Source organism: Amphiura filiformis, chromosome 7 (genome assembly GCF_039555335.1).
Source record: "Amphiura filiformis chromosome 7, Afil_fr2py, whole genome shotgun sequence".
Classification (NCBI taxonomy): Eukaryota; Metazoa; Echinodermata; class Ophiuroidea; order Amphilepidida; family Amphiuridae; genus Amphiura; species Amphiura filiformis.
The window spans coordinates 16,089,630-16,161,718 of NC_092634.1; the positions used below are offsets into that span (position 1 = coordinate 16,089,630).

General features: G+C 36.2%; 1 protein-coding gene across 1 annotated transcript; it reads right to left on the minus strand.

Annotated features, from left to right (window-relative positions):
* Positions 1-20,189: 20,189 nt before the first annotated feature.
* On the minus strand, positions 20,190-56,434 carry LOC140157674 (uncharacterized). The gene is made up of 11 exons (XM_072180914.1): positions 56,400-56,434; positions 54,922-55,009; positions 52,561-52,632; positions 51,861-51,975; positions 50,400-50,495; positions 45,719-45,799; positions 42,007-42,081; positions 34,951-35,004; positions 31,953-32,150; positions 21,834-21,933; positions 20,190-21,396 (listed from the first exon to the last, which is right to left on the minus strand). Exons 1-11 carry the CDS (start codon positions 56,432-56,434, stop codon positions 20,715-20,717), a joined length of 1,596 nt encoding a protein of 531 aa, XP_072037015.1. The 3' UTR covers positions 20,190-20,714.
* Positions 56,435-72,089: the final 15,655 nt, after the last annotated feature.

Consider the following 72,089-nt stretch of genomic DNA (forward strand, 5'->3'; position numbering starts at 1 on the left):
GCTGATTTGTACATCTTGCGCGGCGTGGCCTGCGGAATTCGACCTTCAGCAAACCAGTTCGGATTTACTTTATATACTAGTAGTAGGCCATACATACTGTAGTTACGGTACTGCCCGTTTTCCTATACACAATACTCAGTGCGCTCACCATTGACGCGTGACCTAGTGTATGTTAGAAGTATTATGCCATTGCCTATATGACGTCACTGTGTAAAAAATAACCAGTCAATATTTAAAGTATTCTCTGAAATTCTAGAAAATATAGTTTTGTAACATTTCCTAAATTTTTAGCTAATTTAGGTGTTTGGAAATATTGGTACTTTTGTGTTTTAGGAAGGATATGTAAACGACAGATAACACCAAAAAATATGAACAAATTATTTCTAAACCGTGTTAAGTCTGCAAACCATTATGCTTCTCATTTTCAAGAACGCTGGTTAACAATAAGCAGACTATTGTCTCATTTCGTAAACAAAAGCCCAGACAGTATTGTTACCTTGCTTCGCTTTATAATCATTCACCCAACTGAAACTATAATACCAGCTCATTGTTCATTGCACAGGTAAAACAGACACAAGTGCAGTGTGTATTTAACCAGAGAAGATCTGATGTAACATAGTTGAGCTGTTTTCATTGAGTGTTATCTTGGTTTAATAGCTTTTAATGGGGTTTAAGTCCTTCAAAGGTCGTGGTGAATTCTACTGTAGACATGACTGCATCATGATTATTTTAAAGTCAACAACATTCAACAATATGATCACCGTGATAGTATGACAGTATCAGTACCGTGGGTGTCAGTGATCCTGGCCTGACACAGACAAACAAACAAACACGCCACACACATGGCACATGCATGCAAGGTAACATTGACTATACACTAATCAAACAATGGTATTGATCCTGTACAACTGTTTGTGGTTTATTTACATTCGATTCATTTAAAATCCACATATAGTAAACATTAATTTTGGCAAGAGTTTTCTCTCTCTGGAACGATGATGCATCAACTGGCTCCGCGTAATGAAAAGATCTAACATGATTGGTCAATTTAGCTCCGCGAAGCGAAAAGTAAGCTACGCGTAGCAGCTCCACGTTGTGGCGGTTACGGCCAGCCATATACTGATCATGCGAAAATCGTAAAATATAGAATAGAAACAGTGTGGCCGGCTCTCAAAATCTCAAATTGTATGCATAGCCTGAGTCGCACGGCCTATCTCGAACAAAATAGCTCAAAATCACCATGCGTAGTTGTTGAAAAACGTGAGGATTTATTGTACTACCACGGCAATTTTTAACACGAAGATATAGGGATGATGACGGTGTGCGGGGAGGTGGTATTAAGGCATCAGTGCAAGCGCTTATAATACATAATCAAGACAGTCATCAAGGACGATGGATTGAATGAGCAGGGAATGTAAATAGAATGAAAGGCACCACTACATCCAAGGCACCACTATTTCTCTCATTGGAATATTTAATTGCTGAGAGATTTTAGAGAACAAGTTTATACGTCTTTTATACGTTTCTTTCCGAGCCCCTTAATTGTGCGTCCATCCCTTGCACACATTTTATAGCGGAATAAATTTGACTTGTATACCACCATGCGGCTATTTCCTTGAGTGTTTGGGGGAAGAGAGTGGTGCAACACACCGTCATCATCCCTATATCTTCGTGTTAAAAATTGCCGTGGTAGTACAATAAATCCTCACGTTTTTCAACAACTACGCATGGTGATTTTGAGCTATTTTGTTCGAGATAGGCCGTGCGACTCAGGCTATGCATACAATTTGAGATTTTGAGAGCCGGCCACACTGTTTCTATTCTATATTTTACGATTTTCGCATGATCAGTATATGGCTGGCCGTAACCGCCACAACGTGGAGCTGCTACGCGTAGCTTACTTTTCGCTTCGCGGAGCTAAATTGACCAATCATGTTAGATCTTTTCATTACGCGGAGCCAGTTGATGCATCATCGTTCCAGAGAGAAAACTCTTGCCAAAATTAATGTTTACTATATGTGGATTATAAATGAATCGAATGTAAATAAACCACAAACAGTTGTACAGGATCAATACCATTGTTTGATTAGTGTATAGTCAATGTTACCTTGCATGCATGTGCCATGTGTGTGGCGTGTTTGTTTGTTTGTCTGTGTCAGGCCAGGATCACTGACACCCACGGTACTGATACTGTCATACTATCACGGTGATCATATTGTTGAATGTTGTTGACTTTAAAATAATCATGATGCAGTCATGTCTACAGTAGAATTCACCACGACCTTTGAAGGACTTAAACCCCATTAAAAGCTATTAAACCAAGATAACACTCAATGAAAACAGCTCAACTATGTTACATCAGATCTTCTCTGGTTAAATACACACTGCACTTGTGTCTGTTTTACCTGTGCAATGAACAATGAGCTGGTATTATAGTTTCAGTTGGGTGAATGATTATAAAGCGAACGCAAGGTAACAATACTGTCTGGGCTTTTGTTTACGAAATGAGACAATAGTCTGCTTATTGTTAACCAGCGTTCTTGAAAATGAGAAGCATAATGGTTTGCAGACTTAACACGGTTTAGAAATAATTTGTTCATATTTTTTGGTGTTATCTGTCGTTTACATATCCTTCCTAAAACACAAAAGTACCAATATTTCCAAACACCTAAATTAGCTAAAATTTAGGAAATGTTACAAAACTATATTTTCTAGAATTTCAGAGAATACTTTAAATATTGACTGGTTATTTTTTACACAGTGACGTCATATAGGCAATGGCATAATACTTCTAACATACACTAGGTCACGCGTCAATGGTGAGCGCACTGAGTATTGTGTATAGGAAAACGGGCAGTACCGTAACTACAGTATGTATGGCCTACTACTAGTATATAAAGTAAATCCGAACTGGTTTGCTGAAGGTCGAATTCCGCAGGCCACGCCGCGCAAGATGTACAAATCAGCTCCCGGCGATACACTGCAGATCGCAGAATTGTGTGCATGGTTTACCACCACTCTGCCTAGCTATATAGTTGTGTACAATACTGTATGAGTTTCTTGTGAGTGCATGTCCATCTTAATAATAAGTCGGTTCGTACTTTTCATAAATTACTTTTTGAATCATAACTATCGTGACCGAGGATATCTTGCAACTACGTGAAGCTCGTCTGGCAAATTCTTAATGACTAAATTCGCTTCACGTAATGAGTAAGTCGTACTTGATTGGTCAGTTTTACCTCCGAGTAATGAAAAACTCTAACATGATTGGTCAATTTGGCTCCACGGAACAAAAAGTCAGCTACGCGTAGCAGCTCCACGTTGTGGCAGTTGCGGCCTACCATATCAGTATCCCATATGATATTTCTATTGTAAGAAAATTTTATTTGTTGTCACGTAAATCACAGGTTTCGTTTAAATGTACTAACTGGAAATTAAATGTACTAATTAGTGAGGACCGGTATTTTGCTGTGGATATGTTTAACTGCAATTTTGATGTAAAACATTTGAAATCCGCTGTAAAAATTTTGATAATATTCAACTCTTTGAGAAAATTATTTTATAAAGGAATGCTGGTAAAACCAGGTGCAATACAATGTACATTATTGACACACTATCACGCTCTTTATCTTCGTCAATAATAGAATAATCGATTTCAATCGAATTGAATGCATGAGTTTGTAGTTGACTACTGAGCGACCTAAGCGATCGATTGCTAGCCAATCAGATAGAACTCCTTTTCTTGCGTTCAGTGAAATACCACTCGCCTGTCGCTCACTACCACTCGCCCGTCGCTCACCAACGGATATATATATATATATATATATACTATTTATATATATATGGTCAATTCCAGCGAAAGTGGGACAAAATTCTCTCTATGTTAACTTTCCACTTTAAAATGCCATTAATAAAGGAAATCACGTTATTGATGGAGCATATCATGTCACGTCCAATGTGCTCTCTTTGTGCATATAGGCCTTTACTAGCAAGTCATACCAGGGGACAAGTAATGATGGCTTAAATGAATTGGCGTTACCCACGAATTCAAAGATAAATCACCATATATGTCATTGAATGTCCTTCAATCAAAATGAAATTATTACCGTTAGAAAGACGTTTGCATGATCTCTCATCATATGTAAAACGATTGAATTCCACCAAAGTTTGTGGACTCTAGAGGCCATTAAGTCAATTTGGCTAATAACTTTGTTACCCGCGTATCAAAAATAAAATGATCGTTCTGAAAAATGTTAAGTGAATATGCCATAAATGACTATATCATGAAACGAAGTTTCGTTCTATAATTCTGAGGTCCAAGTGATTATTTTATGCAAATACGTTTTACCCATAAAATCAAATTTGACGTTACCCACGTATCAACTGTTACCCACGAGTCCAGCAAATATAATTGCCATAACTTAACATTTGAAGAGCTGAGTTGCAAAAGGGCTTACATCCACTTTTTGAGAAAAACAGCTTTTTTTAATTGTGCAATTATTACTTGTTCGATTTGGTTCATTTTGGTTTTGGATAAAGTGTTGGTGGATAGAAACTAAAAGAATAGGTTTGGTACAATTTTCAAGCATTTCTATTTATTTTATTATTTCTTTTATATTTCGACTTTTGTGGATGTAAGCCCTTTTGCAGCACAATTAATTTAGCTGTTTTCTAGAAACCACCTTTGCAATCACATTTGAGCCCATTTTGTTGCACTATGTTATGCAACTTGACTAATGCTTTCAAAATCAAAAAGAAAAATTGAAATACCTCATTTACTTTTTTAATTATGAATTTTTAATTAAATTCGCCAAAATGCCATTTTCGGCCGTTTTTTGAGTATTTTCGAAGAAACACATTTTGTTAATTAAAATTAATTTTCTCAAACATAGTGACCCAAAAACAGTTTCTTTTGGTTTTAAAAGTTAAAGAACATTCAGGGCTGCTATAAAACATCAAAACATTAAGATAAAACTATTTTCCTCAAATGTTATATTCATTTTAAGTTCAGATTTCCGGAAATTCCCGAAGATTTTCCGAAGGGAAAATATACCATATCTCCGGAAGGGAAGATGGTACGAAGGTCAAACAACCACCAAAATGTGTATTTTTACCCACACTATAACGTTATACCAATAACTCAATTTCGGCCAGGGGTGGACGTAAGCCCTTTTGCATCTGAGCTCTTCATTTAATGACTTTGGACACTGAATTTAGTTTGACAAGCGCTTAAAATTGTAAATCGTAAAAATAAGTTCACCGCTTTAAAAAAGAATCTACGACGGTTTAAACTTTTGTTACCCACGAATCCCGAATAGATGCTAACCTTGAAAAACAAGGAGATTGTTTATTTTAAGCTTAAACCAGCACATATTCAAGCCATGGGTATGCTATAATTTTTACAGTACTTACAGTTTATGCACCTAAGAAACGCAAACCCCAAACGGTACTACAGTACTTATAGCTTTACCCACGAATTCGGCGTTACCCACGAATCCAAGGATTTACTCATAAATTATATGTTTCTTATGCATCTTAACATTTTGAAAACATGCGAAATAGGTTCCAAAACAGTCCTGTTTAATAGCGTCCTCTTGAAGATATACTGAAGCTGTATCATGAAGTTTTGATTGATTATCCTAAATTACCATTTTTTGGGTAAATGTAATTGGTTAGAGAAACGGGAATCATTGAAACACAATGGAGGAATAACCGCATGATGGTTTCCAACCTTCTGTAATATTTTCTATTTTGCCGCTTACCAATACATACCTTCAAATATGTGTTACCCACGAACATTTTGGTTACCCACGAATCTCTACTTAAATTATAGTTAACAATGTATTGATAGTGCTTTCGTTCATAGGAACTGTCAAACACGAGTTAATAGAATATTGCTGCATGAAAATATGGAATTATTTTACTAAAATAATAATATAAAACTGTTTGTTCTGTCTATTTGAATTTGGCAAATTCATTATTCTCAAAATTTTTATACCCAAAATGCCTTAATGATCCATTCTAAATATTCCATGTAGTTTGTATTTTGATTAAAATTCATTTTAGTGCCATTGCAGCCTGAATTATTGACATACGGAAAAGTATTTTTTATTTTTATTTAAAAAAAATAATAGGAATTGCTATTTTCCAGACGCTGTTACCCAAGAATCCATCCGAGATCCTCATCCTGCGACGAGATTCACAATCTAACGTTATATTTATATGAATCATTTATTCTAATCTTTCGAAATAATACAGTAATGTTAAATGACAGCCACTTTGGAAAGAGTTCGAAGAATTGACGCAATCTTAACTGTACACCTGGTTCTTTCTTGAAATTTGTAATAACCAAAATATTTCTTTGTAGATATATGTAATAAAATTCTATTTTACGTTCAAAGTCTTCACCGATTTTTAGTGTATATGAGCCACGCATAAAACATTGAAAGATATTAAAGAAAGTGAAATTTTATGGCGTACAACAGGTGAAAAAGGCTTGAATTCGTGGGTAACATGCATATGCGCATTTAACACTTTATTTGGTCTGGCAAGAAAAGTTATTTTTCAATCCGATGGCACTTCCACCTGATGATTCACTAGATATGATCGTCTCATTTGCTAAGTCTAGAATTGAAAAGGAAAATATTTTCAAAATGGCCCCCAGAGAGAATTTTGTCCCGGTTTGGCTGGAATTGACCATATATATTTGTATGTTATATGTTAAGAGATCTAAAATAAGTGTTTATTGCGTTTCGACAGTATTTTTTTGTGGGACATGAGAGCACCTCAGACCTATCGAATTGCATTCTGAATACGAAGCAAATTATAAAAATATGATATTTTTCAAATTTTTGATATATAACAGTCCTCGAAGTAAATTATATAAATCTAATGATATATTCTTAAAGTGTATGTAGCAGGGAGGAAAAGCCGACGGTCAATTGAAAATTTTGACCTTTCATATTGAAGATATGGATTTTTTCCCAAAAGACCTAATTTTTTTGGTGTTTTGGGAAAAAAAATCCATATCTTCAATACGAGAGGTCAAAATTTTCAATTGATCGTCGGCTTTTCATCCCACCTACATACACTTTAAGTATAAATCATCAGATTTATAAAGTTTACTTCAAGTACTGTTAAATATCAAAAATATCAATTTTAATGATTTGCCATAAAATGTGTATTAAATTGCGAATTTCAAAAATCAAAATTATTTGATATCAGAATGACATTCTTCGTATTCAGAATGCAATTCGATATGTCTGATGTGCTCTGATGTCCCAATAAATACTGTCCAAACGTTCATACCCCAGCCCTTAAATGTCCGACTATATGTCTTCTTCTTCTGATCTAATCTCCAATCTAATCTTCCAACCCTTTGCCTTTGACAGCTCCCTACACCCATTTGATAAGATTCTTGATAACACCGATGTCACAAACGCCAAAGATATCCCATGCCTGTACTACACCAATGAACATATAAACGCTCATGATCCCCCCATCAACACATGCAATCTGTCTTTGTTTCACCATGGTGTCTCTCTTTTTATTAATGATGATATAAATTATTGCCTTAGACCCGACCTTTCCCTTGACTGTGCAGACTGCGATTCTCTCTTTATAGAGGTGTCCCAAAATTCCACAAAAACCATCATCGGTATAATTTATAAACCTGAAAACGTTGTACACAGTGACTTCTTAGATCAACTGAGCAATACCCTGAACATCATTTCCAATGAAAAAAAAACCCTGTTATGTAATGGGTGACTTCAACTTAGATCTGCTTGTACATGAAACCGATCCCAAAGTAAGTGACTTTATTAACATACTTTATTCCCATGATTTTATCCCATCAATTGATCGACCAACCCGCATTAAAACCAACATCCATGGACATACCAGGGCGACCTTGATTGACAACATTTTCACCAATGGGTCATTCCATATGAAATCAAGGAGTCGCCCCACCTGACCCCCTCAGATTTGCTTTATATTTTAGTCATATGTTGTACCTGTAAAAATATTAAAACCTGCAAATTTGAGGTCTGTAGCTCTTACGGATTTTCTGTGGCAGCCATTTAAAGTTGGAGTAGAGGGGTCTAAATTTGGACCCAAAAGTTGCCCTTTAAATAAATTTCATATTTGGGAGTCTGTGCCTTCTTTATAAAAAGAAAGAGAGGTCTGAAACTTTGTATACACACTAACTGCATGCCCAATTTGTCAAAAAATAAAAAATAAAAAATTTCTGTAATTGCGGGTTGTGTCACGGGGTCATTAAATATGCAAGAAAAATGTAATGTTTTGTAAACTGGCAAGTTTAGCCCCCTAAATTCACATTTTTGGTCAGATTTATTATTTTTGTTGTCACTGATGCTATATATAGGATAAATACAATGCATATCCAAAAATTGAGGTCACAACTCATTTACATTTCGAACAGCGCCCTCACGAAGATGAAATTTATTGCAAATTCAACATTTTCAGGGGCCCAAACTTTCACTTTTATATAACTACTAGTCTTAAATTACAACTTTGATAAGTCCCAGTTATTGTATAGGTTGACTTCATATAAAATGACAAGCCCAAAGTTGACCATTTTCTTATGATTGCATGTAGTGCAAATGTGCCGAATTCGGAAGGCTTAAAAGTCAAATTGGCCACAATAAATTGCAATAAATTTCATCTGTAAATGTAAATGAGTTGTGACCTCAATTTTTTGGATATGCATTGTATTTATCCTATATATAGCATCAGTGACAACAAAAAATAATAAATCTGACCAAAAATTTGAATTTAGGGGGCTAAACTTGCCAGTTTACAAAACATTACATTTTTTCTTGCATATTTAATTTTTTATTTTTTGACAAATTGGGCATGCAGTTAGTGTATATACAAAGTTTCAGACCTCTATCTCTTTTTATAAAGAAGGCACAGCCTCCCAAAGATTAAATTTATTTAAAGGTCAACTTTTGGGTCCAAATTTAGACCCCTCTACTCCAACTTTAAATGGCTGCCACAGAAAATCCGTAAGAGATACAGACCTCAAATTTGCAGGTTTTAAATATTTTTACAGGTACAACATATGACTAAAATATAAAGCAAATCTGAGGGGGTCAGGTGGGGCGACTCCTTGATTTCATATGGAGTGACCCCAATGACATTTTATCCCAAATCAACTCCGGTATTATTGTCACCAACCTTTCAGACCATTTCCCTATTTTCCTCACCCAACAAAGAACATGTAGGCCTAACGCAGTACCACGCACACCTGTAACAAAGAAAACACGGCACATGAAACCTAACAATATCAAATGTCTAAACAACGCATTGTCCCTTGTTGATTGGTATCAGTTAACCAACACACTAGATCCAGACGAGGCCTACAACAGATTTAACTCTAAATTCTCTACACTTCTGAACATACATTGTCCAATTAAAACTAATATAATATCTAAAGGTAACTCACCCAAAAAACCTTGGGTAACTAAAGGACTAATTATAAATCGCTCCAAACAAAAGATAAGTTATATAAAGCTTACATTTTAAACCCATCAAATGATAATAAACTAAAATATAAAAACTATCGTAACCATCTAAACCTTCTACTTCGTCTTAGTAAAAAATTACACATCACCTCAAAAATTGAAAACAATAAACATAATACTAAAGAAATAATTTACTTGGTCGTAATAAAAAAATTAAATTCCCTGATTTCTTTAACAATAATGAAGGTCAACGAATAACTGATAATCAAACTATTGCTGAACACTTTAATAATTTTTTTGCCAATATTGGCATCAACCTTGCTAGTAAGATATCTGATCCACCTACTGACTTTAAACCTCCCCTGTCGTCTTATTCAAACCCCAATTCACTTTTTATGCATCCTACATCTCCAGAAGAACTTGTTAAATTAACATCTGATTTAAAAAATAGCAACAGTAGTGGAACTGATGACATAAGTAATAATCTTCTCAAACAAATAATTCCATCCATTTGTGGTGTCCTCTCCCATATCTTCAATTTATCTATTGCTTCAGGAACTGTCCCTACTGTACTAAAACATGCTAATGTAACACCCATTTTTAAAGCAGATAATAAACATGATGTCACCAACTATAGGCCTATATCAATCCTTCCATCTATCTCCAAACTCCTTGAAAAAATTGTCTATGCACGGATCTTTAACTTCATTGAGCATCATAACATTCTAACTCCCCATCAGTTTGGCTTTAGGCCTAAGAGATCCACATACATGGCAATTAACGAACTTTATTTTAAAATAACGGACAACCTGGACAACAAACTTCACACAATTGGCATATTCCTAGATCTTAGCAAGGCCTTTGACACCATAAACCACGACATTCTTCTTGACAAACTCAATAAATATGGTATCAGAGGTCTTGATAATGATTGGGTTAAGAGCTACCTATCTGGAAGACAACAACAGGTTTCCTTTAATAATGCCCTTTCTACTCCTGCAGATATCAATTGCGGAGTTCCTCAAGGATCGATTCTAGGACCGTTATTATTTCTTTTATATATTAATGATCTCCCACTTTGTTCTAAAGAACCCCATTTTATTTTGTTTGCCGATGACACGAATATCCTTTTCTCACATCAAAACCCTAAGACACTAGAAATAATAGTTAATAATGAACTTAATCATATTTCAAATTGGTTTAAACTAAATAAATTATCATTAAACATTAAAAAACTAATTATATTATTTTCAAAAATAAACATAATAACAAACCTGATATTGAAATTGATATTAAAATTAATAATACACCCATCCAAAAAATTCAGACCCCCAAATTCCTTGGAATACTCATTGATCATAATTTGGCATGGACCTCTCACACTAAACATGTTTCTAAAATTATTTCTAAATACAATGGAGTTATTAGAAAGGTCAGGCCCTTCTTGCCTCAAGAGTCTCTTCTAACTCTGTACAATTCCCTTGTAAGTTGTATTGCCATATTTGTCATACGGTGCAATGATTTGGGCTGATCCCAATAATTCCAATATTGAACCACTCTTTCGATTGCAGAAAAGGGTAATTCGTACATGTACTAATTCTATTTGGCTAGCCCACACAGACCCACTCTTCGCATCCTTAAAAACCCTTAAAATTCATGATATTTACAAAATCCAACTTTCTTCATTTATGTTTCAATTTCACCATGACCTTTTACCTACTGACCTCATTGAAAACAATTTTTTTAAAGTTCAAACACTGTCCCACCATTATGACACTAGACACGCTCACGACCCATTTATTGAACCGTCCAATACTGTTCTGGCAAGCAATACATCCCGTTCACAAGGTCCGTTGGTTTGGAATAGTCTTACTTCAAACATAAAAGATTCCCGTTCTTTAGCCTCATTTAAATATTGTTTAAAAAAAACCCTCATCGGTTGTTATAGCCTTGCTACTACCCCGTAACGTGTGCTCCTAATCATTCAGCTGTCCCTATTCTGATCCTATTATAGTTACGCTCAATTATCCCCATTCCTTCTTCTTTCTTCTTTCTTCCCTTCTTTGCTTTCTATAATCTAGTCGGATAACTTGTATTGTATTGTTTTGTCCCCTATACCGACACCAGTTTATATACATGATAAATTATATTTGATTAATTATTGAGGTCCCTGCAGCTCCACGCTATGCGTTTAGCAGGGTCCTCGTCAGTCAATATTATTTTCGTCATATTAATTATTATATAAGATAAATTATCTGATTTGTAAATTGTAAATTGCCTATATCCACATATAAACATATTATTATATATTGTATATTAACGTCATGAACAGTAATATTATATATTACATAGATTATGTATTCAAGTTGTATTAACCATTACAAATTATTATCAATATATCTTTTTGTTAATGTTATTGCAATTTACTCTTATTATTAATTGTTATTATATTTATTAAACTATGTCCATTGTATTCAATGTTATTATTATATATGCTATGCTATGTATGATATTGATTGATAAAATACATTTGAACTTTGAACTTTGCTTTACATTATATAATGTATGTTTATACAAATTTTCAGAATCCGTTTGAAAATCCTTCGCTTTCATCCTTTTTACGCACCCTGTTTACAAGATCAAAAACGTGTTACATGTTTTTTTTTCATATGTATGACCCGTATAAAACCACGCCGAGTGATTGCTTTCTCCTTTTTTGTATTGTGCTACAAACTGATAAAAAAATAATGTCACCATTTATCAGAACCAAATGCAGTACTGATTTAATGTAAGAAGTTAATTTTTTTTTTGGGGGGGGGGGGGACATTTTGGAGAGTCTTGCATGACCAAAACCGTTTTGTTATATTATCAATATCTTGATTACGTAACGTTAATTTAGACATCTAAATACCTACATTATTTCTCAGCTTTTTGGCATTAACGTTTGCCCCTCCGGAATCAAGGCATGAAAAACCCATATGGCAAACTTACGTTATAATGCTGAGCGTTTTAGTGTACTGTGATAAATCTGCTATATATAGTCCATTGGCTTTCTCGAGACAGTAGCGTCCACGTGCATACACGCCCCATCTAAGGCGGTGTGAAGTTCGCAATGTGGCGATACGTGGCCCGTGCCCAAAGATACACCGTGTGTATCACGCGCGAACACTACTGTCTCAAGGAAGAAGTTAGCAAGGGTATTTTTTCTGGTATTAACAATCTTTATTCTGATATAAAAGATAATTATAAAAAGCGAATGATAATATATTTTCATAGCCTTACAATACTATGAATAAAGGACGTACATACATTCATCGATCGTCAGTGTGTTCATTTTTATTGATCGTAATCTGTATGACACAAAGAGCTCTCCGTACATCACAGCACGTTACAGATTCCATTAACAATAGAGAGATTGCGAAGAGGCGTTCACTGCAAACGCCATACGGGTTACGGATTTCTGCATTTTGCGGTAGAACGTCATAGTCCCGTTCACATCCAAACTAGCCTCCTACACAGCCAGTTTGTGTTGGTCCTAACGCTCGTCGTTCCTAGTATGTTCGTGATAGCCGCATAGAGTCTGAACCAAGACTACGTGTAAACGCAATTGCAATCATGATGGCGCTATGCGGAGACAAATAATCTAAAGGTAATAGGAAGCACCCATTGATTCACCTTGGGTGCATCGAATCAGAGAAGATTATCTTCTTTCATCGAATTACTTTCCTCGGTATTGGTATGCAAATACGACTGGCTGTATCTATAATGCTCTAAGTATTCAGTCCAGATTAGCGATATTTGAGTTTTGCGGGCTATTGGAAAATGAGTATAGGCCTATGTTCACACGTGTATGCTATTTGTATAAATAATCTAAACAGAGTTTGGTGTTGGATGCCTAGGAAGTCGCCTTGCCTTGGTGTATATTATTCGAATAACAAGAAACAAACTCCATTATCATATAAATAATACCCTGTTTACTTTCTAAAGCAAAATGCCTAGTTCGATTACTACCCAGCAAACACAAATATATTATAGAAAACGTTAAATGTCGGGTTAAAGGTTATGCGAGGGTCAAGGGCATTAAAAGTTTTAATAACATTCAAAAAACCTTTTATTTAAAACTGGCTGATAAACATTCTAACACAATGGACACTTAAATATGTTTGCCAAATGATATTTTACTATAGTATTTCGAATTTTGGCTTAAAATGTTGTTGTATTATTTTTTCAGTATATAACACGAGTTTTCATGACTTTTATATAAACATACATCGATATGTTATCAAAATGTTTTAACTAAAACACATGCATAATCATGTTTTAAAAAACATTTTGGTGTTTGCTGAATAGTATCCATAAGCAAAACACTTTGACAGCTGTTTAATGCACAACGAAAACACAAGGCGAAAAATAGCGTTGCACGAACTTCTGTTCCCCGTCCCAAACAGACAATTATACCGCATTTATGCCGTAACACGACATGATCTTTCCTAAAACGCCTCTTCGCAAGCTGATTTTTGGACGGCATTTTCCACACACAAATGAATAGGCAATCTGCCCGTTCGAATTCTTGTCTATACGAGATCAAATTTTAACCCCCAAAATAGATTTTATTACATGTCGGACTCTACTTGTTTTATTAGGATACTTTGATTTGCTTTATAACATGATAAACATAACATTTTTCTGCATTTTTAATGCGGTTTTTTTTCATTTTGGAACGTCATTTTTGCTACCAACCGCACCGTAATCGCCTTACGGTAATTCCACGATCGACCAATTCACAATAGATTTCACCCTCTAGAGGGCATACTAACCGATTTTCGACTAATGTAGCTTGCCGTTGGCGTTCCCGTGTCACGTTTCACGTTAAGTTCGCAATCTCTCTAATATGTTATATTTTACTGACAAACTACTAGTAGTAAAATTGACAGTAAGATTTGCGTTACTTATACATTCCACTCTTAACATTGGGTCATATAAAATTGATTTACGTTACTTATAATATCCGTTCTTATACGGAGTATTATGAATTGCGTTATTTTACAATCCATTATTGAGTAATATGATTTGCGTTACCTATACATGCCACTCTTAAAGGCGGAGGGGGAGTGTAAATTAGTTTAGGTTATACAATGTCAAATATCATCTATGTGAGAAAACAAGAACACTTTTAGCATAAACGTGAATAATTAGCATCAGGCATCCCGGAACAACACTGCGCTGTATGCCCGCACGGTCGAATGCATGTCCCGATGGAATCAGGACGTTTCATCGTGGCACTGACAACCAGATCGCCCCAGTACTCCCTCGCCATGAGTAATCATAATTATTAATCTTAATTAAAACATTGCATACCATTATCATTTTTGACAAGATAGCTCATGTTTTTCATTTATTTCGCTGAAGTATTTTTTTTTTTTTTTGTATATCATGCACATTTTCATATTTGTATGATTTTTTTTGGTTTTATTTTAAACTAAATCTTTAGTGTGTGTGTGTGGGGGGGTGCTCGTTTTCCATGTTCCTCGTATCATGCTTTACAATATATAGTTCATGTGCCTTTATTTATGTTTTCCCTGATGTATTTTTTTATTTTTTATGTTTATATCATTATAGCGCCATCTATAGTTTGATATATTTTTGCGAGCGAATTAGTACTGGGGTGAAATGTCTCTAATTCATTCCGATTTCATTCTTTGACTACCCAGAACTCCCCGTGCCCGTAAAATTTCAAAAAAGTGGTATACCACCAACAGGTTGTTTTTTCTGGAGACATATGCCTACATCTATTTTAAGCGTCAAATTGCAGGATGGTAATGAGAAAAATATGATCCATGATATGATATCAAAAACTCATCAACAATGAGAAAGATCGGGAAAATGATGCTGTTGATCGGGTTACGGACCTTTAACATCGAGTCATATGACTTAAGTTACTATACATTATATTGTTAAGTAATATGATTTGCGTTACTGTATAAATCTTAAACTGAGTAATAGATTTGCGTTACTTATACATTCCATTCTTAACACCGAGTCATATGATTTGCCTTACTTATATATACATTACATTTTTAACACGGGGTCATATTTATGCATTACATTCTTAACACTGAGTTATATGATGTGCGTTACTTACGCATTGCATTCTTAACACTCAGTTATATGATTTGCCTTATTTATGATCTCACACCACCAAATAAATACCCATAGATATATGTACTAAATTTGCCTTAAGAAAACGTCATTTTTTCTTCGCAGGAGCGACTCAGTTCTTAGCGACAGATATGATGGTTGAAATTAGCCCTATCATGATCCCTCTAACTGGGAAAAAATATAGGTTGTCAGTATTTTTTACAACTGGCCCTCGAAGTCTATGATGTCTGGAAATTACCTAATTTACATCCAAAATCATGCCAGTGTTTCTGTATAGAAAAAGCTGCTTAAAATCAGTAAAAAATACTTGGTCTCTCCCATCTGTGGTACAATCCAAATTTAGTCAAAGATATGCACATTTCAGCTCATTTTAATGCTTACTTTAAGCCATCTATCATTTTTTCCTGAGAAATGCATGCAGGGCGCACAACCATATAATACTATTTGGTGGTGTGAAATCTTAAAAATTACATTCTTAACACCGAGTCATATGATTTACCTTACTTAGGCACCACATCTAATTTGGTCCAATAGAACTATCGGTGCCCGGTTATGTACCGATGACTCTTAACATCGTTCCCTGGAGATATAATAAATTGTATCAAGCATACTAATGAACAGTTGCATAGTGTTATTGCTTTTCATTTAAATAAAAAACAAATGCACTGTAAAAATATTCAGGGTACGATAAAAAGTGCCTGCGGTACCTCTTCGGGCACCGATAGCGCTATGAGACAAAAAAAAAAGATGCTGTGCCTTATAATGTACATTACATTCTTAACACGGAGTCATACTTTAATATGCATTACAATCTTAACATTGGGAGTTACTTACGCATTACTGAGTCATATGATTTGCGTTAATATGCATAACATTCTTAACACATGAGTCATATAATTTGCGTTACTTATACATGCCATTCTTCAGTGCTGTAGTCGAGTATTCAATGTCCAAGTCCGAGACATTGGCCTAAAGACCTAAAGAAACCCAATTTTGCCGGACTCGGCTTGACTAACTGGGCCATAAAAAAAGGACTCGAGTCCGGACTCGAGTCCGAGTCCAGGATTCGAGTCCGCCAGAAGTGCCATTCTTAACACCGAGCTATATAAGCATGGTTTATTATTATAAGATTTGCGTTATTTATTTGATACATTTCATTCTTAAAACTGTGCTATATGATTTCCATTACTTACACATTCCATTCTTAACACTAATTATATGATTTGCATTACTTATACATTTCATTCTTAACACCGAGTCATATAATTTTCGTTACTTATCCATTCCATTCTTAACACTGAGATATATATGGTTACTTACACATTGCATTCTTAACACTAATTCATCTGATTTGCGTTACTTACACATTCCATTCTTAAAACTAATTCATCTGATTTGCATTACTTACACATTCTATTCTTAACACTAATTCATATATGATTTGCGTTACTTAAACATTCCATTTCTTAACACTGAGATATATATGGTCAGCATTACTTACACATTCCATTCTTAACACTAATTCATATATCATTTGCGTTACTTATACATTCCATTTCTTAACACTGAGATATATATGGTCAGCATTACTTACACATTCCATTCTTAACACTAATTCATATATGATTTGCGTTACTTAAACATTCCATTTCTTAACACTGAGATATATATGGTCAGCATTACTTACACATTCCATTCTTAACACTAATTCATATATGATTTGCGTTACTTAAACATTCCATTTCTTATACTGAGATATATATGGTCAGCATTACTTACACATTCCATTCTTAACACTAATTCATATATGATTTGCGTTACTTAAACATTCCATTTCTTAACACTGAGATATATATGGTCAGCATTACTTACACATTCCATTCTTAACACTAATTCATATATGATTTGCGTTACTTAAACATTCCATTTCTTATACTGAGATATATATGGTCAGCATTACTTACACATTCCATTCTTAACACTAATTCATATATGATTTGCATTATTTACACATTCCAATCTTAACACTATTAAATTCATATATTATTTGCGTTACTTATTTCATTCTTAACACTGAGTCATATAATATTCGTTACTTACACATTCCATTCTTAAAACTAATTCATCTGATTTGCATTACTTACACATTCCATTCTTAACACTAATTCATATATGATTTGCATTACTTATACATTCCATTTCTTAACATTGAGATATATATGGTCAGCATTACTTACACATTCCATTCTTAACACTAATTCATATATGATTTGCGTTACTTAAACATTCCATTTCTTAACACTGAGATATATATGGTCAGCATTACTTACACATTCCATTCTTAACACTAATTCATATATGATTTGCGTTACTTAAACATTCCATTTCTTATACTGAGATATATATGGTCAGCATTACTTACACATTCCATTCTTAACACTAATTCATATATGATTTGCGTTACTTAAACATTCCATTTCTTAACACTGAGATATATATGGTCAGCATTACTTACACATTCCATTCTTAACACTAATTCATATATGATCTACGTTACTTAAACATTCCATTTCTTATACTGAGATATATATGGTCAGCATTGTGCTGAAAAATATTTAAAAAAAAGAAGACAGGCGTAACATAGCAACGCTGACAAACGCAAGCGCGGTGACCTACTCGACTCGCCATGTATAGTATGGGAAATTAATGAGGATCATTTTCATCACTTTGCTAAATTTTTAATTTCTTATGTATTCTATTATATTACACATTTCTTATGTTTTTTATTGAATTAACTATTTCTTATTAATTCTATTCAAAATTAGGAAATTTATGAGGATCGTCATCACTTTGCTAAATTATCAATTTCTTATGTAGTTTATTGAATTATCTATGTCTTATGTATTCTATTGAATGACATACTTCTTATGTATTGCATTAAATATTAGGAAATTAATGAGGATCGTTTTCATCACTTTGCTAAATTTTGAATTTCTGACCTATTCTATTGAATTACCTATATTCTATTGAATGGCCTATTTCTTATGTATTTTATTAAAACACCTTTTTATTGCTTATGTATTCTATTGAATGACCTATTTCTTATGTATTCTTTTGAATGACCTATTCCTTATGTTTTCTATTGGATTCCCAATTTCTTATGTATTCTGTACAAAAATTAGGATATTTATGAGGATCGTTTTAAATTCTTATTTATTCTATTGAATTGTCCATTTCTTATGTATTTGATCAAAAAATAGGAAGTTCAGAGGATCGTTTTCATTACTTTGCTAAAATTTCTTATGCATTCTATTGAAAAATATATATCTTAATAATTCTATTAAAAATTAGGAAATTTATGAGGATAGTTTTCATCACTTTGCTAAATTTCTTATGTTACTTATGTATTCTATTGAATTACCCATTTCTTATATATTCTATTAAATTATCTTTCAAGTTCGTATGTATTCTATTGATTGATCTATTTCTTATGTATTCTATTGAATGACCTAGTTGTACCTATTTCTTAAGTTTTCTATGAAATGACCTTTTTCCTATGTATTCTATTAAGGGATCTAAAATGAGCGTTTATTGCGTTTCGACAGTATTTTTTGTAGGACATGAGAGCACCTCAGACCTATCGAATTGCATTCTGAATACGAAGCATGTCTTTCTGATATCAAATAATTTTCATTTTTTGAAAATCACAATATAATACAAATGTTATGACAAATTATAAAAATTTGATATTTTTCAAATTTTTGATATATAACAGTCCTCGAAGTAAATTATATAAATCTAATGATATATTCTTAAAGTGTATGTAGCAGGGAGGAAAAGCCGACGGTCAATTGAAAATTTTGACCTTTCATATTGAAGATATGGATTTTTTTCCCCAAAAGACCTATTTTTTTTTGGTGTTTTGGGAAAAAATCCATATCTTCAATACGAAAGGTCAAAATTTTCAATTGATCGTCGGCTTTTCATCCCACCTACATACACTTTAAGTATAAATCATCAGATTTATAAAGTTTAAAAATATCAAAAATATCAATTTTTAATGATTTGCCATAAAATGTGTATTAAATTGCGAATTTCAAAAAATCAAAATTATTTGATATCAGAATGACATTCTTCGTATTCAGAATGCAATTCGATATGTCAGATGTGCTCTGATGTCCCAAAATAAATACTGTCCAAACGTTCATACCCCAGCCCTTAAAAAATTAGGAAATTTATGAGGATCGTTTTCATCACTCTCCTAAATGTTCAATTTCTTATGTATTCTGTTAAATTACCTATTTATGTATTCTATTGAATGGTCTATTTCTTATATTTTATTAAATTACCTTTTTATTGTGTATTCAATTGAATGACCTATTGCTTATGTATTCTATTGAATGACCTATTTCTTATGTATTCTATGAAAAAATAGGAAGTTAATAAGGATCGTTTTCATCACTTTGCTAAATTTTCACTACTTTAATTTTCAATTTCTTATGTATGATATCAATTTTTCATTTTTTATGCGAAAATAATGGTATAGTTTGGCACATTTCTATTAGTACCCTTGGTTTTGTACGCCATATTACGGACCATCTTGTCAATTAATGTATAATTGCATTTTTGTTCCGTTAAAGCCATATTATAATATTTACTGAGGAGGACGCCCTCAATATTTTTCAAAATTCTGTGTTTTACATGATTATATTGTACTGTATTAAACTAACATACCCTGCAAAGATCAAAACTATAGGTGCTGTAGTTTTGTCAAAATCCCAGATTTTGAATAAAACGCAGGAACCGTCATTTTATTATTACGATAGAAATATTAGTCGAACGCACAAACGACACAGTACGTGCAAGGCGTGCGGGACGGATATGCACATCAAAGGATAGTACCGTAACACAACCGATGGAGTGATACACATTGGCGACATCTTTGCTTTTACTCAGTTGTTCGGATCAAAATTAAAGGGAACATATCTGATAATAAAAACTATCATTTTATGGCAAAGAAGTACTAATCTATTTTGTATGGAAATGTTATAATATGGCTTTAAGTTCACCTTAGTTAGAAATATCTGCGTACAGCCCCTGGTAGTTTGGAATATCTCTGTCAGCTCCTATGGTGGCATAACCCATTGTGTCAAGAGGTATTTCGACCGGTATTTCGATTCCCGTATCATCGTATTGGTCTTCAACTGGATTTGTTGGATCTTGTTCGTTGGGTGTTACGTTGGCTGAGTAGGCAGATTGGCCCTGTGTTTCAACCCCCGTATCATCGTATTGGTCTTCAACTGGATTTGTTGGATCTTGTTCGTTGGGTGTTACGTTGGCTGAGTAGGCAGATTGGCCCTGTGTTTCAACCCCCGTATCATCGTATTGGTCGTCCACTGGATTTGTTGGATCTTGTTCGTTGGGTGTTACGTAGGTTGAGTAGGCAGAGAGGCCCTCTGCAGGTTTTCTTTCCTTGTCAAGAGGTATTTCAATTCCCGTATCATCGTATTGGTCTTCCACTGGATTTGTTGGATCTTGTACGCTGGGTTGTATGTAGGTTGAGTAGGCATATGGGCCCTGTTCAGGTTTCCTTTCCTCGTCAAGAGGCATATAGCCGTCATCTCCTATGGTGTCATAAATCATATCGTCAAGAGGTATTTCAATCTCCGTATCATCGTACTGTTCTTCCACAAGATTTGTTGGATCTTGTCCGTTTGGTGGTATGTAGTTTGAGTAGGCAGGTCTCCTCTTCCTAAGGTCAAAATCAGTCAATCAATCAACGAATTAATCAATCAATAATCAATCAATCAACCAATCAATCAATCAATCAATCAATCAATCAATCAATCAATCAATCAAATAATCAATAATAAACTATATATATCATGGAACGGGAAGTGATTGTTTCAAACTTCATCCGGGCCTGTGAATTTAATTTTTCTCTCCTATAGTTTATGAGTATATTGGCAATTTTGTGTCCAGTATTAGTTTGATAAAAAAAGTTGACAGTATTGCTTAAAGAGAATGAGAGTCTGCATTGGGAAAAGATCTGATGAAATATTCGATATTACAATTACTTATTAGTGAGAAAGATAAAGCACATTACTGTTTATTTATAAAATAAAATAAATTTATCTCTGTTATGCAGCAGATGTACTGTCGAGTACAAGAACATTGTGTTTTACATACCGTTTACAGTATACCACAATGGCTACTAGTATTATGACAATGGTCACAACTCCAACTGCTACTCCAACTCCAACTGCTATAATAATCATTGAAGAATCATCTAAGAAAAGTATTATAAGATAGGTTAAGGTTTAAAATAAGTCTTCAAGTCTTTATTCAGTATATTTTGGAGAAACCCTTGAAAAATGCTGGTGGTTTAACATTAAACAACAACAACAAATATTTAATGATGGTTAAAGGAGCAATTTAAAGTTTGATACTCCTCCCTATGACCTTGATAAGCATCTAAAATGAGACAATTATACTGTAACGCCACGCAATGGACGTGTTCTGTCGATCAAAACATACAACATACAGCCTGATGTGCTATAGGCGAGGCGCTGACCTTTTACAAAGATACCAATTTTGGGCGCAAAATGCGAGTTTCAACCGTCAGCCTGATGTGCTATACACACTAGTAGAAAATTTAAAATGAGAATTCTTCAAAGCGATGAGAATTGGACAAAAGTATGAGAATTGAAAATTTTCACATCCAAATGAATGAGAAATGTTAATTAACGTGTCCCCGAACGTGTCAACCACCTGTCACATTGTTTTAAATGAGGAATTTAAGTTTCAACCGTCATCCTTGCGTTCTGTAAATAACTACAATCAAGTGATAATTTGCTGGGATGCTTCCATAGTTTAATGACTCTCCCCGCTCCCCTTATTCAATGTTGTATAACAAACGCCGCATTTTTTAAAATGTGCTCTATGTTTGCTCCAACATTGATCGGTGGGGGAGGGAGGGATTCAAAAATTAAATAGGTTGGAAATTATAAAAATAAAATATCCTATGGTGAACTTCATATGAACGGCTTTATTGAACCAAGGGTGCGAAATATGCATATGCAGTTATTAGGCCTATGAATGTCTATAATATGAGATGAAAACAAAATCAAACATGTTGAAGGAAACACAAACATTGATACATGGAACAGGCAGGAAATCAAGCAATCAAAATTTATTAATTTAATTTAGAAATTTTAACATTATACAATAGGGTGTGTGTTTGCACGGAAGGTCATTAGTTCAAATCATCCTCCGGACACGCTCCAGAAGACATACAAAATGCATGGAGTTCAATCATATCAATCGCCTGCTTAACTGGTATTGATCAAAGTAATTCTTTTGTACTCTTTCTTTTGAAAGAGAGGAAGAAAAAAGAAAGAAAGAAAGAAATAATTAAAGAAATAATTAAAGAAAAAAAAAAAAAAAAAGAAAAAAGAAAAAAAAAAAAGAATTTTACATGGATTCGAACTTATAATCTTTGGGGCAAGAAGCGAAGTATCTAACGACATGCCACTGGGAGAAGTTATCAATCACTCTTGATTTTAGCGTATTCATTGCTACTACATTGTGCTATTGATCTTCGATCGGAATGAATTTATTCAATAAAACTCATGTTTTGATCGTATACGGCATTTTATCTAAAATATATTTTGAATATACACGGTCACTTTACACACCTTTTTGTGTGCTATATATTTATAGGTCATTATTCCTCCAAATTACCACGGTCTACCATTTATGTAAAATAAATATATATTACCTTTTAAGTTATATTATGTTGGTAGACCGTTATTGCGTCATTCTTGTTATATTATAAATATTATAAATAAATTAGAACGAGTGACAACGGTTCTCCTGCAGCGTAGTGGATTCGTTACTTTAGTTAGGGGAAAAAGTTCACTTTGGTGACCACTCTCTGGCTAGTAAGGTTTGACGATTGATTCGTCTTCTATGGACCATTTAGAAAAAAATTAGCCACCATGTCCCTCGCGAAAATCCCGGCATTTTTCGCTAGAGGCCAAAATCCAAAATGGCCGCCGCCACCATTTTGAAAATTTAAGTTTTGAACCAGAGCACCTATAATCATGCACAAAGACACTTTTTCGGATATGTCGAGTACAAGGATTCCGATTCTGACATTAGTTTGACATTACGGCATCATTTTCACCCAGAAATCCAAGATGGTGGCCGGCACCATCTTGAAAAATTTAGTTTTGAACAAGAGGACCTAAAATCGTGTACAAAGACACTTTTTGGATAAGTCGACCACAAGGATTTCAAATTTGACATTAATTTGACATTACGAACTCATATTTACCCAGAAATCCAAGATGGTGGCCGCCGGCGCCATCTTGGAAAAAATAAGTTTTGAACCAGATTACCTAAAATCGTGTACAAAGACACTTTTTCCGGTAAGTCGACCCCAAGAAATCCGAATCTGACATTAATTTGACGTTACAACATAATTTTTGCCCAGAAATCCAAGATGGCCCCATTTGGTAGAGCGTAAATGTGATTTTTGAATGAGAGCAGAAGCACAAGTGTGTCATTTCCGCCTTATCTGGGGTTCATGTCTCTTATATGGGGTTTAAACTGCCTTATCTTGGGTTTACATCCCTTATCTAGGGATAAGGCGCCTTATCTGTGGTTTAGACGGCCTTATCCTGGGTTTACGTTCCTTACCTGTGGCTAAGATGCCTTAACCTTAGCATATCGCAGTCTAAACCCAGATAATGCATATAAACCCCAGATAATGCGCCGTAACCCCAGATAAGCGACGTAGACCCCAGATAAAGCAGTCTAAACCCCAAATAAGGTGCCTTAACCCTTAATAAGGAACATAAACCACAGGAAAGGCATCCAAACCCCACATAAGGTGCCTTAACTCTAGATAAGGGTTGTTAACACCAGATAAGGGTCGTAAACCTCAGATAAGGCATCTAAACCTAAGATAAGGCGCCTTAACCCCAGATAAGAGACGTAAACTCAGATATGGCAGTCTAAACCCCAGATAAGATGCATAAGATGTACGTCCCTTATCTGGGGTTACCTTATCGGGGGTTTAGACTGCCATATCTGAGTTTACGTCTCTTATCTGGGGTTAAGGAGCCTTATCTTGGGTTTAGATGTCTTATCTGAGGTTTACGACCCTTATCTGGGGTTAACGACCCTTATCTAGAGTTAATGCACCTTATGTGGGGTTTAGATGCCTTATCTTAGGTTTATGTTCCTCATTTAGGGTTAAAGCGCCTTATTTGGGGTTTAGACTGCTTTATCGGCGGTCTACGTCCCTTATCTGGGGTTACGGCGCATTATCTGGGGTTTATATGCATTATCTGGGTTTAGACTGCGATATGCTAAGGTTAAGGCATCTTAGCCACAGGTAAGGAACGTAAACCCAGGATAAGGCCGTCTAAACCACAGATAAGGCGCCTCATCCCTAGATAAGGGATGTAAACCCAAGATAAGGCAGTTTAAAACCCATATAAGAGACATGAACCCCAGATAAGGCGGAAATGACACACTTGTGCTTCTGCTCTCATTCAAAAATCACATTTACGCTCTACCAAATGGGGCCATCTTGGATTTCTGGGCAAAAATTAAGTAATTACGTCAAATTAATGTCAGATTCGGATTTCTTGGGGTCGACTTACCGGAAAAAGTGTCTTTGTACACGATTTTAGGTAATCTGGTTCAAAACTTATTTTTTTCAAGATGGCGCCGGCGCACAGTGGGCCAGAATCGCCTCAAAGTGTGCCAAAATTATAAACGGACAATCAAACGCATTCAAACACGGTAAAATGACTATCTTAGCGGTTTTCGAACCTGCAGAATTCAATGGAAGCATTTTTAGAAATGTATGACGTCATCAAAATGCTGAACTGTGATTGGTCGATTATTTTTACGACAGTATTTCAAATGATACATGTTAAAATTTTAATTGAAAAAGCAAAATAGGGGTTCCAAGGGGAGCGAAATTCAATGATGACATTTTGGAAAGCGTATGACGTCATTAATATGCTGATATATGATTGGTCAGTTATACCTCCCGCAGTAATTCAAATGCCTGCGTAAAATTATTATAAAACTTTCAAAATCGGGGTTTTAAGGAATGCGGAATCCAATAGAGCCATTTTCCAAGGCATATGACGTCATTAAAATAACGAGTCGTGATTGGTTAATTACTCTTACAACAGTGATTCAAATGTCCGATTGGAAAAGTATTATCAAATAGCATATTCAAGGTTATACGGATTGCAAAATTCACTGACGGCATTTTTCTAATACGTATGACATCAATTGTAATTGTTATAAGCAAACAAACAACCAGCCAGACTAAATGTTGGGGTGGGCCCGGGGGGCGAACTATTTTACCGTAGTTAACATTTGAATAGGGAGCCCGTTTAAGCAACTGTATACGTGGTGTCCCGCCTATTAGGGTTAGGGTTAGGGTTAGGGTTAGGTTTAGGGTTAGGGTTAGGGTTAGGTTTAGGGTTAGGTTTAGGGTTAGGGTTAGGTTTAGGTTTAGGGTTAGGGTTAGGGTCTTAGGGTTAGGGTTAGGGTTCAATATTGACTAGTAATTAACTAGTAATATAGTATATCGTGTATATACTCTTTATTCCGTAATCAACAAGTATGATAGAAAGACGGCTTTCTGGCAGAACTACTCGTAGCATAGTGGTATAGCGTCTGACTATGGATCGATAGGTTGTTGGTTCGAACCCCGGTCAATCCTTGGTAGAATTTTAAATATAATATAGTTCGTTTCTTTTTGTTAAGTAAGAAGAAATACTTAGTAATAATGGCATGTGGAATCTAGCCTCATAATACATGTAATACTATACATTATGTATTATAAGTTTCTCCTATTCAAATGTTAACTACGGAAAAAAAAATTCGCGCCCGGGGGTGGGGGCAAAATTTGTGATTCTTCCTGCCGGACTCCAAAACGTTGCCATTGTCTTAAACGTAATCTTGGCCCTAATTTGCAGTCCATCAATATACCAATTTCTTTGAAAAAGCAACCAATTTTCCTCAAATTGGGTGCTTTTACCAATATGGTTATCAAAATACACAATAATAGGCCCCTACTGTGCATTTTCGTCTATGGTGAAAACCCACCCATCGCTTTACCAAAATTGGCAAAAAAGCACCTCAAAAGGTAAGCACATGTGCATACCATGTCAATGGAAGATCCAATATGTCTGCGCCCATGGGTGTCACGTGTCCAGAAAATTTCCCGTGAAAATTTTCCTATTAATCTTGACTGCCGGATGTTACAACTTCAACGTCATCACAAAACGACACTAAATTATTTGATTCAAATTGCAATTCTCCATTACAGACACGTGATTTGGTCGTTAGTTATATAAGCGAATGTGAATTGGATTTTTAAGTAGGCCTAGACGTAATACCAAATCTAGATGCCACGTTTAAAATTGGCAAACCATGGGGTTCTTGTGTCTTGAGTTTCTTTCATTCATAAATTCTATAATTTATATAGATGTTCAAAGCATGATTAAAAAAGTCACAAAACTAATCCAAAAACTAATCCAAACTGTGTGTGCTTTAACTATATAGTACATTTTATGAAAGCAAGGAGTTTTTATATTAAATGTATAGTTAGCATATGCCTTGTGATGCTGCGTATATCGGGCTCTTTTCTTCTGAAAGATCATGTGCTTTCATTTTCTTTGAACGATCGACAGTGCCTCCCACATATTCGATGGACGTCTCGGCCCTCCTACATCCATCTCGGCTGGTGCTGGTGCTGATGAAGTTCCTTAAGAATCAGAAGTGCTACGAACCTCTGCAGCTGAAAGTTCAGCTGCTGCATTCGAGTTCTTCATCAAATGTCAGTTTCCACAAAAATGTAAAATGATCCACATAGTGTCTATACAGTTATTCCATCGTTCACGTAAATGATAAAGCATGCTTTTTAATGTCTTTTAATACCTTTCAAAATGTTAAGCTATGTTATCTGGAAGTTCAATTCTATGATGAATGTGCAAAGCATCCATATACACATGGCATGATAAATGTATATCTGAAAGTGAGCCTGCTGCATAAGTAGCATAAAAAAGTTTTTGATAATGATTCCATGATTTTGTTTTATCTCGATCAATGATGTTTTAAAATATTGAGACCTTATGCTATTTCTTAGAGCAGAGTTGCAGTGAAAAGTATTTAAGCAATATGAGGGCGCTATGCACATATGACATGATAAGCCCGTACGCCGTACTGATCCATCAAAATCAGCTGAAATGTGAGCAAATAGGGTACATTGGATGGACCCTGGGATGCAGGCTGGCAAATATTTGCAAAAACAATTGCCATCAACATAGTTCTAAGACTTGTCTACAAATGATAACATTATTTTTTGTACAGGAATCGACAGGAATCCAAACTAAATTTCTATTTTTTCCCAAAAATGCATATTTTTACCGTATTTCACCAAATTAGCCCCCTCATTACTCCTGATTAATACAATTATTTATATTTTGGCTTTAATGATCTGGTTTGAATACTATTAGGTATGATATATGCACAATTGCAAGACAACAGTTTCTCATTTACCAATGTTACATTAGTTGTTTTCAAAATTCACACTTTTACCATTTTAAGAGAAAATATGACAATTTTGGGTTAAATTCATGACTAAACGACACTTATGAAATCCATCGAAACATAAATTATGGGCCAAATAATATACTTCAGAATGTTTTCTTTCTCAAACAACTGAAAAAGTTTTGAAATTCCACAATCACCAAATTTGAATTTTGGCACACTTTGATTCCGCCCTGGCCCACTGTGCGGCGGCCACCATCTTGGATTTCTGGGTAAATATGAGTTCGTAATGTCAAATTAATGTCAAATTTGAAATCCTTGTGGTCGACTTATCCAAAAAATTGTCTTTGTACACGATTTTAGGTCCTCTTGTTCAAAACTAAATTTTTCAAGATGGTGCCGGCCACCATCTTGGATTTCTGGGTGAAAATGATGCCGTAATGTCAAAGTAATGTCAGAATCGGAATCCTTGTACTCGACATATCCGAAAAAGTGTCTTTGTGCATGATTATAGGTGCTCTGGTTCAAAACTTAAATTTTCAAAATGGTGGCGGCGGCCATTTTGGATTTTGGCCTCTAGCGAAAAATGCCGGGATTTTCGCGAGGGACATGGTGGCTAATTTTTTTCTAAATGGTCCATAGAAGACGAATCAATCGTCAAACCTTACTAGCCAGAGAGTGGTCACCAAAGTGAACTTTTTCACCTAACTACTTGGATTGTGATCAGGAGGTCTAGAGTTCGAATCTCATTGGCGACGTTTTTTTTTATTCATTTATCCCTTTTTGAAATTCAGATAACACCTATAACGGCAGGTTTATCGATTTTTATTAGATACTTTGCGGAATGAAGTTACTTTAACTGGAACGGCAACTTCAGAAATATCGATTGGATTTCTTGCTCAAATTTACTCCAACGCGAAAGTATGGTTGGTTACTGCAACAACAGCGTCTTGTCGCTTAAACTCGGGACATGTGTATCAATATGCGTTCAGATAACACCTATAACGGCAGGTTTATCGATTTTTATTAGATACTTTGCGGAATGAAGTTACTTTAACTGGAACGGCAACTTCAGAAATATCGATTGGATTTCTTGCTCAAATTTACTCCAACGCGAAAGTATGGTTGGTTACTGCAACAACAGCGTCTTGTCGCTTAAACTCGGGACATGTGTATCAATATGCGTTCAAAAGAAGGGCATGTGTAAGAGCTTGTACATCCAAATGTCTCTCTTTTGTTTAGTCAAGTGGTTATTAGTCCCCCTTCAAGACAAAAGACTCTACCTTAAGAGCTTCGTTTGAGTAAACATGAATGAACTCGCGATACCACTCAACATGAATTATGTCGGGACCCAGCGTTAATCTCCTTATCATATTATTTTGAAACTAGCTAGGCCCTATACGTTTCAATTAATATTCTTACGATAGTTATAGGCCTATATATATAATATTATTTAATAAAGGCTCGTCAGCTTTGTCAATGTAATATTCCAATTTACTTCGCAAAGCCTAATGAAATACATTTTCTTTATTTCTTTCCCCTCCTTCTGAATCTCTCTCCCCCTTCCTCTCCTGTTTCCCCTTCCCTACATTCTCCTTACTTTCCCCTCCTTCTCCCTCTATCTGTACTCGCTCTCTCAAACTTGACCCTCCTATAATTACCCACTCGCACTCCTGTTTCCCCCTCCCCAGTGTTTTTGTCAGGGGTTTTCTGTTAGGAGGGTGTGGGCCGATTCTCAAAGGGAAACGTTTTTAAAAATATGGTCTTAAAATGGCAGAAAAAGGCCTAAAAGCGTAAAATATCACGGCGGCCAGCATCCAAAAGGGTAGGGTCAAGAAGGAAGACAAGATGGCCCACGGGGGAGCCCCCCCCCTCGCTACCAGCAAAGCACCTCCCTGTCCACTTCAAATGCCCTCACTCTCCTCCTCCCTACCCCCTCTCTTACCAGGCACAACCTATGACATGTTATATATAAAAATGTTATGCACCTGTTTTACTCTTCCAGAAGTATCGTATACTGCTGGCTCAAGTAAACCAGACCATTTACGGGAACTTAATCCCCTTGGCGTTGAAGTCAAGCTAAAAACTTGGTTCCGCAAGCTGATTTGGTGTACGCCATGAGCACACACAAAATTGTATATCAAGTGTGACGTTTGGAACAAAAATTATTTTGATCTAATTCAATCAATAATTTTCAGCAGCATGTAGCATGTTTTTACCCAACAAAATTAGATTTCCAATAATTGGTCTATTAACTGGATAATTCATAAGTGGTAATTATGTAGTCTATGAGGAAATAGGCAAACTATTGTTCTAAATTATGACGTATTTCATCATAATTTACGGTACACTATAGATACTCGCGTTAACTTTATCTTCAAGCGGCTTTAATGGCAGAGTGGTTTTGAATACATAATCCTCTATAATCCTCTAGACGTTAAAGTTTGTGGTTTCTAACTTCATTTCGCAAGGTTTCTATTTTTAAAAATTATACTCCATTATGAAATCTGTGAGATGAATTTACAATGTCTCACGATACTGGTTATGGCTTACTTACATTTTATATACACCTATTTGGATACAAATAACGTAATATATGTGTTTTGCATCAAAACAAAATAATCATAATAATTTTGTATTAGAAAAGAAGCTCACATTAATTTCAGTGTCAAACAACCATTTGTGACAGGTTGTTGACAGGTTAATTAGTATTTCTCATTCATTTGGATGAGAAAGTTTTATAGAAATGAGAAAATTTTCAATTCTCATACTTTTGTCCAATTCTCATCGTTTTGAAAGAATTCTCATTTTAAAGTTCCACTAGTGTTTTATGCTGGCTGAGAATGTATTGTCGCCAAATGTATATTTAAACTTCGATCAAAACGTTCAATATTTGTCAACTTAAGAATACATACCCATAATAAACGGGTGGTCCACCACTACTCATTCCCAATAACTGCATACAACAGTACAGGTTGTCCCAAAATCAGCGGACCCCGACCAGCGGTGGCGCTACCGGGGAGGGGGTGCAAGGGGTATCCCCCAATATTTTTCTTGCCCCCCAACTTTTGAGGGGGGGGGGGCAAATGTAATGATTTTTAAATACTATTATGTTTTAAACATCGTCTACACAATATATGATACACCGTATAAATTTATTTGATGCTCTTGTTTTTTACAAATGATAACTAAAATGTGTTTCCACATGTAAACACTGAATAACTGTTGAAAATAAATTTTAAAATCCTTTCGTAGGTCCTCTTCTAGGACACCCTGGGATGGGACACACTTGGATAACAGCCTATAATCGGATACTAAACCATAAATAGGAAACCTTTCTTGATAGATGTTGGGTCACATTTTGCCACTAGCTGTTTGTAATTGCTGCGGCCTGTACAATTTATGTTACAAGCACTGATCAAATGAGTGAATGTCGAATAGCGACAAACTGGTATATACAAAAAGATCAATCTTTATTGAACCAGTATGCTTAGCATTATAAATGATAAAAGTCGTATACATTCTCTCTTGTTTCTTGGTATAACGAGCATTTCACAATTAGCATTTAACAAGACATGACATTAGTATAATAACGCTTTTCAAAAACAAATTCTATTATCATCCGTTATGTACATAAAATGAAGTCCAAAATAATGTCAGAGGATACAACAACCCAAACACACCTCGTAAAATTATTTGATTCATATACATAATATTCACCTCTTTGGTCATCGGTGGAGCATTTTGGAATTTCTCCAAGCCAGGTGCCAGTATTTGAACAAAATAATTGTTCATCTCCTATTCGGTGAAATCCTTCCCTACAGTACACGGTGATGACATCCCCATAGGCGTAGACATTCTTTGCCGGAACAATAGAGCCCTTGTCAGAATGGATGATCATTAGTGGAAGACATCCTTCTAGAATCAAATATGTTATATGTTACGTTTAGATTTTTAGCATAGTTTCGTTGTAGCAATAGCTGCAGTTGGCTGTAAAAAGTGAATAAATATTGTACTTTAAAAAAGCGACAGCGAGGCTGTGATCTGTATCATCAGGTCACGCCCTTTTGACCATAGACTTGATCACAGTCTCTTAGACTCCTGGAAATATTGAACCTGCCCCTGTCATAGTAGAGTGATGGCTCATTAACTTGATGCGCCTTGACGTCTCGTTTAAACTAAAGCACGCATGGTCTCCGTCCCAGATCTTGATCTGGTTCACAAAATATCCAAGGGGTACACACGGTTGTACAACAAAATTTTAGGCTTAAGGCCAGAGTAAGGGGAGACACATTCGTCCACACCCGAATTTAAGATTTCTTGATATTTATCCACACTAAGATGTATTCTCTCACTTGAAACTGATAAAAATACAACTTCCTAATATTTACTTGTATTTTTGCTTGATTTATTTCACTCTTTTCAACTCTAAAAAGTCACATGGCTCAAGACAGCTAGTAAATTGGCGGGAAATAATGAGTCGGCAATGCGAGAATGCGGAATATTGTGATTACGCGCGCGATTCGCGTCGCGTGACGCGGCGCAACTCTGCGCGTATGTCCAACACAGTCAAGGCGCATTCGGTATGTTGTTAACGCCAGCAAATGTGATGTAAACAAAACAAAAAATTGCAGTGAAAAAAGCCACTTAGATTTTTTAATTATTTTGGATTTAGGCGCACTAAAAACAGACATTATAGATTCATTGGTGCAAAAAGATGCATATTTAGATCCTGCACCAGATACAGCTTTTACAAGCGTGAAAGTCTTGCCGTTTTAAAATTTAAGGACGTTTTGTGCATAATTTTGACATTTTTTTACTAAAACGTCGATTTCTCAGAGTTCATTTTTAACAATATTGTACGATTTTTGTGACAAGATAACTCGAAAAATATGCAAGCAAAAGGTAAACCTTTTTGCACTATCGTTTAGAGCACATCAAAGTCTAGGGAAGGTTTTCTCATTTTTTCAAAATATTTGTTTTGAACAAAAATATACACCATTATGTGCAATTTTTAGCTTAATAGAGTGACAAAATTGCTTTTTTCACATGTTTTTTTGCAATATTTCGAAAAATAAGACGAATTTCAAAAAAATTAAAAAACCTTCCCTAAGTTCATGTCTCTTCTCCATGAAAAACTAACTAATTTTTTTTTACTCCGAACGGATTTTTTTTAAGTTGTCACAAAAATATTGGGGTAAAAAAGTGCATTTTTGTGATTTTTTCAAAAACTCGAGATTTTTGAACAAATCTGACATCACCATGGGATTCCTTGATTCATTTCCTTTCCAAAAATGTATAGTTTTATATACTTTGGACATACAATTCAAAAATAATGATGCTCGAAAAGGTCCGTGTTCTCTCCCATTACTCTGCCCTTAAACAGCTAAAAGTGATATCATGCTAATGTAAAGGGATGCTTTTGTGTCATTCTCAACTTTAATTTCCCCTCTTTTACAAGATTATTCACTTTTATGGTATTTTTTAAAGGTTTTTGGATATAAAATGTATCTATTAATGACAAAATTGGTGGCGCTATTTAGTTACTGGAAATTACTCTTTCAAGCTTTTAATACAAATAATTCCTTTTATTGTTTGATAAACTGTGTTTATAAAATTTCCTTGTTGCTTGTTTCACCTATTCCAGCTGTTTTAATGGCAATATTAATCACCTAACCCTTGCAAATAAAGAAATATGATTTAGGATAAATAGCGCCATCTATAGTTTGCATGTATTTAATAATGAAGCCAATTCTATATACATCAAACAACCGTGTACAAAATAGTACATGCACAAACACACACATAAAAAATACACAAGTTGTGTAAAATCACTTCCCGATTAAGTGTAAAAATTTACATATTTGCTGAATAAACATTCTACACAAATGCTATGCATTTACACGTACAAAGTGGGTGAACGTTTACACAACTTGTGTATTTTTTCTGTGTGTGTTAGCGGTAAAATCAGTAGGGCCTAATCAGTCGCCCGCCGAGTAGTTAGGGCACACATGGGACAAGATGGTAAGAAAGAAAAATGTCTGATTTCATGATCAAGTGGTTATCCCTCATTCAACCACGTAAATAGCCATCGCTGTGAAGCTTCTATGACATGGTTGTACTTAACCGGAATCTATAATCTTACTCATGATAGTCTATACATGCTAACTTGAAGCTGTACGCGCACGCATATGGCCTATCTCTAATAATGTACATGAAGGTGTTACAACTTTCCCTTCATCATGAAAACAGACATCATTTTTCTTTCTTACCTTCAAATATCTCGATGTACTCGATCTGCAATCAGTCCATGAGTACCTTCTCCACGTACGTCATTTGTCACCGTGAAGCAAATTTCACTTCCCGATTAAGTTTACCACAATGAGCTATTAAATGCACACCCCCTATTAGAGGAGTAACTTTTCAATCAAAGAAATGTCCGGATTTCCAAGTTTACTTTCTAAAAACGACTGGAATTCCAGCTGTCAAGGACACTGGAAAAAGCTTGGAAATCCAAGGTAAAGAAGGAAAAACCGCGGAAATAATCAAAATGGGCTCTCAATATTGATTGCCCCATGTTCAAAATGTCAGGAGTCTATAAGACTATGACCAGGTCTAAGATCAAAGGGTCATGACTTGATATGTTTGGAGCGTAAGTTTTAAACATCAATCATTACTTATACAAAAACTGACAAACTTAATTGCTGAATGGTCTTACCTGGTGGTGAAGTATATGAAGCTTGCAATTCTGTAACAGCAGGTTCTGAAAGAACTTAAAATTTTATGTTGGAATTACTATGAAGGATTTGAAACTGCAGGCACTTTTTCACTTAACATATGTGACCCGGCAGCACAAATGAGCCGTAAATTCCCTAAATTGTATTCTGAGTTACGGTGTAAAATGTGTACGAAGGTCGTATTCATCGGTAACTTAAGCTGGCCCGACATCCGTCTCATTTTGATAGTCAAAAACGAATCAATAATCCTATTGTTGAAGTGGATAATAAGCTTCTACCTTAGATGGCTATACGCCGTAGAAGTGACGTAGTTAACTACCATAGCAATAGATGAATACAATTTTGACTATACCGCCCTGCACTACAAAGTTCACGCGGTACCGATGCACTGAACCATAGACGTCAAAGAAAGGCTGATCACTCGCACCTGTAAGATAAGTATCTATGAAAAGAGCGGTGTTGTATTCAATCTAGGTTTGCTGACAAACACAGGTGATTTAGTTCAATCTGCTTGTAGTGCAGGGTGGTCTATTCAAAAATTGTATTCATCTATTGATATGGTTGTTAATCCGATTATGACGTCACTTCTACGGCGTATAGAACTTTTAATAGCTCTGGTCTTTGTTTGCTTTTGCTAAATCCTGCTCAAGTGGTGGGTTACCAGGCATTGTATTTTGTACAGGTATGCATAACCAACAATTAACAATGAGAGAACTTTCTTAAACCTCGTTGACTTGGGGATGATTTGAAATGACCGCCAATTATGACTGTTTGATATTTATTGCCAGCAATGTGGAAAAAGAGACACATGTAAAAACGTAAAAGCTATAATTTTGTTGAAGGAGCAAAGTTTAACAAACCATAACCCCGCTTCTGGATATCGTTTGAAGTCAAATGATATACCATTTTTAAGTTTATGATGTTTATTTTTAAACACGAAATAAAACAAAATTGACCGGGGAGGAATTTACGGCTCATTCGCCGTGAACGGTCACATATTACTACTAACATTGCCTCTTAAAATCATTCTCAGCTTTTGATTTTGAAAGCTAACTCAGGTTCTATGGTTATAATCAACGTGACAATACTAGCTAATACTCATGCAACAAGCTCGCTTAGACACGGTCTGGATTTTGTAGCTTGAAAGTCGAAAAAGCACGAGTTCAGGATAAAGCAAAACTCTAAAATATACATACATGTAGTGTAAAACTGTGAAAATGTGGAGCTTCCTCCATGTTGGGCCCCAGAACATTTATACGCCGACAACAGCGTAAACGCTCATATGATCATACGGAGTTTCATGTGGAGTTCGAGGGGTTTCAACGGGTTCGTCGTTGGACAAGTAGAAAACTAGAAAGCTTTCGTCAGCATTAGGTCTGACTTCTTCAGGAAAGGAACACAAAGTTTTGTCCTGAAGAAGTAAGAGCTGCCTCATCCCGAAGAAAGCTTTATAGTTTTATGCTAGCTTGTCCTACGGCAAAGTCGATGAAACCATCGAACTGTATTATGAATACCAGTCGTTAGAACCAATCGTGCACGTGCTTATTCAAGTTATCCAAAATGAGATGGAAGTGTGAGTTCAAGGTTGAATTAAAAATTTAATGAGTCATCATAATTATTATAGTTGTTGCTTTAATGTGTGACAACTGAATGACAAATCAGTTTAAAAAACCCTCCATGCTCCATGCATTCATAGAGCAGTCGGCATTGGAGGGATCTTATTGTAGTAGTCCGGTTGCAGAGCAAGGTTAGATGGTTTTGGCTTTGCTGATGGTTACTCTTTGGGTGGTACAAAATAAGATCTCGGGGGTGTAAAATGGCCACCCTTTGGCAATTATAAATATTCAAGATGACCGGTTTGGATAATAAAAAAAGCTCGCTAAATATAGCTTTAGGTTGACCCACTAGCAGGCTATGTTAGCACATCTATGACGAATTTTACGAACGTCCGGATCATGAGCAAATCACTGAATGGGTCTTTAAACGACGGTTCCTGCGTTTTATTCAAAATCTCAGATTTTGACAAAACTGCAGCATCTAAAGTCTTGAGTTTTGCAGGGTAATTTAGGTACATTACAATCAGAAAAAAAGAATTTTGACAAATATTGAGGGCGTTCTCCTCAGCAAATGTTAGAATATGGCTTTAATACCTAGGTAAAGTTCTTTTGCCAGACTTAACTTCTTACCAAAATTAATGTACACCTTAGAATTAAGCAGATCCAGTTGACATTTTACTTCTTCACAATCACATAAAAATATCAAGATTGCCACCACCAAAATAAAAAGTTTGGGAAGAATCTGGCATTTTCTTTCACAGTCTAATAATTGATTAATAATTAATCTTGTGGAGCACAATATGTACACCGTACTATATACCGGGGTACTACGCAGTCAGTCCTATTAAATTGGACGCCCCTCAAAACTTTGGCTGTGTCTTTTAAGATGGAAAGTGGGCTCATTTCCATCTAATCCAAAATTTCCAACAGTAAAACTATTTCAAGTGTTTCTTAACAATGTCATTTGTTACCAAACTAGACTGAATAAAGTCATCAGTCGACTGAGTGACAGTGACAAATTGGCAAATTTGTAAGAACGAGTAATATTGCAAGGACCTAATAAACTTTAACTAACCATTCCTCATTTGTTGCCATACATCACAGTATGTATGCATCTTCTTGCCCCTCGAGGTCATCATCAATTTAATGTGACACAACTATCTTCCCTCTTGTGATGTCTTGTGATCGTTTCATCTAAACCCTTGTCGGCTTCACGTGAGGGTTTCATTACGAGCATGACGACAAGGTAGTCTGTTGATAGCTTCCCATTTGGTGATCTTATTTGAACAAATTGATATCTGTATCAAAATGATCAGTCACAACTTGAACCAATCCTTCTTGAGCATCTCCAATTCCTTGACGACTAATATCAATAGCACCTGCAACTGAAGCTGATTTCTTGAAGCGTACAGGACCTCATTATAGCAACATGTAACACCGTAGTTGAAAAGGTAGTTTAAAAACATCTTTGAATCTCTGAGTAAGACACCCAATGCCACTTGAAGATCAACTGCTCCCTTTTGCACAAGACTCGTAACGACGTTTCCAATCAGTTAAGCTGACAAGGATTCCTTCAACTTATGCTAGGAAATGTTTTGGTCTGTCAGACACTGTTAATGCAGCCACACCCTTGTCGATGGAGATATTGTAGTGTGACTTATCAATACGAATGTCTTTGCACTTTCGTACTACCTGTTTGGCGACTATTCGGATGCTATACCCATAACAACATATTTCATTTGTTTTAAAGATGCAATGGCATGATTAGGGAATACAATAATACTGGAATACTTTGTGATGAAAGTTCAAGAAGCTCTCCGGCAAAGTGTGTTTGGAGTTCTTCATTGTGTCAACTACGAGCAGTACAAGTTTATGTGATTTCGAATTCTCAATGTGTGCAGCATTCCTGATACGATTCAGCAGAATTCCAAAGACGACTCTTACATCTTAGAATCTAGATCATGTTTTAGTAATTCGTCAGTTGCATCTTCAGCAGATGCCGCGACATTGTTTGGTTCTTTATTCATTATCAATGCCACTGTACCAGCACGTATATTATTAGTGGTAACGTCGCGTCAGCAAGTCTTTTGGACCTTGGATGATCATCAAGGACGCTCATTCCATCCTTGAACTCGAAGGACAATTTCGTTGCTGTTGAATTTCACGGACATCATCACCATTTATAGCAACTGTACATTGTAGATTTTCGTTTGACTTTTCACCTCCGTCGGGAGCATATATTCCATGATGACCCTGTGTTCACTTTTGGTAGAACCTAAACATTCATGGAGGTAGGCTTCCTCTGCAGGGTAGCCCACCCATATACAGTGATGCAAAAATCGAATATTTTGGCAGTAATGTTTTGAAGGAATAAGCTTTCAAATTCATTATACCGTGCGACAAAGTAGCATACCTGAACTACGAACTTTTTGACCGCCCCTCGTATATCGCGAATTTCAAAAAATCTAAAATGTTTGATTACATAAAGTAAACGGGGTTTTTGCTGCTTGATTAGTATCATTGTTATCATTTGAGGCCGACGAGAGTACGACTCATTTTGAATTGGTTTTGAGCAAGCCATGCATTAATTATAGCAATAATAAGCCCATAGCAATAATAACCCATGGATGACTCAGAAAATCAAATCTCTTGTAAAATATCGTCAGAAAGCTTTTTGCAGCCCATGATCATGTTGAGCGTTATAAAATGTTACGCAATAAGGTCCAGCGTGCAATTAAGAAATCTAAGGTTGATTATTATGCAAATAGAGTAAGAAATCTTCAAGCTACTGAGCCACGAAAGTGGCACCAACAAATAAGATCAATGACCAGGAACACCAAATCTGAGCTCAGTATTCCTATTTTAGGTGTAAATGATGATGATCATGGTACCATTGACCCCGGATCAATCACCACCACTCTACCCCTTGGGATGAGTATGCTGAGCTCAAAAAGGTCAAGTCTACCAAAGCTAGTGGCCCAGACGGTATCTCTCCCAAATTAATTAAGGAATTTGCATATGAATTGAGTGTCGCCTTGACCAATATTCTGAACAGCTCATACGCTGATGGTGTTGTGCCCACTCAATGGAAGAGAGCCATAGTTTTCCCAATCCCCAAATCAAACCCTCCTAGGACTTAGGCCCATCTCTTTAACAGACTGTTTTTCCAAAATCAGTGAAGGGTTCATCACACTGACTGGGTGCTGGAGGATATCCAGGACACGCTTGACCAACAGTATGGTAATAAGGGCATATCCACATCGCACTATTTGGTCAGCCTTCTTCACTCAATTCACAAAGTCAACAACATTGGAACGGTGGTTAACGGACTTCTCAAAGGCTTTCGATACGATCGACCATACTATCCTTAATAGTAAGTTTATCCGCCTTGGAGTCCGCAGATCCATCGTTCCATGGTTGTGCATGTGTGACTTTGTCAGTAACTCAGTCCAATGTGTGCGCTATAACCAAACTCTCTCTGAGTATAGGGTCCTCAATGGAGCTCTTCCCCAGGGAACTTAACTTGGTCCCATTGGGTTTCAAGTGGTGATCAATGATGCAGCCAAAAACATGGATTCTGATATCAAATGTTAATGTTGGAAGTACGTGGATGACTTGACACTTGCATAGAATCGCTTACATCCACAACCAAGCAAGCTTCAGGAAGAACTGACTATGTTCAATGACTGGACTAACACCAACAAGCTTAAGTAGCAAGCTTAGCTTAAATCCCTCCACATGTCAAGCCATACAGATCTGCTTCAAAACAGATCCTCCTGCTCATTCTGATTTAAATATTTCTGGCATCTCCCTGAACTTTGTCGATGAAGCAAAAATATTAGGCGTGTGGATCCAAAATGATCTCCGTTGGAATAAGAACATCTCTCAGATCACATCTGAAGCAAACCAAAAATTATACATGCTGCGCATGCAGAGAAAATTTGGCTTTAATGAAGATGAGGTGATCACCGTATAAAAAGGCTACATTCGCCCTCTTTTAGAATATGCTGATGTAGCCTGGCACTCCTTACTCTCTGCTGGTCAGAGTAGTGCCCTGGAAAGGCTACAACGTCGTGCATGCAGGATTACGCTGGGCCAAAATTTCACCTCCTATGCTGAGGCCTTGCGAGCTTGAGTCCCTGTTTGATAGGAGAGAGAACCATTGTCGCAGGTTTGCCGATGGGCTTGCCAACTCATCGCGTACCTATAATCTTCTTTCCCGTACCAGACAGGCGAGTCATGCTCGCAATCTCCGCAATGCGCATCACTACTCCCAACTGCGTTTCAGAACATCCCGCTTCAAAAACAGCCCATCCCCTATTTGTTGATGTATTAAGCAAGTAGCGCGCCGTTTATTCGGGTTTTCTTGCACGCACGCACATTTCAGCTTTTATATTGGTTTATTGTGCAATAATAGTGTGAATGTATCGCATTTACTTGTGTCTGCCATTTTATGTTATTTTATAATTATACTTTTTTCACTCATATTTATATCAATTTTATTAATGCTTTTACTCTGTACATTGACATGTAATTTAACCTTCGGGTCACAATATGTTGGTTTTAATAAAATATACTTGAATATTTGAATAGCATGAGTGCGAGGCATATATCATACTTGAGAGATTTGCATGTTGTATTAAACCTGAAATTGTTCACTCCATAATATTGCTCCGGACATAATAAACCTTTCATACCGCAATGTTTCTCGACATGAACAGTGCATTATCTTTATCAAATTGAAAATTATAATCTATTCAACTGGACTTACTATTTTGAACTGGCGACCGTTTCACATCATTTCCTGATTTTCTGATTTTTCGGCGGCGATTGGTTATTGACCCGTGACGGGGTCAAAATCAGACGGCATGATGAAACATCAAGAATAGGATGTGAAACTATTGCCAGTTAAAAAAGGTAAGTCCAGTTAAATGGACTATAATTTTCAATTTGATATTTTGCATACATTTATATAGAATTTTATATAACTCATACAAAGATTCTGATCGTTTGATTGGTCAATTACTATTGAATATTTTTGCTTTTTATAGAAAAAGACTATTGCACTCCGCGCCAGTACAATAGTTCATATTCGATTGCACTGATGCGCAGCTACCATAGCAACGCTTACAGACGTGGGCGTATACAGCGAACGGTGACCACCTCGACTCGCAAATTATAGGTTTGGGTGTCGCTTCTAAAATAAATACAGTTTGTAATAATTTTGTAATTTATTTTGTTTTCCTGGTGATTTATAAAATTAAGTGGAAGATAAAGAATTTTATATGAGTTGTATAAAACACAAATATTGAATGTTTTTTATTCGTTCAATGGAAAGACTATTTTCATGAGGTGAAATATGAACTGTTCCATTCAACTCGGCAAAGCCTCGTTGAATAGAACCGTCCATATTTCACCTCATGAAATTATTCTTACCATTGCACTCATAAACATTCAATATAGAATATATTATATGCTTACCAATGGCATTATTAGTTATCGGTGCAGTAATTGCAGTTGTGGTTGTTTCTGTGTCAGGTTGGGTTGGAAGAGACTCTATAAAAATAAAATAAAAACATTAGTCGACTTAAAGTTGACTTAAACTAAAAAAGGCATAACTAATGCACGGAATTTTCCTTACTTTTTGATTATTATCATTTTTATCATTTGAGGCTATCAAAGGTGATTAGAGTACGACTCATTTTGAATTGTTTTTGAGCAAGCCATGCATGTCCAATTAACCATAGCATGAGTGCGAGGCATATAATTATCATACTTGAGAGATTTGCATGTTGTATTACACCTGAAACTGTTCACTCCATATTGCTCAATAAACTTTTTATACCGCAGAATATACGTTTCCCCGACATGAATTGACGGGAATTAGAACAGTGCATTAGCTATATACATCAAATTGAAATTTAAAATCTATTCAACTGAACTTACTGTTTTTGAACTGGCGAAAGTTTCACATCCTATCCTGGAAGTTTCTTCATTTTTCAGGCCGTCTGATATATTTCTGCGGCGATTGGTTATTGACCCGTGACGGGGTCAAAAATCAGACGGCATGAGGAAACATCAAGGATAGAATGTGAAATTGTCGCCAGGTCAAAAAGTCATTTTCAATTTGATAATTTGATATTTTGCATACCTGGATGACTGAGAATTTATATAAAGTCTGCACAAAAAGTAACGCAGCAGTTATATATACAATGATAATAAACAATACAGTCACCTACCTGGACAACCGATTCTTTAGAAATGCTTAGTCGCGCTAAAAGTCGATCGATACATGTTAAAATCAGCACAATTCAGAGATACACCTTTTGCTATGAAATTAATTTTCTCGGTCAAATATAAAGCAATATTTTTTTTTCTTAAGTAATGTCAGTTAAAGACGTGGTGCTTGGATATACATTTGTTTAAAAATCCTGGTGTTAAAATTAAGCATCAAATTGTATCTTTTAGTGTGATATTTTTGATTTTTATAGGCCTTGAGTTCGCCTGCGAGCTTTTTACGGAATTGATTTTTTAGCGTCTCAAACTAATATAGTTTGCTAAAGAAAGATATTTCCCACCTCTGTAAAGCACATCGTGTGGGTCTATATATTATAGTTTTGTCAGAATTTCCGTTTTAATTTTACCCTTTTTCCTTCATGCTCTGAAAATGTCAAACTCGGTGCTTTTATCTCGTGCGCAACCAGCAGAAATAGTCGATATTTTCATTGTTGTCATCCAGGGCAATTTTCCATTGAAAAGCAAAGATCATGAAGATTGCCCGACTAGCGATTTGGTAGCCCAAATCCCCAATTGGGTTTTCTGGTAAATGAGGTGAATTTTAAAAATTTGCTCCCGTGATAGCCTGCAATTTCAATTTATATGGATTCCATGATTATGAAAACCATTTTGTCTGTCTGTGTGTTTGCTTACCTAGGTTAAGAGACGCACGCTTGAGGTTCATGAAAATCCACGGTCCAAACCTAGAAAAATTAGCGTATTATTATAGGGATTTTAATCTTCTGTCCCTCCTATCTCCATGTGAATTTTGTATGACCCCCCCCCCATCGCGGGTTGCCATTTTCATTACACCCTTCAGACTTGTGTTCGGGTTTCTGTAGAGATTCATCAGTGTTCGGGTTTGTTTTTAATTTGACATGTAGGCCTATATAGGCCTAACCATATTTGTCATAATGAAGCGCTATACCTAAATGTATAGCTATGCTATATATTATTATGTAATATCATGTACATGTAGGCCTATAGGGTGGGGTGGGTGCAGAGGTGTGTGAGGTGGGTAGTGGGGGTGTATGCAGGGAAACTTTGGTGTGGTAATCAACACACTTTAACCATGACTTTCAATGCAAGGCTTATTGTTGCCACAAATGTTTTTTTTCCTTAAGGTTATTTAATAAGTTTTATAAACTTCCATGTTTAACCTGGTATTGTTTTGGCTGCTTCATTAGGGCCTATGACTTTCGGTGGGTTTCCAAAAGCAGTTTCAAACAAACACAAACAAAAGGCACCATACCCAGTCACCTTCATGACAATTGAAACACTAGGTCAAGTATTAACATCCAAGTTATTCTGTTTTTAGGCAAGCAATTTTAAATAATTGCTTGAACAGGTTTTTGTTTAAAAACAAACAATGAAAATGAATGGTTCTTATAAGGCACAATCTCTGATGAGGAACTCAAAGCGCGTAAAGCACGAAATTTACAAACAAACATAAAAACAATCAATTTATAAAGATGTTTAAAAACAAAAACCTGTTTAAGTTAACAATGATAATGAACGGTTCTTATAAGCCACAATCTCTGATGGTTCTTATAAGGACAATCTATTTCTGGCGTTTAAATAACGAAAGTCTGGGGCGTTACGCCGGGGCGTTACGAAGGTTATTTCTTTGGAAGTGTGTTCCAAACAGTTTGCTTGATCATAAAACATACAGCGTAATATAATGTTTTGTAAAAGAAAGTTTTGTTTAAAATATTGCCCAATTGCATGTAAGCCTTCGGGCAAAGTTGTTTTGAGGAGAAGCAAATTTCAACACATTGGTCCGAATCACTCACGTGATGATGAAATATCCTCATCGTGCTATAAACATGATCAGTATAGGAGCGCTATTAGGCCTGGGAATTTCGTTGCTATATTGAAGTTCTGGCAACACTGTATCATGCCGGTATTCCTATTAAACCCAGGGATATCGATCCACAATGCTAGTATTATTAGCCTTATATTTCACGCGTTGATTTTGAACAAATTTCAGCCGGTGAAAAAATGGTGAAATCAAAACGTAAATTCTGACAAAACTATGATATATCGCTCACGGTGATGTGCGTTAGAAAGTTGGGAAAAATCCATCATTAGCGAACTATATTACTTTGAAAAGCTAAAAGGTTGATCCAAGAAAAGGCTCGCGGACAGAGTTTAAGCCTATCAAAATCGAAAATCTTACACGAAATGACTGAATTTCACGCCTAAGTTTAACACTAGGATTTGAAAAAAATAAGTATCAAGCACTACAATTTGACCTGACATTTACTGAAAAAATAAAAATGATTGCATTTCATTTGGCCGAGAAAATTAATTTTACATTGAAAAGGTGTAACTCAAAATTTAGCTCGTTTCAACACCAAATTCGATCGTTTGTATTGCCACATTAAATGACTGAGTGAGCCTTGCTAAACAAAAGAATCTGTTGTCCAGGTTGCTAACTGAATAATAATTGTTTCCACAATATTTCTACATAGAAAGAAGAATGATTTATTCACGCGCATTTTGATACCCCATTTGTCAAAATGTTGTATAATAATAACAACACAGTAGAGCTTTTAAAGGAAAATACCCGAATTTAAAAGTTGCAGTTTACAGCGATCAATGATTATTACGCAAACATTGTGACACGTAACCCCCACTCCATTATCTTTGCGCTGACTTCAAATCAATACAAATAGCTGCAACTTTTAAATTCGGGCATTTTCTTTTTAAACACTGCTGAATTGTTAATATTGAACGAAATTGGACAAATGGGGTATCAAAATGCGCGTAAATAAATCATCCTTCTTTCTATGTTGAAATATTGTGAACACAAGTATTAGTTCTGACGCTATAGACGTATTTAAATCAGCTGTCTTACTTTTTGTGCAGTCTTTATATATTGTGAATTATCGAATTATATTATTACAATGCTTACCAATGGCATTATTAGTTATCGGTGCAGTAATTGCAGTTGTATCTGTGGTTGTTTCTGTGTCAGGTTGGGTTGGAAGAGATTCTATAAAAATAAAATAAAAACATCAGTCGACTTAAAGTTGATTTAAACTAAAAAAGCATTTAAAATTAAAATCTAGTCATGGGGGTTTTATTATTGTTTGAGTGAAAAATTTCACATCCACTCTTGGATGCATCGTCAGCAGGTCAGGCACACTAATCTTCTGGCGCATCCCCCGAGCGACTCTTCAGCCACCTTTTAACACTGTTTTAAGTTACCTGATGTAACCTGCGGTAAAAGAGTTACAACCGAAAAATTAAAAACATGAACATTGGACACGAAGTGGTTTCGTCTCAAAAAATGATGTTGTTTTTATTCTATTTGTCTAATCCTTGGTTTTTCGCATTTGTGCACATTTGAATCAACCCGATTAGTGTCACTCCCAACTGAAGTGTAAATAATTTCTTGAAGACAAACTAACTTTGGGATGGTTTAAAACGACTCCCAGTATGTATTTGCGACTTTTGAATACAAATAACAAATTAGAAACATGCTCATGTTCAAGTGGGCAGAAACAGGTTTTCAGTTTTGAGAGCATGTCAAAAACAGCGAGGGCGCCGTTACGGGCTGCTACTGGGAAAATGAGGTGAAATACTACCCATAAATTGAAACATGTTAAACTTTTATTTGAAATCGACTGGTTATCATAAAATATCTCAAAAAAAATCCTAAAATGACTAATAAATCCTGTCATTATGACGTCAGATCAATGGTTCATTATATCCCGTATTTTTATATGAATTCCTTAATATGTGGGACCAATTTCTCTACCCATGTAAACAGAACTTATAACCTTTTCATACCTTAAAATCCTGTCCATCAAAATGAACCAAAAAACATACAGATATGTGTTTAGAGTAGCGTATTGAAGCATAAAATCTATGATTGAAGTAATCATGTGTTTAATTTTTGATTTTAAGATATGAACTTGTGAAAAGTTATAAGTTTCTTTTTGAGCTTTAGTTTATATGTACACATGTGGATTGTTATTGTTTCTTTTTTTATCTTAAATGATTAAAAAGGGCTGCCATAGAGGAATAATATGATGTCGTTCAGGGTGCTAGAGTGCAACAGGCAACACAATCTATGGCACTTGTTTCATATGATTTTAATTAAATGATTAAAAAAGCTTGAGGGCTGCCACAGCGGAACAGGTAAAAAAGTGATGTCGTTTAGGGTGCCACAGTGGAACAGGATAAAGTCTAATGGCACTTGATTCATATGATTGTCATATTATGATTGAAAAAGCACGAGGTCTGCCACAGCGGGACAGTTAAAAGACTGATGTCATCGAGGGTGCCACAGTGGAACAGGATAAAGTCTATGGCTTTTCATATGGTTGTCGTATTATTATTAAAAAGGTATGCAACCTGTCACAGTGGTGTCGGTAAAATGATTAAAAAGGGCTGCCATAACGGAATATTATGATGTCGTCCAGCGTGCCACAGTGGAACAGGAAAAATCAATGGCACTTGTTTCACATGATTGTCGTATTTTAATATCTTAAAAGATATAAAAGGCATGTCACAGTGGTGGTACAGGAAAAGTCTATGCACTTGTGTTATATGATTAATTAAAAAAGCACGAGGGTTGTCACACTGGAATAGGTAGGAACAAAATTATGTCGTCAAGTGTGCCACAGTGGAACAGAAAAAAAATATGTGGAACTTGTTTCATATCATTGTCGTATTATAATTAAAAAGACACTTTGAGGTCTGACAAAGCGGAACAGGTAAAAAAAAAAGGTAATATCATCCAGGGTACCACAGTGCAACCGGCAAAAAATCTATAGCACTTGTTTGTCGTATGATGCTTGCCACAACTGAGCAGGTAAAAAAAGTGATGTCATCCAGCCTGCCACAGTGGAGCAGGAAAAATGTATGGCACTTGTTTTATATAATTGTCTTAAAATAATGATTTAAAAAAGCACGAGGGCTGCCACACTGGAATAGGTAAGAAAAACTGATGTCGTCCATGGTGCCACAGTGGAACAGAAAAAAATCTATGGCACTGGCTTCATATGGTTGTTGTATTATAATCAAAAAGGCACGAGGCATGACACGCAGCGGAACAGGTAAAAAAGTGATGCCATCCAGGGTGCCACAGTCGAACAGGAAAAAACTTTCATAATGATTGTCGTACTATGATTGAAAAGGCCTGCCATAGCGGAACAGCTAGGCAAAGTGATTTCGTCCAGGCTGCCACAGTGGAACAGACAAAAAACCCTATGGCACTTGCATATGATTCAAAAGGTACAATGTATGATGCTTGTCACAGCGGAACGGGTCATATGGAAAGGTTTCTATAAGAAAACGATTCTCTTATGAAACACCATGCGCACAGTTTCCACCTCGATACACCTGAGCACACATTTTCGTCCAAGAGCTTCCAAGCAGAGAACAACAAGTAGTAAATGTCTCCACCACAGTCTTTAATTATTACACTACACGGTTGAGTGCATAGCAATGTTAGAGCTGTGGAGCTTCTAGCTGAAAAATTGGCCTCTTTGATTGCTTTTTGTTGAAACCTCAAGTGTTCCCTTCATCCAATCAAGAGTTTTTTTGTTATATCAAACGATTTAAAAAAAAAATATTTATACCATTCGGCCCGTAGGCCTGGCACAGCCCAATATTGCAAAAGCAATAAATTAAAGGGAGGCCAAAACATCAAAAATAAATAGAAAACTTAAACCAAAAACACAGAATAAACAAACACCAAACGGAACTGGCTAGCCAAGATTGGCACGAAGGGCTGACTTAAAGGAATACAGCGAATTACATTGGATAATGTCCTCAGGGAGGTAGTTCCAGAGTTAACACTTCCCCATGAAACACTTGTCGTCACTAGGTCAACAGATAACGCAATTCAATGTTATAGCAAGGCGAATGTGGAAAATCTGTTCAAAACTACCAAAAGTGTTCCTAATAATATTTTTCAAATTTTATGTCATTAAATGAAAAAGCACACTTATATTGTCCATATACTAGCGTCACTAGAATGAGCAATGGTCAATTCTCTTTAAATTGCAAATCTTGTGTTTTTGTCATACGGTTGTAAATTCAATGAACTGTGACTTTTAAAAAAGAGCGCTTACAAATTGATATGAAAAAAGGTGATGTGGTCCAGGGTGCCACGATGGAACAGGAAAAAAATATGCCACATGTTTCATATTATTATCGTATGTGATTATGTCGTCTAGCCTGCCACAGTAAACAGTAAAAATATATGCAACTTTTGTGACTAATGCACGATGTGCTGTACTCCCAATTCGTGACACCTGTTTTTAATCACTTTTCATGACTGATTAATATTATAGTAGTAATAAAATAATTACAAGTTTCGTGACCGCTTACATGAAGGTAACACCCAAATTAGACATACGGCTGGTTTTAATAACATACTAATTATAATATATATTTTGCAATATATTGAATTTTTGGTAGGGAAAAGTTTATAAAATGAGTAGATTAAGATTGGTAAAGATATATGCCTATTATAGGCCTACATGTATGTTCTTAGTGTAGCACAATAAAAGTACTTGGATATAAAGTACATGTTTATTTATTTATTTATTTATTTATTTATTTATTTATTTATTTATTTATTTATTTATTTATTTATTTATTTATATATTTTTCATAAAATGCTAGAGTGAACAATAGCTCATGAGGAGTGACACAGGTCAAGAACTAAAATAGGCACATATGCATGAAAGTAAAAGAGCAAGGTACACCAAATTGATGTGGTGGGGGAAACAAGTAAAATACAGACTACACAGTATGCAAGGGGGGAGCAGCAAATGTAGGCATAACAAGTAGGCAAAGTTCGATAGCCAAAAATTACCAGTTCCAAGGCCCACAGAAGTGCTAAACCTGCAAAAACAACAAGGATCAATGGGAATACAAACGTGCACTAGAACGAGTGCTTAGAATCACTGTGCATACAAACAGACACGATAAACCAATCAATCAGTGTAGGCACAAAAACAGGCAAAGTTCAATGACCTAAAATTGCCAGTTCCAGAGCCCACAAAAGTGCCTGAACCCGGTGTCTGAAAAAACAGTACAAATGTACACTGGAAGTGATGGAAATCACTATGAACATAGCAGACAAACAAAACCAAACGGACAAAAAAAACCCCTGACGTTTCGGGCAGATAAACTGCTCTTCTTAGGAACAGACAACAAATTGAAGGCAACTTCAAATTGAACTCAGTAGCAAGTAAGTCCAATTTGCTCCTATTGAGTAAAGACACAGCTTTTTTGCTCTGAGTTTGCTGTCTTGTTTCCTACTGTTTGCTGTCTTGTTTGCTACAGTCAATTTGCTAGTGATCAATGCTGGTAAACCTTCACTGAAGAATAGCTCACGGAGCTATCGGAAGACTTCCATTTTATTGACATAGATGGTTTCAAAAAAATGAGACGGGTGTATTAAGGTATACAGTAACCATGTTCAGGAGTGACAATTTGGCTAGTACTCTTTCAAGTATCTTGTTCTACAAACTTATTGACCGCTCCTCATACATTATATCAAATAACTATTCTACATACACTATCCCCTAATATAAATTGTACGTATAGACAAGAAATGACATATAACTCACCCATCACACACTGGCAGGCTTCTCCTTGCGCATCACAGAGAGTCTCTAACACAGGACTATTATCGTCTGTACGATAGAACTTAATGCATTTTCTAGCTGTTACCAAAACAAAAAATAATTTAAAAATTCTAACAAACATTTCAAAAGTAATTACTGTTTGTCATGTTCACAATTCTCATCACCACTAGTTCCCAAGCTGTACATTATCTTCAACTACACAAAACACACCTCACACACAAACAAGCACACCCCGACAGGAGCCATGCTGGTTATTGTTGAAACATGTCTTGTATTTTTCTTGCTTTTAAAATCAGAGGTCGTCCAACTAGCTACCCTTCAATATTTCTCCCACCTTCTCTCCTTTCCCCTTTGTATCCCCCTCTCTCCCCTGCTCCCTCCAGTCTGAACTTTTCTCTCAGCTTCATAGTCGTCATGGCTGTACAAGGTACATTGTCAGCTCAAAAGGTGCACATGTTACGGAGTTTGGTTGTTATTTTTGTACACATTTCGCCATGATTATAAATGAGACAAACAAAACTATTCATTGTGTATGTACAAGGTGTCCCATAATAAGGTTACATGTAGAAATTGTTTGCTAAGTTTCGATTCCGTTTCTTAAAAGCGACTTAACTTATGAGCGCAAGATGACATGGGTGTTAAGAGTGCCTAACCATCAAAATATCTCACAATTTAAGTTGAACACAATCACACTTTTGTTTTCAGATATTTTTCTTTATTACTTTTTATGTTTCTCTTATTTTTCATTGTTGAACTTATTGCACAAAAAAAAACATATTGAAAAATTAAATATTGTACACTGAAAATAAATCATTTTTGGAGCTTCTTGACTCTTGGTGGTAACAAATAAAGGAAATAGGAAATGGTTATTTGATAAGAACATGTTTTTGGTGAAAGCAGTTCTGCACACTGTATCTCCTGTTATCAACATAGTGAAATGAAAAGCAATCTTTTGCATAGGGCTTGCTTGGATTTTGTTGACTTGAAATCGCGGCTATTTGTTTTTTTTTACATTTCTGACTGAACTCTCGAAATAAAATTGAATTAAATTAAATTAAATTAAATTAAATTAAATTAAATTAAATTAAATTAAATTAAATTAAGTTTTATTCGTTGTTTATCAGAATAAAATACCGCATCTGCCATGCTATGGTTGTGTCTACTCAAATGCCCCGCCAAATGCACGGTGGCCGTGACGGTGGTATAATGAACCTCATGTTGCATTATGTCAAGTAAAGAGCTTGGTCAGGAATGCCTGGAATGTGGGCTAAGTGCGTAGGTTGTGAACTTGACATTCACAGGGGTACTAGTAGAGGGTACATAGATTATGTCATGAAAAGGATATTCATATTTGTTAACACTAACTTAGATTATTTTCAAAAATCTACATGTAACCTTTTTTGGTACACCCGGTACGTGTGTGTTGGTGTCTACTATACTTACTAGGTAGATAATAGTCATAGACTTTCACTGGTACTGGTTGTACATTGCCGACTTCAAAGTCTTGTTGAGCTTCAAAAGTCACACAGAGTGGTTGTACAGCATCACCGCCAGGAATCTCAAATCATACATGCATGAAATATATTATGTTACTGGTATTTTAAAATATGCCTATGACAAGCCCATCTCTCCAATCTCCATTCATTTTCATCTCACAAAATGGAAAGCCACATATCTTAGCATACTGGCATACTAGGTAAAATTTCAGGCCAAAATTGTAAACTCGCCTCACTGACACGCTATATAAATGATTGACTTATAATTGATTGACTTTAATGCTAAGCTAAAATGGACCAAATTGAGGATAATTGTGGCCTAAAACAGTCCAGCATCACAAATCTGAGGCCATATTTCGAGTTAGGACGGAGCAACAGTGCAGAGGTGAATGCAATTCTTAATGAGGTTATTTCCTTTTAGGTAGGTTGCAAAATCAGGTACTCCATCCACATGCTGTGATATAAATTATATGGAGTACCGTTCGTAAAAGAACCCGCGGCTGCCTGACAGGGGTGGCATAATGTATTCTAAAAGGGTTGTTTGTTATTTTATTTGTTTTTAACTATTACTATTTTTAAATTCTCTGCAACTATTTTGGCATCTAAACTATTCATAAATGATTTAGTCTGGGTTAAGGCACACTTACATTATCTGCATAGAAGACGACAGAGCGATCTGTAACTTCATAAAACTGGATAAGTGGCGTGTCATCTGTTACCTGGTCAATAAACCGTCAATAAAAATCAATGATTTGAAGAAAAATTCAGAATTGAAAAGACACTTGAGGTAGTATTTTTTCCAAATATCACAATTTCTCTAAATTTTAACTTGACAACTATAATATATGGCAACAAGCTAAATGAGTGATGTTGACTTAATTCCACGTAGGGAACTTGGTTTCCCTGAAGACCAGTGTTTTGAATACTTTTCGCTACTATATTGTTGAATACCCTCCATTGGCTTCCGGTGAAAAAAAGAATGAACTTTACAATCATACAACTGCATATCGGGTAGGCCTAGGCATATTTACAAGATCTTGTCACACTTTGTAATCATGCATCCACATTCATCTAGAAGCACTCGGCGGCTCATCACCTGACAAAACTAGGCTCTATACAGTTCGCTCTAATAAACGAGCCGGGGATTGCTGTTTCACTGTTTTCGGGCCTCTGTTTATGTTAGAGAAGCGGAATCTGCGGCTGCTTTTAAGCGGCTTCTGAAGACATACTTTTTTCCTAATTTGTAATTTATTATTGTTATTTTTATTTTGTTTTCCATATATATTTTGTTTTGGAACAAAAGCGCTGTGTTATTTGTAGAACGCTATTATAGATATGTGCTTTAATAATAATAATAATAATTACGCAAGTCAACAGTGGTTGTCGTTGGACAAGTTTGAGGCCCGAATCGTTGCGATCCATAACAACAGGACATTACTGAAAGTCGTGGGAAGTCATGTAGGGAAAATCTGCAGGAGTCACAATTGGGCTATCAAACCAATCACCAGTGAGATTTCAAAAAAAAAAAAAAAAAAAAACTCGAGTGGAACAAGCAATATGAATGCACAGACTGATGGTTTGTAATTAATTGAGTGATCCGTCATCCGTGCAGATAATAGGCGTGACTTGTAGGTACAAACATGGAGCTATTATAAAGATGGAGATGAAATAGATTACGTAACGCATTGAAACCTTGTGCCGATTTGAAATCTGACAAGCTATTCATCGAAAGGTACCTTTTGTTTGGGACAAAGGGCTTCCGCCATTAAATCGGTAAGCTGACCCGACAGTGTATTAACGCTTTACCTAGCAGGCTACTGTCAATAAGTGATCAAATGAAAGTCGCGTGAAAGCGCTTACTTTAACGAAAAGTACCCTTTGTTAGCATAACACACAAGGGTGTGATTGAGTAGCCGTAATCACAAAAGGCACACATTAGCCGCTGATGTATAGTTCGTTGTCACCCCACTGACATTAGGTGCTTCATTTAAATAAATTGAATGCGCTTGCTGATGATTACACATCAAAGCTGACATGTCTGCATGTCTGTATATTGTATAATGGTAATAGCTACGTAGGCCTATACATGTAACATATAATAAGTATACCGGTACAGGCCTATATAAAAGTTGTTTCACAAATTGACATTTTATTTTATTTTAAGAAGGACTGAGAATGTCATAAACAGTGGCGTACTGAAGGGGGCAGTTCTTCTGTGAGAGGTCTTGGTAGGGGATGAGGGTGGAGGAGGGGATATGAAGAATGAGAGGGGCCGGACTGGAGGAAGAGAGAAAGAGGAAGAAATAAAAGAGAAATAAATAAATAGACGTAAATAAATAGAAAGGTAAGGAAAATGATAGGAATGAGAGGGGACAAAACGTAAGAGGGGATGGAAAAGGGAAGGGAGATAAGAAGAGGGAGTGATACTTTATCAAGGAAAGAATAAGTACAGAGAAAGGAAAAGAAAGGAATGACAAATAAATGTAGGCCTTATAATAATTATTATAGAAACTAAACACAGCCCCCCCCCCACACACACATAGGCCTAACAATAACAGCACTATAGGCAGCCATTCGATGATGTCAATGCCTTTATCCGTTACGTATTTAAAACGCCCAGTCAGATGTATTTTACACCTGCCAAGCACAAGTCACCAAATTTATAAACTTGGACGTTGAATGTACACTCTCATGAATATTGATTGGCAACATTTTCCAATATGTCAGCTCTCAAATCGGACACAATAGAACAATAGACCATTCAGTGCGTTGGGTACAAACATTTAGAAACGTTTTATTCTACAGAGATAAAAATGAAAGTTAAAATTTTCAAGCAAACAGTGTTGGTCTGAATCATTTCATCCAGCGTCACCAGCAATCACAGCTAGAGAGTCACAAGCAGATTTTGATTCGAACGGTTCAGATTTATTCTCTCTCTTTTTTTTTATTTGATTATAGCGCCAGTTTGCCTAAGCTCCATTTCTTCTTCTTTTTTATTTGTCACTCACCTTTTCCAAAGTCATAGCAATAGGTGTAAACCCTGATTGGAGACCCACATCAATAATAGACATGGAGGCATTTCCTGCACCATGGTATCTGCGAACAATAACAATAAAAATGCAAATGAGCTCGTAGTCACTGCGCTCTGATTGCCCATTCCATTTTTTCGTTATTTTATGACCTATTTTAGAGGTTCCGCAACAAGATGAGTAACTGACGTACAGGGTGTCCAAAAAGTCTCGATACCATTTTGAACTGTCATTTCTTTCACAAGGATTGCTCGAGGGGAAATCAAAATACATATTTGGAAAGAGTAAACTCATGCAAATAATTTGATATCAAACATATTACGTTTTCCTTCACTATTACAATATTAACATAAAAGATCAATCAAAAGTTCACCTCAAATTCAACACATCAATACTAGTAAGAAAAAATGAGAGCAGTTAGTGGATTCTTGGGATCCGGAGATGTGCTGTAAACTTATTGTATAGTTTTGTGTGTAATATGCCTAACTGCTTCACCATAGATAGATGGCAGGCCCGCGAATTTGGGCCGAGGAATACCCGGGGTTTGCATCGGGTTGTCCCGGATATTGGGGGGAGGGGTATTTGGTGGCCTCCATATCAAGAAGAAATCGCCAGAACTAAATCGTGATCAAGGACTGGAATTGCCATTCTTACACAACGCCCTTATTCGACCAAAAGTTGCCAATGCTCAACAAAAGAGCAAGTCCATCACAACATCATAGGACTTCTTATGCTGAAGATGTGTGTCGCACATCAAAAATTCAAGATTAGTTATTTTTTTGTGCTGGAAGTTAGTTTAAACTTTTAGGAAAACAAGTTCTGTTTGTGCACTCTAATAATTATTTTACTCAACCTGAGTAAAATCGTACTCCTTTTGATAGTAAAAAGGTCACAGCTCATTTGTTGAGTAAACTTGACTCAACGAAGGTTGGGTTGAGAAGCAACTTTACTCTTCCTTTGAGTAAACATTTTACTCAGTAAAGGAGTCAATACATGACTCCATAATGCAGTTATTGTTACCTACTGTATACCCACAACACAGAGGCACTCACAATAGGTAATTGACCTCTACTGGTAGCGCCGTGTTGTAGGTATAGGGCGGCAACTAGTTAGCATCATATATAAGAAAGTATAAGACCTATGATTTTAGTACTTGTTCTATAGTGAGATTACTTATTCTTTTTAATGTGTCTGCATTTTTAATCCGATACAAGTTTCGGTAACGGGGGACCATACATTTGTGTATGATAAGTAAAATGGCAGGAGATCGCATGAAACTCAAGTCAGAGAGAGCCCAAACCAGTGTGAAGCCAACCGGAAATGGTAACCATGGCAGTCAAGTGGCCCATTTTAGGCGCTAATTGTAGTAGATGGAACTAGTTAACACTGGGTTATTGTTGGCACTTGACAAACAGTACTTAAACCCGGTAAGTGTTGTAAGGTGATGGACAATTTACTGTAGACATAACTGCATAACTGCACTATGCAACATTTTGTTGAGATAACCTTACTCAACAGTTGAGCTGTGACCTTTATAACTCAACAGGGTGGTAAAACCTTACTCAATCCACAAGGAGTAACATTTTGCTCTGTATTTGAGTAATTTGTTTGCTCAACTGTTGTGCAACATATATTTGACCCAACTGATATTGAGCAGACTGCTTGATAAACTGTTGAGCAACATGAAGTTGACTTAACTGATATTCAGTAACACTTTTGATATATGTAAAATGAAACACTTAAACTTCTGCTGCAGATATTCTGATTTTATATTCCTCACACTTCAAAAGAATGCTATCAAGATTCATGTAACTGTGGTGTTGTTACCATTTAATTCACATAAAATAACACAAAATCGTCAAGAGCATAATATCTTGTGCAAACAAAACACAATTCTTTTGTCTCCTCTTGGTTCTCCACTTTATATGACATGGCTCCAAAATGACTACACATGCTCAAAAATCAGAAGTCCTCTAATGTTATACTGTCAGTCACAATAATGGTTTATTGTCAAGGGTACAAAATATAAATTGCTCCAAAGCTGTCTTACAAATGGCTACAAATTCTTCGTCTATATCAATATTAAACTACTCAAGTAGTTCTGCATTATTAAGTTACCAGAATATGAAGTGACAAATATTAATTAGCCATTGGTTCTCATGTGACATTTAGATCACAAAGCACACATGAACTAGACATCAGCAATAGTGCAAACTGTTCTCTCTTTCGTTTTCCTCTTGGGAAGAAGAACGATTCTCATCATTTTCTATGCAAATCAGAGCAATTGTATTATATGACCTTTATAATGTTCATCATATCCTTTACACCAGGTATTCGACTAGGTTCCTCTACCCCACAGATTCCAGGTAGTCCAACTTGAGTGTCTCTCATTCAAGCTATCCAAGCTATCAGAAAAATCCAATTTCACGCATTCCTACACCTCAATGGCTGCCATAGCTGGGTCTCTGCTAAGTCTATCCCACCAGAAATGTGAAATGATGCGTCCTTGGCGGGAATTTTAAACTGCATTCCATCACCCGTGTTACAATACAATACAATACAATACAATACAATACAATATAACATCGATTTTAAGCGGCTTTAATCCACCCAATTAAGCAGTGTGATGTGCCCTCAGTAATTTACTTGATTTTATTTCAATTTACTTTATTTCATGAGAGCTAAAACTAAAAAAAATGGGAAAACCAAGAATTTGTGTATTACAACATGTTTTAGGGGAAACCCCTTTAGTTACAGTAAACAAACTCAATCAGAGTTATTAATAATCTGGGACATCCCACTATTCTAGAACATTCTCTATTATTTTAGGAAATCCCCAAAAAGTGAATGACAGAATGGTCTATTAATAGATTTTGGTATTTTGGTTTTTGGTTTTTGGTATATAGTTTGTCCCTTGCAGAGTAACATGAGGGATTGTTAACTCTACATGTGTTGGGTGTCATTGTGCTTCCCAAAGAGGTACATTTTAACCAGTTTACATACCCAATAATGTGCTATTTTTGATACAGCTACGAAGGAGATTTTTGAGTACACAAACGTGCTCCTCCTCATCAAAGGATTAAAGTTTTTCTGTCGACTTGCTGGTGTATGGTTTACAAAACAACACATCTGTCAAATACAGTGGAGCAGTGCCGAAAAAAGCCTGTTTCCTGGAGATTGGTGAAAGATGCACCATTTTTGGAGATAGCAGCGCAAGGAGATAAGTGTTTGTCGAAAGCAGCGCTAGGGGATAAGCGTTTGGAGAAAGCAGCGCAAGGAGATAAGTGTTTGAAGAAAGCAGCGCAAGGAGATAAGTGTTTGTAGAAAGCAGCGCAAACGGATAAGCGTTTGGAGAAAGCAGCGCAAGGAGATAAGAGTTTGGAGAAAGCATGCAACACGTGGGGATTTTGTTCACAAGGATATTTATAAATACAAGCGTACAATGGACTTCGCTGATTTTTGCAGGACAACTGGATAAGGATATGTACACCAGAACTCTAAGATCACCAACAAGAAAACTGCGGGTTAAGTACTGATTAATTAAAACTGTGATTGTGTGACTATATTGTATTATGCAATTGTTGTTATATGTACCAATCATATTTTACTTTCAATTAAACACTTAGATTTTGTTAGCTTAATCAATCAGTTTATATGTGTTGTGCATTCGTGTGAATTTAAGTAAAAGGTGCAGTGGTTTTGGCCTTGAGTCAGTACGACTCATAACGGTAATCACAATACCAGTTTGGTACGCCGGGAACCCAGTAATGGCCGAATATATTATGACCATCACTTGGCTCGTTGGATTCGTCTATAAGATCAAAAAGGATATAAAAAAAACTTACTGTGAGAACATTTCTCTTGAGAGAAAAACAAGTGAATACATGACAATGTATGATAAAGAAATGTTTTACCCCCTCCTTTGACAGGCCAAAATGCGTGCCCCCGCACCTTGCTTGCCAAAAAATCAAAGCCCAACCCCAACCCCCAATTTCTCCACCCCTGTGAGGGGCATAATTATTGCACAGCACAAAACATATGGGTACTACATGGCCATACAAATTGGATTGCCAAAGAATCAAAGACCCTTCCATTTTTCCACATGGGGGGGGGGCTCATATTGCATAGCCCCTTACCACATGTACATACGCATAATTTTGGCCTATATACATAATTATATAAATACTCCAGGGTATTCAATACGACGTAAAATTCTGTCCTCCACAATTCGCTGTCGTAGTGCACGTTAGAATATGGCCGTTGCTAGGTGAACTGGCACATCAAAATTCGGAACAGGTGTATGAGCCCAGGCCTGGAGCAGTAACCAATGGTTACTAACGTGCACTACTACAGCGAATAAGCGTGCTTATAGTGAGCCAGATTAGCCGGTATTTAGCGTATAATAACGTATAAGCAAGGGGGTGACACTAACTTCACGGTTGTTCTATTATCAACGCAAACCTATGACAAATCCCGCTGGTTTGCTAGTTAGAAAATGAGGCCAGTTATCGATCGGATATGAATAATTAATTTCGATCCCTTTTAGGGTTGGAAAATAACGACGCCGTTAGTTTTGCGAACTCTGCCTGTTCAATGCGAGTAGCAAGCTTGAAAGCGCGCTAGCTAGCAGAGCTGGGAGTAATCCGGTGATGGCGCACTAGTATTTCCCATCAGCCACCAGTGACTTGTTTTTTACAGAAAGTCTACTAATTTGATAATGGAATAACCTTTCGCAATAGTAATGTCGAAATTAGGAACTTGTGTCAATAATACGACGGTAGTGAATCACTTGAATTTGATACGATATTCAGCCAGCGATTTAGCGATAAAAAAACCTTTGACCACTGACCTGACCTGAAGCACGTGAGGCGCCATATTCGTTTGTTTTTATTTCCTCGTGTGATAATAAATATCATTCAAATTTACAGTTGTCGGCCGTGAACGTAGTTTATTACTGGCCTAAGAAGTTTGTTTTTAAAAACAAGTAAATAATCATCACTCACCGTTCTATTTGATCTTGTGGATTTCCCAACACGTAATAAATTGAAACGCCACTACCGGATTGCTCTCAGGTAGTAAAGCGGGCGCACTTTCAACCTTCGAAGCTTGCCATTCACTACCGCTGGTAATATTAATTAAGTGATGTCACTGATGTGCAGCGTTTCTGGAATAGCACTTGTATCGTGCATGTATAATTTGAATCTGTATTTAATATGTGCATGCATATTACAGGAGTTTAGGCCCATTGAAAAAACAATTGAATAATTTAGGAGATTATCAGGGGCTGTGCAATAATTATGAGTCCTGGGGAGGGTAAAATTGGGGTGAGAGAGGTGCGATTTTGGCCTTAAAACGCTTTAAAAGGCTTAGGATAACCGGGGGGGGGGAGGTACTTGGATTATTTTTCGACGGAGATGTGCGGCCCGAGCTTCCGAACCCATAACCATTTCTAAGGGTCACGATTTTACCGAAAATAGGTACCCATATCTAAGGATTGTCAGGAAAGTAAGAACCCATATCTAAGGATTTGAGCTTGAAAATAGTAAAAACAACATGTTTTTCCCCCGGGGGAAAAATAGCACGGAAAATCTTAAAGGGAGACCCATGTCTAAGGATTTGTCGTGGAAAACCTTGTACGTGAGTCCCCCCCCCCCCCCCCCACCCCGAGATAACAGTAAAGGTCCAGAAACGCTTATGATATGGAAATTTTAATTTGAACAAAAATTCTTTAATCACTATTGACGGTTTCGTCTACCATGGTCAATAATGAGTAAAATATCGGTTTAGTTTAAAAAAAAAGTTTTCTTACTGTAGGCCTACATCTACAAATCTGATATATTTAATCATTATTTGGGATCCCAATAATTTGAATGTCCAACAGGGGGTGGTCACAATATTTTTGGCAGGCTGAGAGGGGAAAGCGATTTATTTATTTATTTATTTATTTATTTATTTATTTATTTATTAATTATAATTATTGAGGCTTGTTCAAGTAACTCACCTCTAACATTTCACGCACTCACTTGCACCGGCTCAATAAATCAATCAATCAGTTAATTAACCAATCAATCAATTCACAAACAATAAATATGAATAAATTATATGATATTCAATTTCGATCAATAGACATATCAAACCATCAAACAATGAATAAATGAACTGATCGACCTTTTTTTCTAAAGAGTGTGAGTGAGTGATTAAACAAAATAAATACATGCATAATTATTTACATAAATAAACAAATAAACAAATAAATAAATAAATAAATAAAAATAAAGAAATAAATAAATAAGAAAAATGTGAACAAATGGTATCGTTGAATTCACAAAAATAAACATTGCTGACAGGAGGACTCGAACCAACGATCTTTGCATCGCCAGTCTGATGCTCTACCACTGAGCTACGACGTCGTCTAGTGGTGAGAATCTAGTTTTTAGCTTATACAGTGTTCGTCTGTGACAATGCCGCCTCGTGAAATAAATATAAGTTATTTTTTTCAATTATCTTTTTTTTTCAATAGAGCCGTAACATTTTGTTTAAACATTTCAATTTTTATTTTCTTTAGAGCAGAGACAAATATTTCCCCTTTTCTACAATTTGAGCCCAAAATAAGAATCTACTTCTTTACTACTGATTTAATGTTACACGTCTCACAACAGATATTTAGCTGGCTTAGTGGTCTTGCACTGTGCTTTTTAACCGGGAGGTACCGAGATCGATTCCCACCTCTGCCTGTAATTTTTTTCAAGCCTGGGAAATAATAAGTTTATTTGGCTTCACAACGCTAAATTATTCATGACTTGCCTAACCTGGTGGTGTAAAGTGCTCCCCATAACATATGAATATTAAGCAATAACACAATGGCTAATTTAAATAAGAATGCGTCACATGCAAATGAGGGATTGCCCTCTCCAGGAATTGCTTCATGGTATAAGTACTGCAAAATCAATTGTTATTGCAGTATAATCTTTCTGTATACATCCACTATAAACACGCTCAAGATAACACTGGGCAATTTGCCTGATAATAATAATAATAAAATAGGTGATAAGTATGAATGGTTGTGGAATCGATCTAGAGACCTGTCTCTCTGTTATCTTAAGCTATCCTCCAACATGGGTTCCACCAGGAGGGTGAAAGTGCATATGAACAATGCCGGAAACTACGTCACGCTATTGTTCGACCTAGGCTACATATTTTATAACGCATGCGTGTTCGTCAATACAGCTTTAGTCTCCTCCACCTTCGCAACACGGTACGTGGAGTGTCTGGAATCACACTGACGGCGGAGGAGAATACTAGCTGGTCAGACAGTTTAATTTTATCAAGCATATAAAGCGCGCTTCAGACTCCGTATTGTACGTACAATATTGTATGTACAATACTTTTCGTGACGTCAAAAAGTATTACACGTGCAATAAATAGTATGTACCGGGAAAATATATATTGTGCTACAATCATTGGTTGCTTAATTGATACGTAGTTGCCAAATTTCTAAGAGTGGTAAATTTAGTGAGTGTTCGTGCACGGAATGATGAACATCTTTTTATGTCTTTTTGTATTCAACTGTACTTAATATTAAAAGGCCTATTAATACTAACGATATTAATAATATTAAAATTGTAATAATAATATAAATGGCGCATTCAGTTCTTATTTATTTATTTATAGATTTATTTATTTAGGCCTATTTCTTATTTATTTATTTATAGATTTATTTATTTAGGCCTATTTGTTTATTTATTTATTTATTTGTTTATTTATTGATTGATTGATTGATTGATTACTGATTGATTAATTGATTTAGCGAATCATTTATACTGACATTTAGTCATATATTGGTTTAGTCAGTTTCGTAAGTATTATTTGTAGGCCTATGTATTTATTCTGGTTTTGATTTGATTGATACTGATATTTTTATTGTTTTTTAAAGTTTTGGCATATAACGTTATACATTATAACACGTTGTGTTTTGAATTTGCAACAGCTTTTTACATGTTGATATCGTTGAGGCATGTTATGATGGTGTATGTCATAGACCTACTTATGATCATCCCAATACATCCATAAACGTGTTAATGTGAAACGAGATTACTTGAAATATATATTTCAGAGTTGAAAGAGTTTCAACTACACCAGGCACAAAAAGAAACTCGTCAGTTATATTCATCCTTGCTGTTCAATAACTTGATAATTTTGGATAATTCTGAAATATACATTTTGTTAACTGGACTTTGCTTTCGCATTTGACACCCTGTTCGTGAAAAACGAACAAGAATTGACCAAGATATGCGCCTCCAAAGCCTCAAACCCCAAAATCAAAAGTTGCATTTTCAACGATTTTCAATGGGAACGCATCGTTGTATTGCACACAATCAATAAAGCACACACAGTGTAACAGGCACAATTGAATCGTTAAAATTGCAACTTTTCATTTTGGGGTTTGAGAGTTTGGAGGCGCATATCTTAGTCAATTCTTGCTCAATGTTCACGAACAGGGTGGCAAATGAGAAAGAAAAGTCCAATTAACAAAATTTATATTTCAGAATATCCAAAATTATCAAGTTATTGAACAGCAAGGATGAATATAACTGACGAGTTTCTTTTTGTGCCTGGTGTATACTAACATAATTCTGAAATATGTCTCTCTGATTGGTTGATTGTCAAGAGGATTACGGCATCCTCAAAGCCTCTTGCTGTAATTCTCTAATCGATATCTATTATAGGACCGATCTTTTGAAATCCATACAACCGTGTCAAATGAAATAGTCTCGGATCATAGTTTGTGGACGATGCAACATTGATACGTCAGATTTCGGAATTGTATTAAAAATAGGCACAAATCACATTGAAGAGGTTGAATGCTGGCAAAAGTAGCTAAAATAACTATGGGTCGAATTTACATTAATCAGTGTCCTGGGCCAGGATAACATTTAGGACTCCTTCGCATTCTAAAACAATACTTTGAACACCAAATGTCCTTGCTTTCATTTTCTCATTTAATTTGTTTTAATTGTAATTAATTTCTTTGTCCACTGGCTCTGTGGTAAATCCGGTATTGCCAAATATTTATCGTCCATTACCCGTGTTAATCTATTTATTTATTAAAATGCACCATCTATTAAATTCCTGTAATACAATGTATAGGCCTAGTGTATTTGATAACAAATTTGTTTTTATTTTTTATTGGAATTTGGGTGCCATTACACGAGTTCATATATATAAAATATGTTTGGGCATGGCGGAATTAGTATATGATTAAAGATAGACATACTCTTAGGCCCCTTTTTTTAATGTTTGTACATTATTAATATTAATATTTATGTACAAAATGCAAACGAATGTATATATATTTGATTGTATTGTAAACATTAAATTTGATGTTTACTCATAATTATGTCTGGAAAGTCAGGGAAAAACTAAGGAGCATCGGTATTTAGTTTCCCGGGAAAGTGGATCAGATGAGCAGTGAGTAAAAGCATTCGCCCTAAATCTTTATTTGATTTTGATTTTTTTATGAATTTATTAGGCCTACTGTTAAAGTGCAGAAAAAACCTCAAAACGCACTCTAGGATTTTTCATCAGCAACAGTAGACATTTTTCTTGCATAGATTTTCTGGTGTCCTGGCTTGGATTTAGCAAACAATGAACCGTCAGGGTTATAGCGCGTTATTTAATCTGATTCAACTAGTCGTGGCACGTATATTTATTGCACGTGTAATACTTTTTGACGTCACGAAAAGTATTGTACATACAATATTGTACGTACAATACGGAGTCTGAAGCTCGCTTAATACCTGAACAATCACCGTCATTTGATCGATTTACTACAGAATATATTGTATATTCAAAATATAATTTTAGTATTGTAAACCTGTTAACTTATATATTTGTGTACTAATGTATAAGGACACGTGAATAAAATCATGTCGAAAACAAAATGGCCGCTAATCCGCCTATTGTCTAGACCTAGGATACATATTCCGAATGAGGGCAGCAGACTAGGATGCTTATCCCTTCCTCTGAATCCCTGGTTCCATTTCAATGTTATACCGTTCCAGATGGTTTATTGCATACCCTCTACTATATTAGAATATCAGCATGATCGTATGCAGGGCAGGGTAAATGCATAGCATTAGCGTTCGGACCAAGTAAGCTTACATTCATTTACATTACGTCATTTTCATCATGCATCAGACAGTGACACAATAATTGCATAACTTACGGGTCAAAAATCAGCTCTTACCTTCACGAATGGGTGAAATTTCCCCTAAACCCCCAGCTAGATGACAGATCATACAAGTCCGCATGCTTGCAACTCGGCTGGTATAAATACGTGGGTGGACTACGCGACGCTGCATACGATTGTAGTCGACGCGGAGTAATCCCTCATCTGTCACTGCGTCAACGTGCCAGTTTTAACGCAGCGTTGATCTAGAATTCCAATATGCTTTACTCAACATGATGTTCACGGCTTTGCTCGGGTGAGGGGTTATACGGAAATTCGTGTTTTGCACTTTGTTGACTAAATCTTTTCTCAACTTATTACTCAACATGCTTTACTCCGCACACTGTGTAAAATAATTTTTAGAGTGTGGTGAATGACATTCATATTGAAATCGCCGAGGAACCAGTTTGGTGAGAAGGGGAAGAGTAAGGTACAATATACTTTAAAGACCCATTCAGTGATTTGCTCATCGGGACGATCGTAAAAATCATCAAAATTCAAATTTTTGTACCCTTGTCACTGCCATAGATGTGCTTACATCGTCTGCTAGTGGTTCAGCCGAAAGCCGTGTACTTATTAAGACAAAATAAGGCATTTTACATGAATCCGTAATTTATATACTGACAGTATATAAATTAGCTACATGTATTTGAATAGGTCTTCAACTTGTCAATTCTGCTGTTTTTGTTGTTGTTTTTTTACCACCAAAGTTTTCATTTCAAAAATACCAAATGACCTTCACTTCTAAGCAATTTCTAAATAATTTTAATTTTTACACTTTCGCTGGGATCACTGAGTAATAGGTCTGTCACACTACGACGGACTGGATCAACGTACATCACCGAATACAAAAATATTTTATTCGGTGGAAAAATCACCAGTCCGGCAGAAGATTTGGTGGGATTTTGGGTCCGATTCCCGTTCGTCTCTCTATGCGTTGTGGCCGCTAATAATCCTGCAGGCGTCTTATATCCGATCGTTCAATGTCCGACAAATGACCGGATTTGGAGGTCCGATTCCCGTTCGTTTCTCTATGCGTTGTGACCGCTAATAATCCTGCAGGCGTCTTATATTCGATCGTTCAACGTCCGACAAATGACCGGATTTGGGGTCAACGTCCGACAAATGACCGGATTTGGGGGTCCGATTCCCGTTCGTCTCTCTATGCGTTGTGGCCGCTAATGATCCTGCAGGCGTTTTATATTCAATCGTTCAACGTCCGACAAATGACCGGCGAATCCGTCGCATGTGGCACCAACAGGGACGTCCACCCTATCAGAAAAGTGGGGGAGGAGAGGGTGTTTGAGAGGGTTTTTGACCCCTTAGAGGCAGTGACGTAGCAAGCACTTTTTCAGAAGGTGAACAAAGTGGGGAAAGACAACTTTTAAGGGGGAAAACTTTGACGAAAATGGTCAAATATTGGCTAATAAGTACAAAAGGGCTACAAATCTGATATATCAGGGCAAATTGGTGAAACGAAAGCCTAATTGAAGTCATTGAAAAGTTTTCACCATTATTGTATAATATAAACAATTGTTTTAAAAATAACACGTGGATGTCCATAGCAGAAGCAAAAAGGAAGACTTGTCCATTTTTCAAAATGAAGGTCCAATTGAAGCCATTTGCACGGGGACTGTAGGACCTATTTACATTATTAGGTCTAGGCCTATTGTGTAAAAATTTAGTTTTAAAAATAGAAAATTGGGAAAATTGTTTTTGGTGCATCATTTTTACACTATTATTGCCTTAAACAAAAAACAAAGAAGGCCCGAACTGAATTTGCAAAATTTAAAATAATTTCATAATTTCAGGTAAAGCATGCATGGATTGATATGTTAAAGTCAGTAATAGACCTAAGTCCGTCTTAAATACTGACTTTTGTGACAAAATATCACGGGCCCTACATATCGACGGGTAATTTTCACAGGCTTTTGGGCCAAAGAACCACATTAATTTTAAGCACTGCCTATAATAATCACAGGCCTATACTTAGGCTTACTACTATCCTGGGCCTACTCAATAACGTACAATTTAACCTTTTCCATGTTTCTCTTCTTTTTTCTTTCTTGTCAATCACTAAAACTGGTAGGAATTTGATATTGCGTCCTCTACCCTTCAGAAAGTGCCCCTCCCTCAATACTACTTACATGCACAGGCCTACTAAATTACGTGCAATTTAACTTTTTCTCTCTTCAATTTTTCTCACTTTCTTTTCTTTTTTTCTTCTCCCCCTTTTTCTACTTGTCAGTCACTAAAGTACTGGGGGAAATATGATATTGCGTCACACACCCTTCAGAAAGTCCCCCCCCCATGATCGATGCACATGTTCGCCATAGGCTTACATCCGGCACAAGCGCCTGCGAAACCTTGCAAACACCTGCGGTATATAAACGAAAGAATAACGAACAAACCCATGGTATATATACAGAGCAGTACGAACACACATCGGACAACTTCCGAACATGTGTATTCGGCACACTCCGTTTCAAGTTTTGTGCATGCACAAAACTTGAAACGTATTGTCGACGGACTAAACAAACATCACCTAACACGAAACGCATTTGGCGGATAATAGCAGGACATACGAAGAACATAAAACGAACATTGACGAACACTAACGGATTTGCTAAAATACCATCCGTTTCTTATACGGAAGACCGATCCGGTGTAGTGTGACACTAAGACGGTCTGGGTCAACGTACATCACCGAATGCAAAAATATGCTATCCGGTGGTGAAGGCCTCACAGGAACGTATTTGCAACGAACACGGGCCGAGTGCAACGAACAAAGAACGAACATGAACGAAAGGAGAGCGAACAAACTCCGGCAATATGCAGCACCATACGAACACACATCGGATAAATACCGAACATGTGTATTCGGTACACTCCGTTTCAAGTTTTGTGCATGGACAAAACTTGCCGACGGACTTAACGAACATCACCCAACACGAAACGCATTTGGCGGATGATAGCAGGACATAAAAAGAACATAAAACGATCATTGACGAACAACAACGGATTTACTAAAATACCATCCGTTTCTTGTACGGAAGACCTATTCGGTGTAGTGTGACAGGCGCATAAGGTTAGTGTTCGGTCGAACATAGAACAACTTACTTAACGCACACTTGAATCTTTACTTTCTTCTTATGTCTCTCAGCTTCTATGTCAGTAGGCGTGATGGTTACTTCAAATGCGCATTGGCTGTCATTGGCACTACCTTTATGATACTCCAATGTAACCTGCAAAAGATATTACCAAGATAATGTTAACATGGTTAAAATCAAGAGTTAATAACTATGGTGGATATTGTCTTTGTCATTGGATTGGCCCAGTGGGGTAGTGGGGTAAGGGATGAAATCAAAACTCGACCGGTTCGGTTGTTATTGTTCTAAACAACGGGAACCGGACGGAACCGCCGGTCACCCGCTGGTCGAGTTTTGATTTCATCCCAAACTAAACATTCAATAAGGGCAAAGCAGAGGGGCAAAAACAAAAAGCGGAATCGAGGAGCCACGACGGTGATGTGAGTGTGACTTTTAAGAAATTAAAGGGCTCAACTCCAATTTGTCCAAATTTCCCCGTAGAGGTAATACAGTGACTTCAGATTCAAATTTCACCTGATTAACTCGATTATTATTACTCAAATAAATTACTTGAATTGTTACAATACCCATTCATGCTGATATTTCTAGTAATTTGGTAGCCAGAATAATTCTTTTTAGCATTAATTTACCTTTTAATGTAAATCATTCAATGGTATATTTACTATTGGATTATCAAGGTGGGGCTAGGCGACTGATTAATCAGTATCAGGCGTCATTATAAATCACTCTGATGCGACAAAATATCAAAAGCCTTCTAATCACAACCATTCAACGGTAGGTCATGTTTGAAAGTACTGGTTCTGCATTATTAGGTAGGTAAGGTTTATATGAATTATCATGTGTGGCTATTTGTGTGTGATTAATGGCACCAATCATTGGGCAGCAACTCTCAAATGTAATTACTTTATACTGCAGTTTGGTTTCGTTAGGTAGGTTCCTCCGGATCTATCGCGAATAGTGGATCTATCGCTGTATTAATTTTCCAAGAAAATCAGATCCATCGCATCACATATATCCCAAACATTCAATCTGTCAAATATAAATCAATTTGGCACAGTTTCTACCAATTAACCTGAAATCTTTGGGAAAGAGAGACTTTGAGATGGAACCAGCAGGCACATGTTATTGTATAAGACGTGCTACCGTCACATACTTACAGATATTGTAGCCATACCAACGCCGCTGGTTTGAAATACTAGATGACCTTCAACTGGTGCCTAAAAAAATAATGAATAAAAAAGGAAACACAGTACGTGAACATGACTGAATGGCCTCAGCATCATAGGCATCAGGGCATTGCTAGTGTGTGAACAGGACACAGGACTGGATCATGGCTGGAGCTTAACCTTTTTTGGCACTAGCTAGCCGACAGACATTTTACAAGTCCGAATTTTGTCCGGAAATAATGTTACAATAAATGCGAAATAGAAGACGAAAGACGATAGTCTTGTACATAGCAAGAGCCTCTGGGTCCATGGACAAGGAGCAGTCCTTTATCAGCACTCATTTCGTTTTCGCTTTTATTCGGGGCCCCTGAACCCTCGCTGCCTATGGACTTCGTCCACCCTGTCCACCCGCTTGCTACGAGTTTAATACGCGTAGCAGTTAAAGCCATATTATAACATTTCTGTAAAAATAGATCAGTATTTATTTTCTATAAAATGTTAGTTTTTACAGTCAGATATGACCCCTTTAAATTTTGAGCCGAACAAGTGAGGTAAAGCATAGAAAATTGGAATTTACTACTATAGCTCCCATGCATGTTACTCCCGCGGTTGTAATACGGTACGATCCTCGGAGTGTGTGTGTATGTGTATCCCGCACGCCGTGTACGTACTGTGCATACATATTCGACTAATATTTCCATCGTAATAATAAAACGCCGGTTCTATCGTTTTATTCAAAATCTCAGATTTTGACAAAACTACAGTGTGGGCCAAAAACAACTTTACCCAATTTTAGAAGGTGGTTGCTCGAATTGTAGAAGAGCATAATATTGTTACATATTCTAAATGTATATCTTTATAAAAGTATGTGATGAAGAAATGAACAAAATGGTGCTAGTTTTACGTCTGAGGGTCAAAAATCACTTTGTCCACACGTAATTCAATGGGATTTGTCCGATTGCTAACAGTAAGGCATACATATATGCGTTAGGCATACATGTAATTAGTAAACACGTTTGGCTTGTCTTTGAAAAGTGATGATTGTTTTACATGCTTGAAAGAAAATCCAATCGATTTTAATCCCCATTTACTTGTCATGTACTCGAACTTCACTCCTGTCATTGACCAACACTTAACATAATAATACAATTACAAAGGTTTCATCTGGCGCAATGTTTTAATTTTAAATAGGTCTTCGTGCATTTTGTGACTGCGTGGCTTATTTCTAAATAGGTTTGCAAGGTGTCAAGATAAGGCAATTCACAATATAAGAGGTATACTTAAGAACAGAATGCTTTGTGGAAGTGCAGCGTCAATTTCGGATTCGTTTCCCGAACGTTAAGAGTCCCACCGAAACCTACCATAACTCTACTTACGAACAACTTTCACAACCTCGGAAATGTGTTGAATAGATGCAAAGCACGGAGCGGACGTCCAAGAACTGGCAGTTCAGCTGCAAATATTGCAGCGGTACAAAGGGAACTTGCAGCTAACCCCACTACCCCAGAGTCAGTTGTCTACGCAACAATTTGCCGAACATACCACAAACGCAATAAGCGCAATAACTTTCTTGTAGATAACATTTGACAAAAAATGACAAAAATGAGGTCTGAGGTTACAATTATTGCTTAGCGCATATTTGAAGAGAATTGTGTTTATCTTTGCAGCAAGAAAGCTGCATATCATGACGAAATATCGTAGCTTGACATTTAAATTGCTTATGTTTGATTTATTTCATTGTGTTATATAAAACTGCTGAACAAATTTGTACGTATACTGAGTGGTTCTCATTCTCTATCGAGAAATTGACCCTTTCATTTAAAACTAGCGTCACGTTTGTAATTTAATACATTTTTGGATAGTTTTTTCACCAAATACTCTTAAGAAAATGTTCTTTACGAACAGGTGAAAACAATATGAAGCAGACTTTTCAATTTTGAGATATGGACCTTTTAAATTGGGTAAAGTTGTTTTTGGCCCACACTGTACAGCACCTAAAGTCTTGATTTTTGCAGAGTATCTTTATTGACTAAAGTACATTACAATCGTGTAAAAACCAGAATTAAAAAACAATTTGAGGGCGTTCTCCTCAGCAAATGTTATAATATGGCTTTAACCATTGCGCCCTACTTGTGACTTGTTCTTTATAATGGCGTAGATTTCTTTATAACATCGGGGGAAAGGGTGAGGTAGGAAAAATCTTAGTATAGTGAGTCTTGAAGTATAGTGAATCTATCACCTTTGGCGACTGAATAAGTTTATAGTACAAATGAGCGCGAAGTGACCGAACAAACATTTTTGCCATATTGAAGTTAAAATTGAGAAGGGGCGCCCTATGGTGAAAAGTAGGTGAAAAGTGGCAATATTTAGGCTAAAATTGTTAAAAAGAGTGACCTATGCATATGAGCATAAAAATGCCACACGCCAGTCAGGCGTGTACTTTTTAAAAGTTACACGTCCGATAGATAAAGTACACACCATTGGCGTACGAGCGCGTTTCATAGTCTAGCCCTGATTAAAATGGCCTCAATTCATTGGCATGTGCACCAATATCAATAAGGGGAAACAACTCGTAAGGAGTACATTATTATGTAATTCAAACACAACGAGGTACGACAGTATGCTAACTCACAGTCCTCAGTC

Bases quoted from the DNA above. Each gene is read 5' to 3' on its own strand.
- LOC140157674 (XM_072180914.1), bottom strand. From the start codon at position 56,434: ATGTTGCATAGTGCAGTTATGCAGTTATGTCTACA. The intron at 50,496-51,860 runs GTAAGTATAGTA...TTTTGGTAACAG, and splicing joins CTATGACTATTATCTACCTA to CTAGAAAATGCATTAAGTTC. The intron at 42,082-45,718 runs GTAAGCATTGTA...TTATTTTTATAG, and splicing joins GATAACTAATAATGCCATTG to AGTCTCTTCCAACCCAACCT.